General features: G+C 42.6%; 3 protein-coding genes across 7 annotated transcripts; 1 reads left to right on the top strand and 2 right to left on the bottom strand.

Moving 5' to 3' along the window:
• Positions 1 to 1064: 1064 nt before the first annotated feature.
• Positions 1065 to 22109, bottom strand: LOC124046043 (junctophilin-2-like). Of its 5 annotated transcripts, none has more exons than XR_006840941.1 (7): positions 21167 to 22109; positions 16988 to 17822; positions 7879 to 7997; positions 4551 to 5452; positions 3512 to 3608; positions 3393 to 3435; positions 1065 to 3214 (listed from the first exon to the last, which is right to left on the bottom strand). XR_006840941.1 is itself a non-coding variant. In XM_046365991.1 (6 exons), exons 1-5 carry the CDS (start codon positions 21543 to 21545, stop codon positions 3528 to 3530), a joined length of 2316 nt encoding a protein of 771 aa, XP_046221947.1. In that variant the 5' UTR covers positions 21546 to 22109; the 3' UTR covers positions 1065 to 2898; positions 3512 to 3527. The 5 variants fall into 5 exon arrangements, 3 of the variants coding, with proteins under 3 accessions (XP_046221947.1, XP_046221948.1, XP_046221946.1); XR_006840940.1 differs by having other exon boundaries at positions 3393 to 3432; XM_046365991.1 differs by lacking the exon at positions 3393 to 3435 and having other exon boundaries at positions 1065 to 2898.
• Positions 22110 to 23221: 1112 nt separating this feature from the next.
• Positions 23222 to 43099, top strand: LOC124046041 (ganglioside-induced differentiation-associated protein 1-like 1). The gene is made up of 6 exons (XM_046365987.1): positions 23222 to 23536; positions 28801 to 28993; positions 33032 to 33205; positions 36754 to 36848; positions 38029 to 38143; positions 39516 to 43099. Exons 1-6 carry the CDS (start codon positions 23354 to 23356, stop codon positions 39857 to 39859), a joined length of 1104 nt encoding a protein of 367 aa, XP_046221943.1. The 5' UTR covers positions 23222 to 23353; the 3' UTR covers positions 39860 to 43099.
• On the bottom strand, positions 43071 to 45628 carry LOC124046042 (acyl-coenzyme A diphosphatase FITM2-like). Its single transcript, XM_046365989.1, has 2 exons — positions 45280 to 45628; positions 43071 to 44703 (listed from the first exon to the last, which is right to left on the bottom strand). The coding sequence occupies exons 1-2, from the start codon at positions 45504 to 45506 to the stop codon at positions 44139 to 44141; spliced, it is 792 nt and encodes a 263-aa protein (XP_046221945.1). The 5' UTR covers positions 45507 to 45628; the 3' UTR covers positions 43071 to 44138.
• Between the last annotated feature and the right edge of the window lie 8853 nt (positions 45629 to 54481).

The following is a 54481-nucleotide window of genomic DNA, read 5'->3' as shown; positions in this document are numbered from 1 at the left end:
CAATGTATGTGTTACTACGCTTATTACATATTTATACTAACCTGTAAACAAATAATTACGTTTTAAAACGACTTACTTAAACTACTCGAAGTTTAAATAATTGAAATATATGAGAGCTTTTCTTTGAAAGTGCAGCTATGGTGCTCGTGTGTGTTGGTTTTCAAGACTGTAAGTAGGATGAACCTCTGCTCTGATACCTACAAAAATTATTGTCTAGAGGGCAGTGTTGTGCAATAAATACTTGTCCTTGTCCTGCCGTGAACATGAACATGCAGAAACTACCAATAGACGCTTACTGTAGTTGGCCGGTCAAGTTCAATACTGAACACTACACTACAGCTCAAAGGTAATATTAAATCAACACATTTAGAAAAGTCCCTTCAAAAATGTATCTGAAAAAAAATCACAGCCATAAGTGCATACAGGGTAGAGCTAGACCAAATACACTTCATTTGTTCACCCTCAGAATGAAAACAAATAATACATGCTACAATACTACATTCATTGTGAATTGGAAAAGTGAAATGTACTCCAATTTACAAATGTGAAAGTCAACTAGGCCTAAGAAGAACCCAGTCCTAGTTCACAGCCCTGATCTAAAATAGGTCCTGGAATTCATATCCTGCCCAGTCAGGATAGGGGGGGGGTCTGTCAAGCTGGCAGAGAGGACAGCTGGGGTTTAAAAATACTGTCTTTGTTCCCACTGCGTGTAGACTCAAAACATGATATAGGCTCCTTTACAATTATCCAGCTCATTAAATGTATGGATTAGACATGGTTGTAATGGTATGACAAAAATATAAGCAACCATGTGCTGTATCTATGGAAAATTGATATACGAGCAAGGGGTTTGACGTTGGTATGATGCCATGAGATCAGAAAGAATGCAAAAACAACAGTATATAGAATATTATGAGTCAATGTGCATGCATGGGTCAGGTATTTACATGTGCCCAAAAAGCCTGGTCTTCTCATTTACAAGGCCTTTGTACTCCTTGCAGCCTGGTTTGCATGTGTTTATTGTGCAAGTATCTTCCCCGTGAAGAAAATGACATACGCCACAATATTGGAAGATATCTTTTATTTTCATTTCACAATTTTAGAAGAGGACAAGCAATATTTATGAATACAATGGGATCCATCCAGGATTATGTCTTAAATAATCAGCTCCTGGATTAGCCCAGTCACTTCTGATAGAGGGTCTCGTTCGTGTTCTATTGCAATGAAAGTATGTTACATAAAGTGTCAATGTTTTATGAAACAATGTCGAGAGTAAGGAGACTGTTGAAGAGTCTCATGTCGCTATGAGCATGAGGGAAACAATACAAGTGCATTGTCCATAGGTGGGAGTTGGATTAGTAAGGAAGTAGATCTGAGGCCTCTTTTACGTAATGTACAAGAGTACCTTATCTTGAATATCTTTTCCCACTTACTTATCAATCGTCTTTGAAGGGAAGACAACTGTTCGGGGACATAGGGGAAATAAAGTTATAAATAAGGATTTATACAGTGCAGAATCTCATACTGTAGTGCTCTCCAGTAAAGTAAGACCTGGAGTGTTTCTTTTAAATACACCACATTGGAGATGTGTACTTCAAAAAGGTACAAAAACACACCCACAACAGTGCCCACGTGCATACAAACGTTAGGAGGAAAGTCATCTTGATTGATTATGAAGCGCAAACGGTTTGTTCTGAGTGCAATGCATCTTAAATGGTGTGACTTATTCTGAAGCAGACAGACCAACTGAATTCCCAAAAAACTGCTCACATTTACGTCCTAACAACGCAAGCCCATTTGTTCAAATAAATACCCTCTCGAAATCTACACTTGACAAAATTGACTCCCCACCGCCCACCCAAATGTATCATTATTTTCATGTCATGTTTTTAATAAAATCAAACCATTCAATAGGCTGCTTTACGTTTCTTTTGATCAGACAACCAGAAAACAACATAGATACACATTACTCCAGAAATCCAATACCACATACACTGGTTAAAGACCTAGAATTCCTCCCCGATTCTGTGTCATTTGAAAGCCTCTTACTAAATAATACAGATATTGTTTTATAAGTACCATTCCAGTGTGACTCACTCAAAATTGCCTTGGAGAGAGAATATGTTATGTGCAAAATCAACTGTCCATTACATTGCATTGCTGTGGTGGGTTGCATTGCCATTGCAGACAAGAACATCACGGATTCTCAGGCGTTGCCGAATAAAGAACCAGCATTTCATGTCTTAGAGCCCTGTGACGTCAAAGAGACTGTAACATGTCTTTATTGATGACTACTGAAGAAAGTTGAGAATAGGGCAAAAAAGGAAGAAGGCAGATAAACTAATTGGAGCATAATATAGATTTCTGTCAATAAATAGGAACACTGATATTAGCCCCAAACCACTAATTATAATTGGCAAAAATAGGCAGAAATTAGAGAATATTCAGTTCATTTGAGATTTTCCCAGAGATTACATTCCTATAGACAAGATATCAGCTAAATAAATATCTAATTACAAAGCTAACTAATCCTTTCCTGACACTCTAACCTGTCCACACCACAACCACTCTAATCTGCCGGTGATCTGAGGAGACAGTGTTTTCCAATATGAAGGGTTTAGCCCTTTGTGAAAACATAACACACAGTGCTTTAGTTGACTCAGATACAGTGAAATATCATTTACCAAAGACTTCACCAGTGAATAACATTCAACAACTCTTCTTTACAAACACAGTGTCCATTCAGACCCTCTTCTCTTCCAGACCCTCTTCCTGATGTCCTTCAATCCTGAGCCGTATGGATTCATATGCATTGATGTCCTTCAATCCGGATTCATATGGTCCAAGCAGAGGAGGCTGGCGGGGGGAGTTATAGGAGGAGAGGCTCATTGTAATGGCTTGAATGGAATAAATGGAACAGAATCAAACATGTGGTTTCCATATGGTTGATGTGTTTGACACTGTTCCATTAACTCCATTACAGACACGAATGAGCCCGTCCTCCTATAGCTCCCCCCACCAGCCTCCTCTGATTCCAAGCCTCTGGAAAGCAGATTAGCCTTAAAGAACCTCAACGCAGTCACATCAACAAGAGGCTGTGTGTGGAGGAGCTGTCACATGCTTCCTTCATATAAGGCTTGTGCTTCTTGGCAGTTTTCTTGTTCTGTATGGTCCTTGCTTAAAAATGACCTCAACACCACAGCAAGGTGGTGACCTGTGGGGAAAAAGGTCAAGCACACAAAACAAATATGAAGACAAGTTAATGTCTCATCATCATCATCATAATCGTCACCACCTGGAAGTACCTCCGAGTCAATACATGCAAACGGTAATTGTTGTTGTAATCAAGCAATACTTAGTCACGTGACCAGATCAAACAGACATTTCCTTACAGGTTGCAAGGGTCAGAAGTTCAGTGCCATTGTGTTTTGACTGCTTGAAACAAAAGAAACAGGTTCCTTTCAGTGTATATCTGTAACTGGCAGGACAGTCATAGTGCTGTGTTAGTTACCTGGGTCGACAGTGTTTCATGACAAGATGTGTACGAAGAGAATGGCCAGGCCAATGTTGAGAAGAATCACCATGGTTATCATGATGGTGTTCGGACTCTGGAAGAGAGAGGTACAGTAGATCCATTTCATGTTTTATTTAACCTTTACACAGGTTTGTCATATTGAGATAAAAACGTCTTCCTCAAGACAGACCTGTTTAAGATCTATGAAACAACAGCAATATAAATGGGATGAATGAAAAATGAAATCGCTATTATCCTTTTTACATTTAAGTTGCATCCATTCCTGTGTAGCAATGCTGTAATGACTCTAGTAACAACACTTGTGAAATATGGTGACTGGGAGAGAAGCTGCTGCTGCATGGTAGGCGGTCTGGTAGGTGGTCTGGTAGGTTCCCATATGCTGTGTGCTCCTTTCAACACAGGGGGCCTGGGCCATGGAAAAACCTCCCTAGAGTACATGCCATATAGGGCAGAATGCCGAGGTCTCACGTCCCAGACGAACCACTAGTCTGCACGCCATCTACAGTTTCCATAATCATTCAGAACAAACAACTGTTGCCTCGATAAACACTTATGTAACAAACACCTGAAATGCATCGTTCATTTACATACTTTTATAGATCGGAATGGGTCGTCTGGATTACAAAATTGGACATGTGTAGCTAACGATGGTAGCTGTTGGTAAGCTCCCAACAACAAATGTGAAAATTGCCTTGATTGTGGTTGTCAGAAAGGAAATGTAGTTGAGAATCGGTACAAACATAACTAGAGGGATAATTATTATTACATCAGAGGAAAAGCGGAGGGGAGGTTAATTAGAAATGGGGTCTGATTAGTGTGGTTTAAAGGACCAGCATCAACTTCAGATAACTGTCTCCAGAGTAACATCAGGTTACATATTTGCACTTGAGTCTGCTTTTCGAACCCAGGTCATGGGAGACTGTACTACATAACATGTAAGGACAGTCTTCATTTGACTAAATGTGTTCTCAAAACGTTTCAATACATGAGATATTGAGTGTTTGAATTGCCTTACCTGCTCAAATTCTACTACTTCTGTAACTTCACTTGGGCTCTTCACCATGTTCTTCATCAGCTTGGCCTCTGCTTTGGGTTCAACCTTCGGGGCTGGCTTGACAGCTTTAGGCACTGGTGTAGGTGCAGGTGTGGCAGGTTTTGAAGCTGGACTGGCCTCCTGTTTCGTCAATTGCCTGAGTGATGGCGAAGGCTTGGGTGACACTTTATTGACAGACTGGGCACTGGACTCTGGTTCGCTCTCAGATATGGTGGACACGGGTCGTTCATTGACCGACTCTGTTCTTTGTTTGGGCTCTAACGATTTAGGCTCGGGGGTGACGGCAGCTTTGGAAGACATTTTGGAGGCGGGAGGAAGGGGTGGGGCTTCTTTTTCTTCTTCTGAGTAGGCGACACTGGTACTTATCGAGGGAGCAGCTTCGGACACTTTAGCCTCAGATGCCGTCTTCTCCAGGGGTTTGATCTCCAGGTCCGAGCCCTGCTCTACCTTGTTGCTCAAGCGGCTGGAGGCGCGGCTGCTAGGGATGGGGGCAGTAGCGAGGCGCTCTTCAGGGGGAGCAGCGGCAGGGGCGGGAGTGGTGGGCCGGCTGTTGGTTCTGCTATTGGGACGGCTGCTCCCCCGACTTCCATTGCCTTTGTCCCCGTTCCAGCCAGCGGGGCCGAGGAGATGGGGATCCTCTTTGCTGACGTAGCCCTGCTTGGAGTGCCTGGACGCTGGAGGTGTCACAGCAGGGCTGGGGGAGGGCGTGCGGGCTGGAGAGGAGTCAGGCCTGTCGTGCAGCATTGGGCTTTCAGCGGGTGTCGGTGGCTGCCCTGCTAACAGTGGTTCATGCATTATAGGGCCTGTGTTCTCATTGCCATCTGAGATCTCCTGTAGCGCTCTCTTCTTCATGTACTCTGGGCCTGTGGAACAACATGGAGAAATATATGTTTGATGAGATTCCAATAACAACAAGATTAAGATCAGACTAGATAAAGATCAGACTAATTTATTTATTGATGTTTTATAGTCACGTACACCGGTTAGGTGCGGTGAAATGTGTTGTTTTACATGGTAGCTAATAAAAAATGGTTAGTGCAGGTTATATTGGAGGTTATTAGCTAGGAAGTGCAGACAGTCGTGGATGGATTTGAGGAGTATCACCAAGGTCTAGATTTGTATTTGGAGCCACTCTGTCTTCTTGTAACACAGTCCTGTGACAGTCACAATGGGGTGACTACAGTTGGCCTGAGAAAACGCAGCAACTGCGTTTCCCTTAAAATATCACATAGGGTTGATATTTCATAGGTCTAGAAACACGCTACTTTAGGCTGTAAATATCACAGAGTCGGCCTTTAAACTAATAGCTGAACTGCAATATGCCAAACCAAACAAGTTGAGTCTGTAATATAGGCCTAAAGAAATAAGAACTGCTAGCTGGTTTTTGATGTACAACCTATAAGATCATTTTGCAGGGTAGGAATTGAAATACTGTCCATGTCCGAATACCCATACTAGCGTACTAAATAATATGCAAAAAAGTTTTAGAGTATTTGTAATTGTGAAAATAGTACTCCAAATGCTTCGTCTAATGTGTGATTGCGTTGACTCCAGCCATTCGTTCATTTTGGTACAGCGCGTCAATTTATCTGATTATCAGCTGTTATCAAACACTTCAGTCGGAAAAAAGAGTGACTTCTACAACTAGATTAAGCTTCGAAATGAGTATGCGGTTTAAGTATGTAGTACGCTAGTATGTTAATTCGGACATGACCACTGACTTGACTCAGAGCCTTCTATTAACAGGCTCTGACGTAACCACTTATTTATCTGACATAGAGTACAAGCAAGCACAAACAAAGACAAAAGAGACTAGTAGAGGGAGTGAGACAATCTACTATCAATCACATACTGGTGTTTAGCATTAGCCCTCAATTTTAGCCCCAATTTTTCAATCAAGAAGATCAAGGAAAATACTTAAATGAAGAATTCTGGAAATACTATAGTCTATAGCTGTCACGCCTGCTCCCACTTCCCCTCTCTGGCACATCATTATGCACACCTGTCACCATTGTTACACGCATCAGTGCTTCATGGGACTGACCTGGACTATATAACTTTATTGCCTCCCCTGTATCTGTCACTTCCTCATTTTCTTCCCCGTGTCTGCATTAAGGTCGTTTTGTGCCCACTGTCCAAATGGTGTCTGTGTTTTGTTTCATGTCCGTTATTCATTAAATGTTCACTCCCTGTACTTGCTTCCCGTCTCCCAGCGTCTGTCTTCACAATAGCACTGTTTCTCCCTGTCAGCTTCAGTGTGGTTGAGTGACACTGTGACCTTGCCCCATTTGTACCATTAGACACAGATATTTCATGCAGGCACTTGACAGTCAGTGGCAACTTTCTATCCGTGTCTATTTCTTATGAATTTATTTTTGGTATTTTAAGTTTTCCCCAATTTCAATCTTGTCTCATCGCTGCAACTCCCTAACGGGCTCGGGAGGCGAAGGTTGAGTTATGCGTCCTCCGAAACATGACCCGCCTAACCGCGCTTCTTAACACCCACCTGCTTAACCCGGAAGCCAGCGGCACCAATGTGTCGGAGGAAACAGCGTCCAACTGATGACCGAGGTCAGCCTGCAGGAGCCCGTCCCGCCTCAAGGATTCACTAGCCAAGGAAAGCCCCCCCCGGCCAAACCCTCCCCTAACCCGGACGACACTGGTCCAATTGGGTGCCGCCCTATGGGACTCCCGATCACGACCAGATCGAACCTGGGTCTGTAGTGATGCCTCTAGCACTGTGATGCAGTGCCTTACACCGCTTACACCGCTGCGGGAGGTCCTATCAGTATCTATTTGGATCTGCTAAGCACTCAGTGGGTCCTGGGTGGGTAGTGAGTGACTGAAGGGAGAAAGAAATGCACACTCGACAAGGCTTTGGGGCCTGACTGTTTGGGCCCTGACAGACCTGTAAGGAAACTGATATGATTGCTCTACCCAAGTAAGATGGTCCTTTTTTTAGATAGTCAAAGGTGACTAGCCTTGTGGAGTGCCTGCCCAAGCCAAGCAAAGACTAGCTGCAACAGTAGCAAGACAGATCTATCTATCATTTTAAACAACAACATGCTAGATGCTTTGAACAGAACAGCTATTAAAATCTTGTCATTTCGTTAAATTCACTTTGTAACACTTGCTTTTCAATACTGTTCTTGAAAGTCAATTATTACTATATTTCCAAGTCTCATACAGCACTTGGAACGGATGTAAGAAAGCTTGGAAATCAAGGCTCTTGTATATGTTTTTCTCTTGTCAATATCAATCCCGCAGCTGAGAAGTCCAGTCCACATACCTGGCTGATAGAATGAAGGGGACAGTTCCCTGGCCACCAACCTGGCGAGGCTGGACTCTTGGTTGGAAGCCTGAGAGGCCTGATCGGCAGAATCTGACTTGGCCTTAGCATGGGTCGTCCTGCAGGGAAACAAACAAAGCTTCTTTACTCAACATCAACTCACCCAACCTTACAGTTACTTAATGGATTGACTTATTTTAGCTCATAGTGGAGCAAAGGGCCTCAACTGTTCAACTTTACAAAAGCATGCTAAATCTGTAGCTACTTATGATGTCATCGTGATCAAATATTCAAATGTACAGATCTAAGGCGAAGAGTTGAAACATCGTTAATCCGATTCTGATCTTTGATCATGACAACATTTGCCTGTGAAAATGATTGGGAAATCCTGCTGTACTTTGGCTAGGTTTTAGGGGACTGCGGTTGCCATTGCCATCCCGATCCATTCCCTTCCTCTTTATTTTGGAAAGATACTTTGGCACTCTGTCTGGACTATAAAAAGCAATGAGAACATCCTCAACACTTAAGATTCCCATATCACGCCATATACCCAGTTAGCCCTATAGTCCAAGAGATGAATATTGGTACGAACCAAAAGCACAAAGCAACTAAGGGGTTGTGCTGTAAAAATGAATACTAACTGTACAAATCCAAAACCAGACTGAAATGGACAGAAATACTACAAAATTCTACTTGTTTACAATATTCATTCATTTAAAAAGCTTAAGGGCTGATGTGTGGAGTTGAGTTGGTCATGTGGTTCACTATTATTATTAGCTGGAGAGGGTGTCCTACTCTCTCGTTGGGCTGGAACAGAAATAAATGACTCTTTAAACACCTCGACCCGGACAATGAGTTAGTGCCAGCGTGTTTGCAGGGTGTTACCCTGTACTGTGTATGTTATATTCACAGATTTATTCAGGATTAGTCTGTGTATTTATACATACTGTAGAGAAGGCAAATGTAATACATGCAGATTTAGTATACAGTTACCTTTGATTAAAAAATATACAAAAATGGACCTATTTACTGCGTACTACTTTAATCATCCTTGATCAAATACGTACAGAAGTTTGTGAAACTTTTAGAACATACAGTATATTGTGTCTGCACAACGTGTCTGTTTGACATTAAATAGATTTATTATCAAAAGTTGGAGTTTGACAGCACTTAAAGATGTATACTGTGCCTAAACATACTCTACAGACGCCTCCTATTGCCCAACATTTTCTCTTCTATTTTTCTCTGATTTACCTCCCAGGGTTTATTATAAAACCAAGTAAAAAGTGATGGCATTCAGGATTCAATGATACTGATATCAACCCCAGGCTCAAGCTCAGGTTGGGGCTGAGACTGACTGATTATCATTACTATGTAAATACTTGACATACTGTAATGTTACACTGCTGGGCTCAAAATAGATCCATCCACTTAAAGACTTTGAGGGGTAGGCAGCACTTCCCCAATGGAACAATTAGGCTGAGGTGGCTGGGACTCCCTGTCTTGATATAGTATATCAACACCGGTCTGCTCTTAAGTCAACAATGTTCTTATACAGTAGTCTCAGCCCAATCTCAGACAGGTTGGTTATCTTGATAAAAGAGCAGACATAGGGCTGGAGAGTCTGTGCTATGGAGGGCTGGAGAGTCTGTGCTATGGAGGGCTAGAGAGTATGTGCTATGGAGGGCTAGAGAGTCTGTGCTATTGAGGGCTGGAGAGTCTGTGCTATGGAGGGCTGGAGAGTCTGTGCTATGGAGGGCTGGATAGTCTGTGCTATGGAGGGCTGGAGAGTCTGTGCTATGGAGGGCTGGAGAGTCTGTGCTATGGAGGGCTGGAGAGTCTGTGCTATGGAGGGCTGGGGAGTCTGTGCAATGGAGGGCTGGAGAGTCTGTGCAATGGAGGGCTGGAGAGTCTGTGCTATGGAGGGCTAGAGAGTCTGTGCTATGGAGGGCTAGAGAGTCTGTGCTATTGAGGGCTGGGGAGTCTGTGCTATTGAGGGCTGGGGAGTCTGTGCTATGGAGGGCTGGGGAGTCTGTGCTATGGAGGGCTGGGGAGTCTGTGCTATTAAGGGCTGGAGAGTCTGTGCTATTGAGGGCTGGGGAGTCTGTGCTATTGAGGGCTGGGGAGTCTGTGCTATTGAGGGCTGGGGAGTCTGTGCTATGGAGGGCTGGGGAGTCTGTGCTATGGAGGGCTGGGGAGTCTGTGCTATGGAGGGCTGGAGAGTCTGTGCTATGGAGGGCTGGAGAGTCTGTGCTATGGAGGGCTGGAGAGTCTGTGCTATGGAGGGCTGGAGAGCCTGTGCTATGGAGGGCTGGAGAGTCTGTGCTATGGAGGGCTGGAGAGTCTGTGCTATGGAGGGCTGGATAGTCTGTGCTATGGAGGGCTGGAGAGTCTGTGCTATGGAGGGCTGGAGAGTCTGTGCTATGGAGGGCTGGAGAGTCTGTGCTATGGAGGGCTGGAGAGTCTGTGCTATTGAGGGCTGTAGAGTCTGTGCTATTGAGGGCTGGAGAGTCTGTGCTATGGAGGGCTGGATAGTCTGTGCTATGGAGGGCTGGGGAGTCTGTGCTATTGAGGGCTGTAGAGTCTGTGCTATTTAGGGCTGGAGAGTCTGTGCTATGGAGGGCTGGATAGTCTGTGCTATTGAGGGCTGTAGAGTCTGTGCTATTGAGGGCTGGAGAGTCTGTGCTATGGAGGGCTGGATAGTCTGTGCTATGGAGGGCTGGGGAGTATGTGCTATGGAGGGCTAGAGAGTCTGTGCTATTGAGGGCTAGAGAGTCTGTGCTATGGAGGGCTGGAGAGTCTGTGCCATGGAGGGCTGTAGAGTCTGTGCTATTGAGGGCTGGAGAGTCTGTGCTATTTGAGGGCTGGAGAGTCTGTTCTATGGAGGGCTGGAGTCTGTACCATTGAGGGCTGTAGAGTCTGTGCTATTGAACAGCTGACAAGCCCATCTGCCATTTACAAGCCTATGAACTTCTAACTTGGGTAAGAAGTTGTATAAAACATACTTTCAAAACTGCACAATATACTACGAGACATTCTGATGAAAATGTGGTCTAGGCTGAGGCTCAAGGTTTGGTCTAGACTGATGAGAAAGATCAATTTCACATTGTGCAAGTAAGTAGTGAGACAAACATACTGTACATCCTAAAATGTTAACATTTCACAGATATGACAGGCTACTTGTAACACATAACAACATGATCTTGTGTGTAGTGTTCAGAGGTTCCTAAAATGGTAGTGCCGTTCTGTTGGGTTGCCAGGCAGTGCCATTCCGTGGGAGGAGTGTCACAACAGATGGTGCTTTCTGACTACCTGCAGTACTCCTCACATTCCTCAGAGTCCTCTCAGATGGCGCGCTAAGTAAACCATTAGTGTAGACTGGTCTCAGATCTGTTTGTGCTGTATTACCAGATGGTGAAACTGATTGTTGCCTGGTCCTAGATCTGTTTGTGCTGTATTGCCAACTCCTATGCCAACTCCTGTGGTCAATATTGTGCCATAGGAGTTGGCTATACAACACAAACAGATCTAGGACCAGGCAACAATCAGTTTTACCATCAGGTAATATGGCACAAACAGATCTGAGACCAGCACAAAGAGATCTATGGCCAGACTAATATCAATGCTCAGTACTCCAGAACCAAGGCAGTTTTACTACAATTTAGTTGGTGGCCCTCTACTGATAGGTTTCAAGTTTCAAGTTTTAATGTCACATGCACATGTGCAGTGAAATGCCTTTCTTGCAATGCGACGCAGTAATCAATAGCAATCACTTCAAACAGACTTGTTCAACAAAGTCTGATATGAAGCTGCGGCCTAAATACCATATGTGCGTTTAGACTCCCCCAATAGACACCCCCATATTCTAAGGGCATGAAGCCAGCGAATGCAAGACACTCAGTCAGTCGTCACAAACTTGCCTTCGACCCCAACCGACATTGAAAGGTGAACATAAAGCCAGCTTGACACTCACTTGAAAAAGAATGGCTAACGTCATTTTCTGCTTTAAAAAACCCCACTTCATTATCCTTCACTGTTGCCAGAAATGATATTGAGGTCAGTCTACTTTTCTTCATGCTTCACACGACAGTCACAGGAGACCCGGTGTCATCGTGGCCTGTCACTGGTGCTCTGCAGATGAGTGGGGTCCTGAACTTATAGCAGGGAGAGGGTTTCATAGTACCAGCAGTATAAATGTGCTACTTGACAGAGCAGTCAGGACATACATGATTTGCTTGTTCTTCTGGGTGATAGGACACCGACAACGACATTAAACTTCCATTTGACCTCTTCTGATTTGAAACAATGTGAATGGGAAGATTGACAAAATCCGTACGCGCGTAGTCAGGTACAAGTGTGTCTCACCACATTTATCTTCGTCATATTGTCATCCTTTCTAACTACACACGGGCAATAAATAGGTCTTGCAAGAGTACATACAGTACAAAGCTAAGAATAGACGGTGTTATCCGCAACACTCATATTTACAAATCATATGATTGGCTGCATTGAAACAAAATGTACATATCAGCACTACAGTATGTAAGTCTAGACACCCGGCTAATGCAAGGTGCGGTACATGTATACGCCAATCTCTTATCCCCACTTAGTTATGAGCTCGGTCATATTTATATCCATGAAACCATTTGACACCCCTGCTGACGCAAGGAAGGCTGACTGACTGCTGTGGTGTCAATTATGTGTTGCTTGCAGACCTAGGTTGAAACACTATTTGAAGTCGTTTTACATTAACTGTTTGCTTTAGCCTTCCTGGAATGCAAGATAGGCGAGTTTTTTTTGTAGTTTTGTGACTATTCTATTATTTCCGTTGCGCCAGGCAAGATCAATCAAGCCCAGCTACAGTATTTGCAATTATTTCAAATACTATTTGAACCCAGGTCTGGTTCCTTGTCCGCTAGCTACCAGCGAGAAAGTGCTAAAACCTGTTTCAGAGCTTTGTCACTGCATGGGGATTAGCTAACAAACGGTTCCAACAGACACACAAAGTTGTCTTCAGGCTTAGTTGAGGACACTAACACCAGAAACATATTCCATTTTTGGATCTTAGAAAACAAGCCTGCAATCAGTCAAGTAAGCAAGCCTTGGTTGTTTTCCTTCCATCACGCTTCATTGATTAGTTGTTTTACAGCAAGTGCTACTTCCAGTGTATACTGTGATGTGATGTTACTGGTCTGCCTTCTCAGGCAGAGTGTAGACTATTTAGACTGGGCAGGAAAGTTGCTGGAAGACGGTATAGCAACAGCAATCAACTGTTGCCTGCATTCCCCTGTGATTGTGATTCAGCAACAGTGTGTGCCTGCCCTTATTTAGTCACCCAGTCAGTCTAGGCCTCCATTTCTTACTGACTACTGATACTAGGCCTCTCTCTCTCTCTCGCTCTCTCTGTGCACCATTTACACCCAGACAGTCCCAGACTGCCGTGGTCTCTGCTGCCTTCATATACTCTGAAGAGACTCAGCCTCACATCAGACCAAAAACACACCCACCTCAAAATACTGACTGAATGTCAGGGCAGGGAGGGAGAGGGAGCATTAGCTAACCTAACCTAAGGGCGGCTGGGTGTCTCAATGGACAGGTTGTATTTATAAACCACTGACTTAATCACAATGGCTGCTTGTTGGCCCCGGCACCATGGCTGATGGCTGGGCAGCGCGCAGAGAGTCACTGCTGCCAGAGACATGGTCCACGTCTGGCTAAGGGATACCATCCTGGCTAGATCCCCTGCCCTGTCCTTCACCCCTCCACAACAACAGAACAGAGGGCTTCAATGTGTACTCCTCTGTGTAGTATGTATGAATGATTAGTTAGTTCCCGTTCGTTTCCATTTCTTGAGTCCAAGTGACAAGCTCAGACACTTTTTAATTTTTATTTTATTTTACCCCCTTTTCTCCCCAATTTCATGGTATCCAATTGTTTAGTAGTTAATATATTGTCTCATCGCTACAACTCCCGTACGGGCTCGGGAGAGACGAAGGTCGAAAGCCATGCATCCTCCGAAACACAACCCAACCAAGCCGCACTGCTTCTTAACACAGCGTGCTTCCAACCCGGAAGCCAGCCGCACCAATGTGTCGGAGGAAACACCGTGCACCTGGCGACCTGGTTAGCGTGCACAGGAGCATCGCCACAGGAGTCGCTAGTGCACGATGAGACAAGGATATCCCTACCGGCCACACCCTCCCTAACCCGGACGACGCTAGGCCAATTGTGCGTCGTCCCATGGACCTCCCGGTCGCGGCCGGCTGCGACAAAGCCTGGGCTCGAACCCAGAGTCTCTGGTGGTACAGCGAGCACAGCGATTCAGTGCCCTAGACCACTGCACCACCCGGGAGGCCCACTTTACTATTTTCAATGTAGGAATAATAGTGAAATAGTAGGAACTAGAACAATGATTTTGTATCAGTTTTGCTTTACTGGAGGTCACCGGTTAGAGGTACCGGGGTATGGGACAATGTGCAGAATGTATGGTGCAAATCAGGTTTGGCCTCTTTCATTGATGAAAACCTCCAGGGACCAGGCAGGTTAAGACCACCGTGGTGTCCTTCATCCACTAACCGTCTGTTTCCACAGTGAGTCCTCAAAAGGCTGCTTGCTGTTTCACATGTCTATGTATGGAGTCTTCATGGCTAGGCCTGTCTGAAGAAGAGGATCCAGCAAAACTGGAAAACAATACAACAAATGTTTGGCCCATAACTCTTGCAATGCCGCTGGTATCAGTGGTGGAATATTTAGATCTCCATCTGCCTAGGAGCCAGGACAAGATCTGTAATTCATCAGCCAGAGCCTCGGGATGCGTTCCAAATGGCACCCTATTCCCTATATTGTGCACTACCCAATGGGCCCTGCACTATAAAGGCTATAGGGTGCCATTTGGGGCGCAGCCTTACTGTTGTAAACACTGGGCTTATTTCAGGTGCTGTTGTGGCTTCCAGTAGACATAAACACTGCTGCCTTCTATGGTGAGGCACGGAGGAAACCTGTGTCATCTTGACCGTCAGTGACTGTTTCTCTGTGTCGGTAGCCTGAGCTTGTGAGTAAGAGTGCAAATAAGGTCTAGGCCTACAGTACACAAAGAACAAAATCTAATTATGATATGCTCTGTCAGATATCAAAGCTGATGCCTCAGGGGTTTCCCTCGCTATCAGCAGTCTCAACCAACACCCTCTCTCAAAAGTGTACCAATCTAAACTGAAGTGCCCTGTAGCTAGGTTCCCTTACGGTCAAGTATGCTAGTTCCTCTCAGATGTATTAGTGGTGGCTCATAGTGGAAGGCGATAGAATTCAGCAATTAAGGCACGAGGGGGTGTGGTATATGGCCAATATACCATGTTTCAGCACTGTTCTTATGCACAACCATTAGCCCTGGTATATTGGCCATTCTCTCACCCCCCTCTCTCCTTCCCCTCATTAACACCATCCTCTCTCCTTCTCTCACCCCCCTCATTAACACCCTCCTCTCTCCTTCTCTCACCCCCTCTCTCCTTCCCCTCATTAACACCATCCTCTCTCCTTCTCTCACCCCCCATTAACACCCTCCTCTCTCCTTCCCCTCATTAACACCCTCCTCTCTCCTTCTCTCACCCCCTCATTAACAGCCTCCTCTCTTCTTCCCCTCATTAACACCCTCCTCTCTCCTTCCCCTCATTAACACCCTCCTTTCTCCTCCTCTTCTCCTCCCCTCTCCTTCTATCCTCCCTAGTCTCTCCTCCCCTCTCATCCGTTCCTCCTCCCCTCTCCTCCCTACTTTTACTGTCCATTTTACAACTTGAATTGAATAATTTGCTGACACAATACCCAGTCACACACATGACGCAAACAGCAAAGGTAAGAGGGTTGTCAGGGAATCCAACAGACAACCTTTTAGAGAAAGGCCCATGTCACCATTACACCAAGGGGCTGCACAGTAAACTGAAACCATGGCATTGCCTCTTCCCCTTTTGAACTTGACAGTAATTTCTGATTGACATAGCTGACTTTGCTCTTCACCTGGATCCCCATACACTGCAGGAGGAGAATGGCTTTCATTTTCATTGTTTGAGGCACCATGATGCCTACGAACAGTGGCGTCAATAAACATCCTTCTTCTACTGTACCAGGATTGTCCTCGAAGCACATGAGAGTAGCAAGGGAAAATGGATGCAAGAATTAAAGCATGATCTCCAATCTAAGGCTAATTAAAACATGGCAGAGGCAGAATGACACTGCATGGCAGCTACCAACTGTCTATGAAGCCTGGTAACTCCACACAGAGAAGTATTGTTTTCCCCTGTGTCCTCTATGGTTCCTATTGTGACCACAGCCAGATAAGGCATGAGGGCAACACCTGCAACTGCTGACTGATCTGGCCCAATTTTTCAGTTTTTGATTTGTTAAAAAAGTTTGAAATATCCAATTAATGTCGTTCCACTTCATGATTGTGTCCCACTTGTTGTTGATTCTTCACAAAAAATACAGTTTCATATCTTTATGTTTGAAGCCTGAAATGTGGCAAAAGGTCGCAAAGTTCAAGGGGGCCGAATACTTTCGCAAGGCACTGTATGTACTTTTTTATGGCATACTCAAATATAAAACACATTTGCCTGTTTGTTGGCCACATACTGTATATTGGTGCTGAGAGGACAGAGGAACCAGGGTATCCTAACATAGAATGATGTTTCTATATGTCATATTGATGCTAAATGTCGATCCTGCATTCACTATATGTGCATTTGGGAAAATCAAAATAATGATGTCTCTATATTCAAAATGCATAATATACACTGAAATGCCTTTGAATGGAGTACGGTAGTAGGTGACAGGTTCACCGGTTTGTGTCAAAGAACTGCAACGCTGCTGGGTTTTTCACACGTGCATCCCATGTAGCTCAGTTGGTAGAGCATGGCGCTTGCAACGCAGGGTTGTGGGTTTGATTCCCACAGGGGACAAATATGAAAAAAGTATGAAAATATATGCAATCACTACTGTAACTTGCTCTGGATAAGATTCCCCAATGAACTGAGGCTGTTCTGAAGGCCTAAGGGGGTGCAACTCAATATTAGGAAGGTCTTCCTAATGTTTAGTACACTCAGAGTATGTTTATTGTCTATACCTGGAAGCAGCAATCTCCGCTTTCTGTCTGGCGATGGCAGAGGCACGCTGAGCTCCCTCCACACCACGCTCCACCTTCTGCCTGATCTTGGTGCCCTTCAGTTGGATCACCCTCTTCTTCATGGCCTTCACCAGCATATTGTTCATATACTTTCCCTCCTCCTTGCCCCCTTCCGCAAAGGTAGTGCATCCATAGCCGTGTCGCTGGTTGTCCAACCACTCACCCTCATACTTCAGACCACTGGACCGTTCGCTTATTCCATAGCCCGAGCGCTTGTCGTTCTTCCACTCCCCCATGTAGACCTCTGTGGTAGTGGCATCGATGTCGGCCTCCACGGGGGGGAAATCATCCGGCCCGGCCAGGCTCTCGTCTCCCAGACTGATGGTGGAGTTGGCATCGCTGGCCACATCGCTGGCAGCAGAACTTAACGCAGATTCGCTCCTCGATCCCAGGAAGCTTAACTTGCTCCTCACGCTGGATAAGGACGTACGGGAGTCTGACTTCTTCAGTTTCCCCAGGAGAGACCCCCTTCGGAACAGGCCCTTCTTCTTGGGTTTAACGGCATCCGGGTCCACCTGGAGGGTCAGGGCGAAGCCACCCCGGGATGGCCCCAGCTTGGTGGGCGTGGTGACCCGGGTCTCCTGGCCGGCGACGTTGGTGGTGGTGATGGCGGGGACATCCTGCTGGAGCAAGGTGCCGTTGCTGTGCTCGCTGCGGAGGGAGGTGAGGGAGGTGCGGAGAGGGGAGCGGACCACCGCCGCCATGCCGTAGGGCACGCTCTGACGGACTCCGTACCCGTGTCGCATACCGCCAGTAAACTGGCCCTGAAATGTGCCTGAAAAGACACAGAGGGCATTAATAGATATGTTAACATCTACAGAAATAGACAAGATATAGACTAAACCGTCTTCACTAGCCTCACACGTCACACACAATTTCATTGAAGATGTGTGGGTTGGCTATTTATCATTATCATCACCCTTATGCCACTGCAAGGTAAATCAACAGTGTGAGATGAATGGTTTTGTTTGGAAAGTAGAATAAATTGCATCATTGCAATGTTGAGGTAACTTAGACTATGTGGAATCAATGCAGGTCAGGAACCATAACATGACAGAGAACACTGACACATTTCTTTCTACTTTGTCCTACACTATGAACTACATCAACACAGTAACATATGATTTGATAGGTGGGCATATAGTTTGCGTGAAAGACTACAGTGCAAGTTATATATGTTACCCAAACTAATCATGGGTCTAGTCTGTCATGCAAAATCTGTCTGGATGCCATTGGCTGTAGCTATAGTTGGACCGTGAGGCCAAGAGGACACAGCAGCCTGCTGGACTATTATTACTTCCTGACACATGGTGTCAGAATCTCCCAATCAACCAATCAAATGGGCCCAAGTCTGATGAGTCAGCTACTGAAGGGACCAGGGGCTTTAAACAGACAGCACCGCCACCAATATTATTGGTGTGCTCTCTCAGCAGGTTCAAGTGTACAGTTACAGTATGAGACGACATAGCCCAGTCCTAGATCTCTACTCCATGTGCTTTTGCCAACTCCTCTGCCTAAGCTACGGTTCATTCAGTCAACATTGTAGAGGAATCAGTGATGTTTCTCCTGTTAATGTTGCATCTCAGAGTAGGAGTGCTGATCGAGGATCCGATTTATCAAGATTATATGGACAGCACCCATGACTTCTTGTGTGTGTGACAACAATGCAACTAAAACAGCTAAGATAGCTTAGTTTAGCATGCCACATCACAGGACACACTTTGTATTGACACACACCACTAATGTGCCTCCCACTGCCACTATACTTTGGCAAGAGGTCCTTAGCAATGGGCAAGATCCCAATGGACCATCTGCAGCAACACTTGGGTTCCTCTCCTTGGTCCACTGGCGCAAGCTTTAGTCGCTCATTCTCTCATAAAACACTGAAACGGGACATTAGGATTGTGCTGGAAAGCCTACTGTACTGTAGATAATCACTCATATCCCTGATGCTACATCTTCAGCTGCACCACAGAGAATAAATACCAATCCTGTGCAACTGCCTCTACCTGTCTTCACATGTTAAATGTCAAGTAAGATAAATGTCAAGTGAGGCAAATGGATGTGCAGCAATGGTACAATATTATTAGGGGAGGAGATACTGACAATCTATTATTGAGAAGATAATTGTATTGGATTCACTGATTGCGTACCATGTCTCCTAGAGGTCTGAATCAAAGGTTTGATATCAGACCATTTCTTGAATATGTTACTTTACTTTGATTTGTCTTGCCGTCCAGGTTACCCACTTGGTCATTTTGTAAACATATGTTATGTTCTGGAACCATGACATGCACTCATCTCATTGTTATTTCATTATTAGAGATATACAAATGTGTTTTGCACCCACCATGCGTCATGTCCGCAATGGTCATGTGAGGTGAAATGTGTATATTTTGGGGATGTGAACACTCAGTGTGTTTGACCTGACGAAGATCTGTTTTGGATGGAAACGTTGTCAATGAAGCAGTGAATTGGGAGCTTTAACAGTGTGCGGGCGTTCTTGTTCTATTCAATATTTTTACACATTACTGTATTGCTATTACATATGATCAATTCCAGATTCCCTTACATACACTACCGGTTTTAGAACACCTACTCATTCAAGGGTCTTTCTTAATTTTGACTGTTTTCTACATTGTAGAATGAGAGTGAAGACATCAACACTTTGAAATAAAACATATGGAATCACATAGTAAACTATTTAAAAATAAAAATAAATGTTCTTCAAATAGCCACCCTTTGCCTTGATAACAGCCTTGGCATTCTCTCAACCAGCTTCACCTGGAATGCTTTTCCAACAGTCTAGAAGGAATTCCCACATATGCTGAACACTTCTTGGCTGCATTTGCTTCACTCTGCGGTCCGGCTCATCCCAAACCATCTCAATTTGGTTGAGGTCAGTGGATTGTAGAGGCCAAGACATCTGATGCACCACTCCATCACTCTAATTATTGGTAAAATAGCCCTTACACCACCTGGAGGCGTGTTGGGTCTTTGTCCTGTTGAAAAACAAATGATAGTCCCACTAAGCCCAAACCAGATGGGATGGCGTATCGCTGCAGAATGCTGTGGCAGCCATGCTGGTTAAGTGTGCCTGGAATTCTAAACAAATCATAGACAGTGTCACCAGCAAAGCACTCCCACACCATAACACCTCCTCCTCCATGCTTCACGATGGGAAATAAACATGCGGAGATCATCTGTTCACAAAGACACAACGGTTGGAACTAAACAGCTCAAATTTGGACTCCAGAACAAAGGACAAATTTCCACTGGTCTAATGTCCATTGCTCGTGTTTCTTGGCCCACACAGTCTCCTCGGAACAGTTGATGTTGCAATGTGTCTGTTACTTGAACTCTTTGAAGAATTGATTTTTGCTGCAATTTCTAAGGCTGGTAACTATAATGAACTTATCCTCTGCAGCAGAGGTGACTCTGGATCTTCCATTCCTAAGGCGGTCCTCATGAGAGCCAGTTTCATCATAGCGCTTGATGGTTTTTGCGACTGCACAGTTCTTGAAATGTTCCGTATTGACTGACCTTCATGTCTTAAAGTCTCAATGGACTGTCCATTCTCCTTGTTTATTTGAGCTGTTCTTGCCTTTTGCTCTTTTACCAAATAGGGCTATCTTCTGTATACTCCCCCTACCTTGTCACGACACAACTGATTGGCTCAAACACATTAAGAAGGAAAGAAATTCCACAAATGAACTTTTAAGAAGGCACACCTGTTAATTGAAATGCATTCCAGGTGACTACCTCATGAGGCTGGTTGAGAGAATACCAAGAGTGTGCAAAGCGGTCATCAAGGCAAAGGGTGGCTATTTGAAGAATCTGAAATATAAAATATATTTTGATTTGTTGAACACTTTTTTTGCTACTACATGATTCCATGTGTTTATTTCATAGTTTTTTTATGTCTTCACTATTATTCTACAATGTAGAAAATAGTAGAAATAAAGAAAAACCCTGGAATGAGTAGGTGTTCTAAAACGTTTCACCGGTAGTGTATACTTGATTTAATTAAATGCCATGATATGGCTGGTAAATGATTAAGTGTCAAGCCCACCTCCAGGCACTGGACAAGATAATACAACAACAAAAACAATCACATACCTCCATCAGCATATGTCTCTGTGCCATATCCATCTTGTAATCCGTTATTCCATGTTCCTTCATATTTTGCTCCACTACCCACACTCAGACGCAAGCCATATCTCCCCTTGAAGCCATGAGTCCATTCTCCCTTGTAAACCCACGGTCCTTTAGTCTCAACTCCTAGACCGTGGCGCTTCCCTTGCGACCAGAAGCCTTCATAGGTATTTCCGCTTGGCCAGGTGTACACTCCAACTACTTCAAACCCGTAATTCCAGGAACCGGAGAACTCGCCCTGTCCTTTAGGTCCGGTGCAGAGCCCATGCCCATGGGCTTTGCCACCTTCCCAACCACCACAATAAGCTCCGCCATCATCAAATTCAAAACGACCTCCACTCATACCTTCCCTTCTGTGACTCTATACAAAAATGTGATTCAAAGGTAAAGTCAAATCAATGACAACAAATCAATCTTGGTCAAGATAAAAATCTCTTCCTTCAGACTGCATCCACCTTCTCCTGTCATTAAAAACAACTTAGGATATCCTTGGTACTGTGCTTAGAATTTATTTGTACTTTTCGGTATTTTTCACGTTGCCTTCGCACTAGACCCTAAAATTTTGATTTAGGCGCGCATTTTCTTATTCCCTCACGGATGACTTCTGTTGATCCCCGGTCGATTTTTAGAGTCATGAACTTAATGCAGCCTCTGTGCTGACTGAGTAAGATTTGTTACGGTTGTTTCCCCCTGAGAGACAAAACTTATATGCCCTTATTTAGTTGAACTGTCTTTTGATGTATTATCTTGCTGGTTGAGCCAGGGATCTTGCATGGCTTTCCAAGGTGGCCATAGAAAAGCCCCTTTTCCCCTATCCCTGCTTCCCCTCACTCTGCCGCTGCTATCTCAACACACTTGGTGCGGTTGTAAAATGTTTAAGCAGACCTAACAAGGCGAGCAGATCCACACACACTGTTCCAAAAATACAACCCAATCCTTACCCTGCTGCAAGGAGTCATCCCAGATCACTCGCCACTTCAGAGTTGGGCATGCGTAGGGTATATCCACAGTCACACACTGAAGACAGGGCGTTTAAACAGACCTTGTCTGTTTTAATAAGGTAGCGATCAGCTATGCACCATCAACAACATGTGGTTAAAACAAACATTTCAAAGCCAAATAAAAGGACGGCTTGAAATCTTAGTCATGGAAAAATAGTACCACTGCTTGAATACTGTCAGTATTTCCTTCATGGGATCCAATAGGCTATGGATGCGAAAGTAAACTATCATATATGCCTATATAGTCTTAATACACTAAATTGACTCTAAACTCATATTGCTTCAATTCATATGATGCAACTCAAAACTTGAACTGCTGCCATTTACAGCCGCCGAATTTATCTTAGAACATTTCATATTCAGTACGACCCCTCATCTTTATTTGTGCACTTAGCTGAACGCCACCTTGAGGCTTGCTTGGGATGCCTAGATTCCCGATTGCTCAGCCCTAGCATGTAAAATTCGCACCATCTACTGGCACAGATGAATCATTGCAATATTTATGGATAAAAAACCCGCAACAAAAACACCTAAATTGCTCTATAAACGTGGAGTAATTGAGTTTATTATGAGTAAAATGAGAAGGGTTAATGCAATTGATTCAATGCAGCTAAATTGCACAATCATTAGTTGGATTGGGGACCCTATACTGTAACCTGTTAAGACCTAAACATACAATAAAATGCTTTTAATGCTTTTTAATCCAACTACCAATATTGGCCACCGTCCTTTTAAAAACAAAGACCTATCAATAACGGCTATCCTACACTCCTTTCTCATAGAGAGTGCTTTGACCTCGTAAAATGCACCCTCTCGTCACTGGCGCATGTTTGTGCACTTGTGAAGTAATAGTTTACACAATAATATAATTGTAAACGTATTCCCATGCTCGAGTAAATGGTTAACGTTGTGTGGATTACGCTATACCATTTTCTGCCAACGCAAGCGTTAAAGAAAGATATCTAGAATTCAGTACTGGGCGCTGTCCAAAATTGATGCTGCCGCGTCGCGTCGAATCTATGATGCTCTGTTCGTGGTGCTGAAATCCTTTGCGCTCTTGTTCTCTCTCCTTTTCTTTCTGTCCCTCCCTCCTTCCATCTCTCCTCTCTCCCTCCCTTGGTCCTCTCTCACATTCACAAAACCCTCTGTCATGGCGTCTTCCAACAATGTTACCCCCACCAACTGTAGCTGGTGGCCAATCTCAGCCATGGATGAAGACGGTGAAATAACAGATATGGAGAAAAGCGAAGAGCCAGCTATAGAGTCGAAACCTAGTTTCTCTAAAGACAAGCTTGTTTTGTATCACTGGACGCAGTCTTTCACCTCTCAAAAGGTAACACACCGACAGCATGAAAATGAAATGGTGTTCCCGGCTCTGTCTCTTACATATCATATCTGCTTTAGCTATATATTTTTTAATTCGATATATTAGATGTTTTATATATATAATGTTGTAGGCCTACACGTTTGTGTTATTATTTTAATTTTACATTTTGGCAATATTTCTCATACGAGACGTTATGAAACCTCTGCATCATCAGGTGTGGACATTTTCCTCGACATTGAATTATACGAGATGGATAGTCTATAACTGTATTGGTGATCAATATCTGTTATATTCCAATGGATTCAGTGATTAGAAGACGGTGTCTAATTCTAACAAGGCATATGCTATGTTTGGACAATTTTCTCCTCATTCATGAGAAATCAGGCTACACCTCCTGTGGTCCAAAATATGACAATGTAAATAATTGATTGAAAGTGAGGTATCTCTGTGAAAAACAAACAAAATGGAACATTTCAACCTTCCCTGTGCCTTTCTCTCAATGTAGTGCATATGTTGTTCAAAAATCTATTCATAGACTTGGCCATTTTTATTCCAATAGTATATAGGGCCCATCGTGAGCCTTTTTGATACAGATACCTTTCTCTAATGAGTGGTATACTACAGGATCAAGAGTTAGCCAGCTAACTAGACTAAATATTATTGATATAACTTTTTACATACACAGAGTGTACAGTAGGAACACTTCATTTATCTGGCATGGACTCTACAAGGTGTGGAAAGCGTTCCACAGGGATGCTGGCCCATGTTGACTCCAATGCTTCCCACAGTTGTGTCAAGTTAGCTGGATGTCTTTTGGGTGGTGGACCATTCTTGATACACACAGGAAACTGTTGAGCGTGAAAAACCCAGCAGCGTTGCAGTTCTTGACACACTCAAACCAGTGCACCTGGCAACTACTACCATACCGCGTTCAAAGGCACTTAAATCTTTTGTCTTGCCCATTCACCCTCTGAATGGCACACACACACACACAATCCATGTCTCAATTGTCTCAAGTGGACCAGGATTCACCTGGTCTGTCTATGTCATGGAAAGAGTCCTTAGTGTTTTACAAACTCAGTGTATATTACGCATTTTGAATATAGAGACATAATTGTTTCGTTTTTTTCCCCAAATGCACATATAGTGAACGCAGGATCAACATTTAGCATCAATATGACATATAGAAACATCATGCAATGAAGACAACATGTGGGCCAGTGTTGCTAGGTACCTGGTTAGACATCCGCTCTACACATCTGTTTGTATTGTGCTCAGCTAGCTTTGCTCCACTCCAAACCATTAGGCTATTGGCTCCAAACCACTCTGGGAGCTACTGCTGATCTGGTCCTGTTGTCACTCAACAGTAACAGTAAACATAATTCAAACGTCATTGTCGAGGGTTCCACATAGAGAGGTTGCATTCCTTAACGTTTCGACAGTCCTACATCTTAATAGAGTAGCCTAAAACTGTCATTCGGCAAAGTGTACTATGTACAACTTGAGGTTGCTGTTAATGATGGTTTAGGCGGCATTGGATTTGAGATAATGAACAGGGAATGTTAGGATACCCTGGTTCCTCTGTCCTCTCAGCACCAATATACAGTATGTGGCCAACAAACAGGCAAATATGTTTTATATTTGAGTATGCCATAAAAAGTACATTAATTTATGTCCTTACACAATTCACATGATCCATATAGGGATTTTGGTCAAACCAAGGAGGACTAAGACAGATGTCCAAGACACTGCAAATATAGCTGAGACAGGCCCAAAAAATTGCTCTGTTATTGCATTAACCTGTACAAACCTGTTTTTCTTGATATCTTTAGAAAATCATCAATGTATGTAAACTATATCTCAATCTCTCATAATGTAGTTCATTTTAATCATTGATCCACCTGACATACAGTAAATGATTGATTGTGCACAAGAGGAATGATATAGCATGAGTTTGATACCTTAAGGTTACGGCATCATCTGAAGCAATTGAAGAGAAATACTTCACTGTCTGTCATTCTTAACTGCTGCAGAAGGTTGGAGATTTACACCTTTGTCACTACAGTACACCCCAGAGCCTGTAAGTCTCTACTGCTAGATCTTATACAGTAGTCCACACTCAGATGTCAGTGGATCCCTGGGTCAGATATAGAGATCTCTATCGCTATCTATGGTTCTGGTGTTCCAACTCAGATGTCAGTGGTTATCAGTGACAGGGCCGATTACATAGCATATGAACACATCAGTTGAGGGCCTCTTGGAGGTCGGGGCACCGACAGATAGCATATTATGAGCACGTTGGTTGGGGACCCCCTGCATATGACGCTGCTGATTATTATCTATCCTATTGCCCTAACTACAGTGCATTTGGAAAGTATTCAGACCCCATGACTCTGCAGCACTCCACCATTCAGGCCTTTATGGTAGAGTGGCTAGACAGAAGCCACTCCTCAGTAAAAGGAACATGACAGCCTGCTTGGAGTTTTCCAAAAGGCACCCAAAAGGACTCTCAGATCACGAGAAACAAGATTATGTAGTCATATGAAACCAATATTGAACTCTTTGGCCTGAATGCCAAGCGTCACGTCTGGAGGAAACCTGGCACCATCCCTAAGGTGGTGGCAGGGAATGGGAGACTAGTGGGAGACTATATAGATAGAGATGAATGAATAGTAAAGTATGATGATGAAAACCGTCTCTAGAGCGCTCAGGACCTCAGATTGAGGTGAAGGTTCACCTTCCAACAGGACAATGACCCTAAGCACACAGCCAAGACAGTGCAGAAGTGGATTTGGAACAATTCTCTGAATGTCCTTGAGCCAGAGCCCGGAATTAAACCTGATCGAACATCTCTCGAGAGACACAAGCTGAAAATAGCTGTGCAGTGACTCTCCCCATCCAACCTGACAGAGCTTAAGAGGATCTGCAGAGAAGAATGGGAGAAACTCCCCAAATACAGGTGTGCCAAGCTTTTAGCGTCATACCCAACTGACTCAAGGCTGTAATCACTGCCAAAGGTGCTTCAACAGAGTGTTTATTTTATTTAACTAGGCAAGTCAGGCAAGAACAGTTAAGAACAATTCTTATTTTCAATGACAGCCTTGTTCAGGGGCTGAACGACAGCTCGGGATTCGACAAGTCCAACGCTCTAACCACTAGGCTACCTCAGAGTACTGAGTAAAGGGTCTGAATACTTACTGTATGTAAATGTGATATTGAAGTTTTTTATTTTCAATACATTTGCAAAAATGTTAAAAAAAACTGTTTTTGCTTGGTCATGATGGGGTATTGTGTGTAGATTTTAAAAAATCAATTTTAGAATGAGGCTGTAACGTAACCAACCAAATGTGGAAAAAGTCAAAGGGTCTGAATACTTTCCGATGCACTGTATATATACATACAGTGCCTTGCGAAAGTATTCGGCCCCCTTGAACTTTGCGACCTTTTGCCATATTTCAGGCTTCAAACATAAAGATATAAAACTGTATTTGTTTTGTGAAGAATCAACAACAAGTGGGACACAATCATGAAGTGGAACGACATTTATTGGATATTTCAAACTTTTTTAACAAATCAAAAACGGAAAAATTGGGCGTGCAAAATTATTCAGCCCCCTTGAGTTAATACTTTGTAGCGCCACCTTTTGCTGCGATTACAGCTGAATTTTTTTCTCATTCCTCCTTGCAAAACAGCTCGAGCTCATTGAGGTTGGATGGAGAGCATTTGTGAACAGCAGTTTTCAGTTCTTATGTTTGAAGCCTGAAATGTGGCAAAAGGTGGCAAAGTTCAAGGGGGCCGAATACTTTCGCAAGGCACTGTATCTACCACAATTACCTCACACCCCTGCACACCAACTCCGTACTGGTAACCTGTGTATATAGCCAAGTTATTGTTAGTTTTACTTACATTGTGTATTTATTCATTGTGTTATTATTTTTCTATGATGTCAATGTTTTCTCTCTCTGCATTGCTGGCAAGGGCCCGGAAGTAAGCGTTTCACTGTTTGTTTACACCTGTTGATTACGAAGCATGTGACAAATAAAATGTGATTTGAACACATCAGTTGAGGGGCCCTCTGGAGGTTGGGGAATTTAGGAATTTAGCTTTAAAATTGCAATAAAAAACTGTGCGAGTATGGCCCTGTTCAGTGAGTTTATGATGAGGAGTTAATGTTAAGGTGCAATTAATAGTCTGGTTAGAAGAGATAGATTGGTACATTTGCTGCAACCATATGATTGAGGAATATTTGTAATCTTTGAATCGTTGTTCTGGTTGAGTATATACCCTAATAATTCTCTACAGTCATCTACTTCAGCTACTGTTTAAGTTTCATGCTGCTACATAGGTAATCAGTGATGGGACTTTTTGCAGTAAGTTGAGCAAGCTACAAGGTCTTCCTGTTCTGTCTCACGCACCAGTCTTCCTCCCTCTGTGCACAATAGCGTGGGGACAAGGTTACCCTGTACTAGACAGGGGTTGTAATAATTCCTAGGCTTGAACTTTTTAATAATTTGATGCACTCACACTCACACTTTGCGATGTTTTGTTATAATTTGTCTGGCCATGTACAACAAACCCATGGCCCCCTCAACCTCCACAGTGTAATTCATATTCTTTCTGCAATAGCCGTCTACGGAGCTTGGCATGGCTTTTAATAAGACACTGTAAATGGATACTGTCTGCCTCACAGAAGCCCTTTTAGTTCGTATTGAGCACAACGACACATCATTATTTTGCTTGGGATTATGAACACAAAAGATAAAGGGGCCTACATCTGGCGGTGATGCATGAACGGTACTTTTTCCTAAGGACTTTTAACATCCTGTTTCATGCCTGTCTGTACTTGTGTAGAGCAGGCTTCTCTGCTCTAGGGCGTGCAGTTGGTTAGAAAGTAACAGAATTTTTTCCTTTTAAAATTGTTCTCCAACAAAACATTGTACAAGTAGCAACAATAAGCTAAATTGCAAATGCAACTTAAAATTTGATTTCTTATGTTAACCCTTGTAGACCTGAAGGGATTTCCCTCTTAGATTCACTTCACTAGCACATATTTGTAATAAGATTGTAATATCAAGGACCATCAAGAGTACTGATTGCGCAAAGCCACAAAAAAAGCTAAGAGATGAAGGTGTAACTTGTGTTTCTGAAGATGAAATGTAGATGTAACTTGTGCCTTTTGCTATGAGACAAACTTGTGTCTCTGAAGATGAAATGTAGATTTTGCTATGAGACGAAGATGTAACTCGAGTGTTTCTCTGTGTTTCGTCCAGGTGCGTCTGGTGATCAATGAGAAGGGTCTGCTGTGTGAAGAGAGAGACGTAAGTCTCCCTATAGCCGAGCACAAGGAGCCCTGGTTCATGAGGCTCAACCTGGGGGAGGAGGTGGCCGTCTTCATCCACGGAGACACCATCGTCTCAGACTACAACCAGATTATAGAGTACCTAGAGGCTCATTTTGGGGGAGGTATTGCCTTTCAGAGTACTTGATCTTTTTCCTTTAAGGTTACTTTAGGGTCTCTTTTCATCCATGATGTTACAGTAGTGACTGCATAGCAGTCATAGCGATGGCCTACCTAGAGACTAACTTGGGGATGTACTGCTTTTCCGGGCTACGTCTTTATTAGTAACCATAAACAGTATTCACCAGGTTATTGAATACTTACAGATGGAATTGTTAACAGTTGTGAACAGAGATACATCTAATTGGCCAATCTTGTGGTTCACTGCAGCTCAAGGATCAATGATCGTCCATGACATTAAGTCAGTGACTGGCTGGCGGCTGCATAGTAAATAGTAGAGCCGTTTTGAGGTTTCTATTAAGGCATTAAGGTTGCTATTTTAATGTTCATAAACCGTGTTAAGCTATTTTTCATCAGGGAAGTGTAAATCAACCCAGATACTAACTGTATTCTGTGCGCCATGTTTTTCTCAGTATATCACGTGTCCTATCAAGGTCCTTCGGGTCATTTGCGGTGGTGGTTGTGGGTCGTTATGTAATGTTCCGAGAGAATGGCTCCAGTAAGGCCTGCAGGGATACAGTATTTACCATGGCCAATGGATGAAGGACTTCCTCTTACTTCAGATCGAGACACTTCACACTCACCCATCCATGACAGAGAGGCTTGATGCTATAGAAGGGCGACTATACTGATTTCAGATTTCAGTTGCAACAGATGTGCTCCAATGATTTCTCTCATGTCATTAATGTCCATTTGTAACTTTCAAGCTCTTATTTTATTTTAAACAGATGTAGCTATTTTTCTTTAATGACAATTGGATTATTTTCAGTTTATATTAATGTTCAATATGGCTGTTGAGTAGCAGATTTGTGTTCAGCAGGGACCAGTGTAGCAAAGCATTTAGCATAGTATATGTCAGAGTAGTTTATCTCCCTGTTTCACTTTGTTGAAAAACTTTTTAGCCCTACTGAACATGACCCAGACCTCATGCTCAATTTAAAGAGGATGTGTCATCCAGCTGCTTGATTTACAGATATTGTCTCCAATTCTGTGTACTTTCTAATGCACCCTGCCAAAGGGGACTGGAGTTGGCCTAGGAAGTGTAGATGAAGCAGCAGAGACAATCCTGTCATAGTAAAGGACAGGAAATCTAGTGCCAAGTCAATTCAAGTTAGCCTATTGTTGAAATCCTACCTCTAGCAAGGTGAAATCCACTGCCATATCACTTACTATTTTATGGTAGCTAAGCACTAGCCTGACGCCTCACACTAAGTTCTTACGCTGTTCTGTCATTCGCTACAGACTTTAGTGTGAATCTGCCATCATTGAATGTTGTTTGAGTGACATCGTTTATGGTGGAAACAAAGTCATCAGCAATTGGATCGCCTCTAACCAATCACAGTATTAAAGCCAATTATGTACTTCGAAAACACAGCTTCAACCACGTGTTCTGGCTCTGGCCCAACCCATTTGTTTTCTGGGACCAATCAGACGCCATAAATGTGTTCGCATTCGGTGAAGGGTTGGGGAGAAATAACGTGTTCAAAACAACTGAGAACTCTCCAACTTCAAACTTCACTGCATTCAAGACAACTGCTAATTCTGAAAAAAAACTAGCTCAGACTGGGATTGTTTTTAAAAAACGGTCATCCAACTCAGAATTCCAAGTCGGAAACTCTGGCATCTTTCTATAGTTCTGACTTTCCGACTTGAACATCACTGACGTCATGATCTGACCTCGTTTTTTTTCCAGAGTTCCCAATTGTCTTGAAAGCACCATATGGTCATATCCAGACTCCTTGAGGAGAAAAAAAAGTTTGTGGGCGTGGCGTAGCATTTTAGCAGAGCAAGGAGTCTGGATAGCAAGGAGTCTGGGTAGCCAGGCAAGCTGAACCTTAATCTCTCTTTATGCACTCCTTATGCTTTCTCAGGGAGAATCTTGTTTTGGTATTTTGTCAACAGTGTCCCATTTGCTTGCCATGTATCAGAGTGAGATGTGACTGGGCAGTAAAACATAGTGAGTTCAGTGGGTTCTCTCCAGTGCGACATTTTATTGTGCACCATCATCATGTTGGCACGAGGTGCAGCAGTGCTGTGGCTGTGTCCAAGCCAAGGCCATGCCCCTGTTTGTGTTCTGTCTGAGGATGGGTGCTTAGCGCTGCAACAGAGCGCACCAGCAGCAGACCTCCAGAGCCAAGCCACGTACGGCCACAGCAATGGCCAAGTCGACCTGTTGGACCTGGACTGATTAGTCAGCAGTCTGCCGGGTGCAGCTCCAGGCCTCCAGCTCCACCTTAAAGACACACAACCAGATTAACAGCACAGACTGGAATATCTCCGAAATATGCGTCCCCACTCCCCGTCATCAGTCACAGCTTTCTGGCCAGCCCTCAGCAGCTCATAGCCTACCTAAACTAGCTCGTATTTTAATCGAAAGTAAAAACACATAGCTATTTGTCGACCTTGCGGAATGTTTGCTTCTGGTTCTGCATATTGGCCTTTGTATCCCATTGTCAGAAACAGGGTTGTAATTGAGCTTACTCCATTCACAGTAAAGTCCCCCTTACACACCATTGTTAGGCTTTGCAAGTGGACTGTTGCACATAAAGTAAAGGCTGAAGTTGGTATACAGTGTTGTCTATTTATGTTACAGGCCTATATGTTAGAATGCTATATGATCCTATGTGTTACAATGCATTCGGAGAGTATTCAGACCCCTTTACTTTTCCCACATTTTGTTACGTTACAGCCTTATTCTAATATAGAGTCTCCTTGGGTATAATGCTACAAGCTTGGCACACCTGTATTTGGGGAGTTTCTCCCATTCTTCTCCTCAGCTCTTCTCAAGCTCTATCACGTTGGCTGGGGAGCGTCGATGCACAGCTATTTTCAGGTCTCTCCAGAGATGATCGATATGGTTCGGGCCCTGGCTGGGCCACTCAAGGACATTCAGACTTGTCCCGAAAGCCACACCTGCATTGTCTTGGCTGTGAGCTCAGAGTCGTTGTCCTGTTGGAAGGTGAACCTTCACACCAGTCTGAGGTCCTGAGCGCTCTGGAGCAGGTTTTCATCAAGGATCTCTCTGTACTTTGCTCCGTTCATCTTTCCCTCGATCCTGACTAGTCTCTCGGTCCCTGCCACTGAAAAACATCCGAAACACCATAATGCTGCAACCACCATGCTTTACCGTAGGGATGGTGCCAGGTTTCCTCCATCTTGGTTTCATCAGACCAGAGAATCTTGTTTTTCATGGTCTGAGACTCCAAGCGGGCTGTCATGTGCCTTTTACTGAGGAGTGGCTTCCGTCTGGCAACTCTACCATAAAGGCCTGATTGGTGGAGTACTGCAGAGATGGTTGTCCTTCTGGAAGATTCTCCCATCTCCACAGAGGAACTCTGGAGCTCTGTCAGAGTGAGCATCGGGTTCATGGTCACCTCTCTGACCAAGAACCTTCTCCCCTGATTGCTCAGTTTCGCCGGGTGGCCAGCTCTAAGAAGAGTCTTGGTGGTTCCAAACTTCTTAATTTATGAATGATGGAGGCCACTGTGTTCTTGGGGACCTTTAATGCTGCAGAAATGTTTTGGTACCCTTCCCTAGATCTGTGCATTGACACAATCCTGTCTCAGAGCTCTATGGACAATTTCTTTGACCTCATGGCTTGGTTTTTGTTGCTCTGACATGCACTGTCAACTGTGGGACCCTATATAGACATGTGTGTGCCTTTCCAAATCATGTACAATCAATTGAATTTACCACAGGTGGACTCCAATCAAGTTGAAGGATGATCAATGGAAACAGGATGCACTTGAGCTCAATTTCAAGTCTCATAGCAAAGGGTCTGAATACTTGTGTAAAAAAAAGTTTGCAAAAATGTCATTATGGGGTATTGTGTGTAAATTAATGAGGGGAAAATATATTTTAATCAATTTTAGAATAAGGTTGTAATGTAACAAAATGTGGAAAAAGTGGTCTCAATACTTTCCGAATGCATTGTATGTTTGGCTGTAAATACCTCTGTCTGTGTGTACCTGGTTTCTTTTTAGAAACAGTGGCCCAGCTAATTCCCGATGCTGACTCTCCACTCCACGAGCGTGTGCAGCAGTACCGTGAGCTGCTGGACGGCCTGCCCATGGATGCTTACACACACGGCTGTATCCTGCACCCAGAGCTCACCACCGACTCCATGATCCCAAAGTATGCCACCGCTGAAATACGTAGTAAGTCAAGTCAAGTTCAGTGTAACCATTTACAATTAATTGTAAAATATTCACATACAGTTGAAGTCGGAAGTTTACATACACCCTAGCCAAATACATTTGAACTCTGTTTTTCATAAATCCTGACATTTAATCAAAGGAAAAATCCCTGTATTAGGTCAGTTAGAATCACCACTTTATTTTCAGAATGTGAAATTTCAGAATAATAATAGAGAGAATTATTTATTTGAGCTTTTATTTCTTTCATCACATTCCCAGTGGGTCAGAAGTTTACATAGCATTGCCTTTAAATAGTTCAACTTGGGTCAAACGTTTCAGGTAGCCTTCCCCGAGCTTCCAAGTTGGGTAAATTTTGGCCCATTCCTCCTGACAGGGCTGTTGTAACTGAGTCAGTTTTGGCAAATTTATCCCAGGCCTCCTTGCTGGCACACGCTTTTTCAGTTCTGCCCACAAATTTTCTATAGGATTGAGGTCAGGGCTTTGTGATGGCCACTCCAATACCTTGACTTTGTTGTCCTTAAGCCATTTTACCACAACTTTGGAAGTATGCTTGGGGTCATTGTCCATTTGGAAGACCCATTTCCGATCAAGCTTTAACTTCCTGACTGATGTCTTGAGATGTTGCTTCAATATATTCACATAATTTTCCTACCTCATGATGCCATCTATTTTGTGAAGTGCACCAGTCCCTCCTGCAGCAAAGCACCCCTACAACATGATGCTGCCACCCTCGTGCTTCAAGATTGGGATGGTGTTCTTCGGCTTGCAAGCCTCCCCCTTTTTCCTCCAAACATAACAATGGCCAAACAGCTCTATTTTTGTTTCATCAGGCCAGAGGACATTTCTCCAAAAAGTAGGATCTTTGTCCCCATGTGCAGTTGCAAACCGTAGCCTGGATTTTTTTAATGGCGGTTTTGGAGCAGTGGCTTCTTCCTTGCTGAGCGGCTTATAAGGTTATGTCGATATAGGACTTGTTTCACTGTGGAATTTGATACTTTTGTACGTGTTTCCTCCAGCATCTTCACGAGGTCCTTTACTGTTGTTCTGGGATTGATTTGCACTTTTCGCACCGAAGTATGTTCATCTCTAGGAGACAGAACGCGTCTCCTTCCTGAGTGGTATGACGGGTGCGTGGTCCCATGGTGTTTATACTTGCATACTATTGTTTGTATAGATGAGTGTGGTACCTTCAGGCATTTGGAAATTGCTCCCAAGGATGAACCAGACTTGTAGAGGTCTACAATTATTATTTTTTCAGAGATCCTGGCTGATTTCTTTTGATTTTCCGATGATGTCAAGCAAAGGGGCACTGAGTTTGAAGGTAGGCCTTGAAATGCATCCACAGGTACACCTCCAATTGACTCAAATTATGTCAATTAGCCTATCAGAAACTTCTAAAGCCATGACATAATTTTCTGGAATTTTCCAAGCTGTTTAAAGGCACAGTCATCTTCGTGTATGTAAACTTCTGACCCACTGGAGTTGTGATACAGATAAGTGAAATAATCTGTCTGTTAATTAACAATTGTTGGAAAAATTACTTGTGTCATGCACAAAGTAGATGTCCTAACTGACTTGCCAAACTATAGTTTGTTAAAACTTCTTAGGGCTGCAATCCTGTTAACGGGATGATATGACAACAGCCAGTGAAAGTGCAGGGCGCCAAATTCAAAACAACAGAAATCTCATAATTAAAATTCCTCAAACATACATGTATCTTATACCATTTTAAAGGTAATATTGTTGTTAATCCCACCACAGTGTCCGATGTCAAATAGGCTTTACAAACACCACAAACGATTATGTTAGGTCACCACCAAGCCAAAGAAAAACTCAGCCATTTTTCCAGCCAAAGAGAGGAGTCACAAAAAGCACAAATAGAGATAAAATTAATCACTAACCTTTGATGATCTTCATCAGAATGCACTCCCAGGAATCCTAGTTCCACAATAAATGCTTGATTTGTTCGATAATGCCCATTATTCATGTCCAAGTAGCTACTTTTGTTAGCGCGTTAGGTACACATATCCAAACGCTCGTGCAGGTCCCGCATAACTTTGGACAAAAACTTCAAAAAGTTATATTACAAGCTGAAGAAACATTTCAAACTAAGTATAGAATAAATCTTTAGGGTGTTGTTATCATAAATCTTCAATAAAGTTCCAACCGGAGAATTCCTTTGTGTCTAGAGAAGCAATGGAACGCAGATCGATATCATGTGGAATGCGCATGACCAGGAAATGGCTCTCTGCCAGTAACCTGACTCATCCAGCTCTTATTCAGGCCCACAACACAGTAGAAGCCTCATTCAAGTTTCTAAAGATGGTTGGAAGCCCTAGGAAGTACAACTTCATCCATATCCCACTGTGAATTCAATAGGGCCTGGGTTGAAAATCGACCAACCTCAGATTTCTCACTTCCTGTTTGGATTTCTTCTAAGGTTTTTGCCTGCAATATGAGTTCTGTTATACTCACAGACAACATTCAAACCGTTTTAGAAACGTCAGAGTGTTTTCTATCCAATACTAATAATACTATGCATATATTAGCAACTGAGACTGAGGAGCAGGCCGTTTACTCTGGGTACCTCTGGGCACCTTTCATTCAAGCTACTCAATACTGCCCCTTCAGCCTTAAGAAGTTTCACAAGAAATTCGTGGAGTGGTTGAAAAACGAATTTTAATGACTCCAACCTAAGTGTATGTAAACTTCCGACTTCAACTGTAGTATGAACTCAATTATTTTGAGATGTTTATCAGTAGACCACAAAAATGCATACATGCAAGGCCCGTGCACATTGTAATAATATCATATTAAATATAAACAGAGTTCATGATCCGCAATATCCCAAAACAAAATGAAAACTGATATAATTATCCATTACCATTCAACGTTCTCACAACATTTTCATGTTAACAAGTTGTCATAAACCAAATTACGCTGTCCAATTTCACCTTGTTTATCATTCAAATCCATCAAATTGAATTGAAGCAATGTCACTCATTCTCTGTATGCGATATTAGGTCATTGAGTCCGCACTCAGTACATGAATCCTTACTTCATGGACGTGTTGTGTGAATCAAGGTTAGTCCAGCCAAAAGACTGCAGTGGAATATATTAACCAGGAAACCCCATGCCCTGTGTTGATGTCTCTTAAATAAACTTGCTTTATTTGTTGTTTGAGGCGGCACACCAATGTTTATATTTAATCCGAGTCATTCATGGGTTTTATGAACAACATGCTATCGACTTATATCTCACACTTTATAACTGAAATGGGTTGTCCTTGGGAAATGCAGATTTAATGGGATCTCTATTTGTAAATTGTGTATTTCTAATGAATTATACTCTTGTCAACTAGGAACATATACACTTGATCATTTGCTATTATTGAACATCAACTCTCTGCCTTTGGTACTGTTTTAGACCGACAGTTGTGGTGACAGAAGGGTTTATCCGAGGTATTTACTCCAGTAGTCACTGACTATTGTCTCTTATCTCACTATTTCATCCAGGAGTCACTGATGTCTCTGTCTCTCTGTCCTCAGGACACTTGACCAACGCTGCGTCTGAGCTGATGAAGCTGGACCATGAGGAGCCCACTCTGACAGAGCCATACCTCTCCAAGCAGAAAAAACTCATGGTAAGACTGGCAGCATGGCACCACCAGACCGACCACAGGAGAAGCCTTAAAAGAGAGAAACATTACAGATGATTGTCACAATACAAACAATTGACCTTTCCATTCACTCTAAATACCATGTGTGTGTGTGTGTGTGTGTGTGTGTGTGTGTGTGTGTATTTTAAAGGCATATAACAATTTCTTTAAATGAGCATGGCCTTACAAGATTGTTAAGATGAGGTGATACTGTTCTTACTTAAATGAACTGGTCACATTGACAACTGTAAGCAATATGAGCTGTAGTGTACATTTCTATTACACAGAGCATCTCCAAAATGGTTGTTTTTGACAATGTTTCAGTGTGATGTAGGATAGATATTGCGCAATTACCCCAAGTGATTGTGTCAGGTTCTATGTTAGTTATTTGTTGACCCATAATATATCAACATGAATAGCTGCCACTGCCAGGGCCAACCTGCTGGCTAAAACAAATGGTTTCCCTTTAATGGCTTGGCTCTTCCAATCTTTAGTCAGTACTTATATAAAAATATGTTTATTTACCACTGTTGTTACCACTGTTACGAATAGGTTTATTTTCCTCTGTAATTGTATTCCAAGGGGACACAGACATGATTAGTTACTTGCTTGTGCCAGACGATGACATAGCACATGATAACTGGTAGGTCTTCTGTTGAGACCAGTGTCTCGGCAGATGTTGTCCATGTATGTTTCATGTGATCTTCCAAGAGGTATTGGCCCGTGAGAGGCTATCCATGGTGTGAGACTGAATATAGGCATAGAGATGGAGATGGGTTTCACATACACTATATATACAAAAGTATGTGGACACCCTTTCAAATGACAGGATTTGGCTATTTCTGCCACACCCGTTGCTGACAGGTGTATAAAATTGAGCATAAACCATGTATTCTCCATAGACAGACATTGACAATAGAATGGCCTTACTGAAGAGCTCAGTGACTTTTAACGTGGCTCCGTCATAGGATGCCATCTTTCCAACAAGTCAGTTTGTCAAATTTCTGCCCTGCTCGAACTGCCCCGGTCAACGGTAAGTGCTGTTATTGTGAAGTGGAAACATCTAGGAGCAAAGTGGTAGGCCACACAAGCTCACAGAATGGAACCGCAGAGAGCTGAAGCGCGTGTACTGTATTGTGATATAGGATTACTCTTGTGATCACAGGCAAAAATATTGGACCATGACAATGTCAGCTACCTGAAGAAGATCCTTGGCGAGTTGGCGATGGTACTAGATCAGGTGGAGGCCGAGCTAGAAAAGAGGAAAATCGAGTACAAAGGTAAGGGGAGATTATTGTCCCCCTCGATGAAATCAGGGAGGGGACTGTGGACCTGCCTCTGTCCATATGATTGTCAGACGCAATATCTCAGACAGTGCTGGCCTGATTTTGACGAAACTTGGGTGAATGATGTGTCTTGCCATGGTGATCCGGTATTTACAGAATTACACTAATTGGCCCAAGGCGGAAGATATAGTAATTAACTGAAATTTGTTAGTTACACGGGGTGGGGCCCATTTGTGGGGGACGACATGTTTACCGTTGCCATGTTATTTATGTTTATGTCCTTCAGTTCAGACCTTACCAAACATATTGTTTTATTTTCCTAGCCTGGTTCCAGATCTCTTCTATCTTGCCAACTACAAATACAGTGGCAAGAAAAAGCATGTGAACCCTTTGAAAATACCTGGATTTCTGCATAAATTGGTCATACAATTTGATCTGATCTTCATCTAGGTCACAACAATAGACAAACACAGTCTGCTTAAACTAATAACACACAAACAATTATACATTTATACAATTCACAGTGCATGGTGGAAAAAGTATGTGAACCCTTGGATTTAATAACTGGTTGACCCTCCTTTGGCAGCAATAACCTCAACCAAATGTTTTCTGTAGTTGCAGATCAGACCTGCACAACGGTCAGGAGGAATTTTGGACCATTCCTCTTTATAAAACTATTTCATTTCACCAATATTCTTGGAATGTCTGGTGTGAACTGCTCTCTTGAGGTCATGCCACAGCATCTTAATCAGGTTGAGGTCAGGACTCTGACTGGGCCACTCCAGAAGGTGTATTTTCTTCTGTTGAAGCCAGTCTGTTGTTGGGTCATTGTCCTGTTGCATCACCCAACTTCTGTTGAGCTTCAATGTTGGTGTGCTATGCCTTTTTTTCTCCACACAGTGTTGTGTGTTCCTTCTAAACAACCCAACTTTAGTTTCAACTGTCCACAGAATATTTTGTCAGTAGTGCTTTGGAACATCCAGGTGGACCGTGGCAAACTTCAGACTTGAGCAATGCTTTTTTTTGGACAGCAGTGGCTTCTTCCGTGTCCTCCCATGAACACAATTCTTGTTCAGTGTTTTACGTATCTTAGTCTCGTCAACAGAGATGTTAGCATGTTCCAGAGATTTCATAGGTCTGTAGCTGACACAACCTGAAACTATGTTTGTCTATTGTTGTGATAAAGATCGGATCAAATTTGAAGACCAATAAATGCAGAAATCCAGGTAATTACAAAGGGTTCACATACTTTTTCTTTCCACTGTACTATGGTCATATAAGAGTTGACAAGACAGCACACATATCTGGGACAAGGCTACTTCATACCACTCTGCTACAGTATGATGTTTTCTTTTCCCCTTGGCAGGTCAAAAGTGTGAGTTGTGGCTATGTGGACCGGAATTTACACTAGCTGATGTCTGCCTGGGAGCCTTGTTGCACAGGCTTAAGTTCTTGGGACTCTCAAAGAAATACTGGGAGGACGGCAGCCGACCCAACCTCCAGTCCTTTTTCGAGCGGGTGCAAAAACGCTACGCTTTCCGCAAGGTTTTGGGCGACATCCACACAACCCTCCTGTCAGCAGTTCTACCTAACGCATTCCGAATGGTAAAAAAGAAGCCGCCATCTTTTTTCGGGGCCTCTTTCCTCATGGGCTCTCTGGGAGGGATGGGATACTTTGCCTATTGGTTTTTAAAAAAGAAATATGTTTAGTGAACGCCCCCACCTCCTTGTGTTAAATGTCTGTGTATTTGTGTGATGTTTCAACTTTTCTGTAATGTTTTACGACAGCAGGAAAATATGAATCTATATAGAGAACACTATTACTTACCTGGGTGAACAAAGAATATACAAACATTCCATACACAAAGGAATTCTTAACAGCAATTTTTTCTGGTATTCAATGCCTTCATCTATTTAATTTCTGGTCTATCGATCAACATGTTACTTTCTCATTAGCTCATTTTGGAGACATACTTTATGTTCAGTTATATTGAATTATGGTCATATTCCCAACATATGAGAGAGCCAGACATAATGTTTTGACATTGCATCATCATACCCAAAGTGGGGCTCATCCACAATCTGCGTGTACTAAAGATTTATTAAAGGGATATTTCTGGATTTTGACAATGAGGTCCTTTATCTACTTCCCAAGAGTCAGATGAACTTGTGGATAACATTTTTATGTCAACGTATTCAGTATAAAGGAAGCTTGAGGTAGTTTTGCAAGCCAATGCTAACTAGCGTTAGCACAATGACTGGAAGCTAACAGATACAATTAGACTTCCAGTCATTGCGCTAACGCTAGCAAGCAATTGCACTCAATCGCTAGCAAGCAATTGCACTCAGTTAGCAACTTCATTCAAACTGCACGCAGCGACATAAAAATGGTATCCACGAGTTCATCTGACTCTGGGGAAGATGATAAAGGGCCTAATTGGTAACATCCAGAAATATCCCCTTTAATACAATTTTCCATCATTGTTTTGGCATTCACCTATTGCCCTTCACTCCTCTGTTGGCCTGGAGTTTCCGTTATTAAAACCCAGTCAATTGACATGATGAACACTGATACTGAACTTCGGATACTTCCTGTGCTGCCAAAAACTGCCAGATGAGACGTTAGGATAGCAAGACATTCAGTCAGTCCCAATTAGCTCCATATCCCTTGGCCATAACTGTTGTTTGCAGATCTGTAAGCTCCACGACGACACTGCTTATACCTACCCAGACCCTTCAGATATGCAAACATTGGGCCAGAGGGAATGGTTCGGGAATGATTTGGGATCGGCTGAACCAACCAAATACAGACACTACCTTTAGAGCACCACGAAAACATATGCGCTCCAGCCATTCATTCATTAATAAAAGGTGATTCTCATTTCTCACACCACAGCTTTGAACTGATCATAAACTGATCCTTGAAAGTCAGAGGTATGATGGAGAAATACTAAAAGGGTAAATTGAGCCCTCTGCAATATTGAGCGGGGAATCAGCCTTTAACTGGGCCCCTATAGAGTGCTTATGAAATTCTACATTGTTCAGTTAAATACTCACATGGATAGCTGACATTTTTTTGATTCCAGTTCAGCTAACTAACCTTTTTGTTTATTTTGTTATATGACTGGTATAACTAGGCATTTAACTTAAACTTCTAAAACCTAAACCTCTTATAAAACCCCCCTCTGGAGTCTGACTGAACTATACAATGTTCCCCTCTATTCAGGAGTGCTAGCATGCACAAAGACGAATGTGGAACGTTAGCAGGGTTTGCATTGTATGATTACAAGGATTTATTTATATTTAAATGAGGTCGGGGTAAAAAAGAAACACAGGACAAGATGCAACACAGGAAGCTCCAGTTGTTTTTCAACAGAACCAGAATCTCTTTCTCAAAAGTCTTTCCTCACGTCCTCTCTCTCCCTCCTTTTCAAAATATCAGAGGGAATCGAGGAGACAGGAGAGCATTGAACGAGAAGAGCTGAGGAATCTTGGATCTTCAGCTCTATTTCAATTGCTTAAACATCCGTCCACTCCTTGTCAAGGCATGGGAAACAACTGAGAAATATACTTTTTCTTTTCAAGGTGTTTTGAGGAAGAGAAAATACTTGAGATTGAGTAACTGTGCAGATGGTTGTTAACAGACTGCATGGCTGATTACTACTGAGATGGGGCCTGGAAGAGGATTCTGAACCAAAGACAATGACCAATGTTTCATTAGCAATGTGTCAGCTGTGTGGGATATCTATGTCCTAAATTGCACCCTGTTCGCTATGTAGTGCACTCATGTTGACAAGGGCCCATATGGCTCTGGTCAAAACTAGTGCACTAGGTAAGGAATAGGGTGCAATTTTTGGATTTGGCCCTACCTAATGGTTTCACCTTTATTACTTCTCCTGTCAAGACACACTTGGGGCCGGTTTCCTCGACACAGATAAAACCTAGTCCCGTACGAAATAGCATACTCAATGGAGAATCTTCATTGAAATAACTGTTTAGTTTAGGACAAGGTTTAGGTTTATTCTTTGTCTGGGAAACCAGACCTACAAGTTTGTCTGAAAACTGGAAGTTGAGAAGTTACAGTTCATTATCACGTTTGTGTTTGTTGGTGACAAAAAAAAAATATGTGCAGAAGAACTGTAAAAACAAAATGAGTCACAATATGTTGAGCTTTGGAGATCTATATAATGGAAAGAACACGACTCCAGCAGTCACTTGTATAAGAACAATAACATAAAATGGCACAGGTCTGAATATTTTAAGTTGAAGCTGTTTTTAAAGTTGGAAGCAAGGTAACACATTTGACAGTTTGCCTAGTACTCAACTTATATACATTGTCTTTCATTATTAGCCATACAGTAGTTTAACACAAGTGTCTACAATCCACTTCATTTTGTTGTTTCTTCTTGCACTATTGTGGCTTCTCCTGGGACTTTCACTGACACATAAACTGTAACACTGTCTGGGTGAAATGTCAGAGACCAATTGAGAAATCACTTTTCCATAACCAGCCTATCATTGTCAAGGCTTGTATATGTTTCATTAGAACAAGCAGCATTGTCACTGATAATGATCTACTTCTTACAACTGAAAAATGAATCCCTGCAAATAAGGTCTGTAATTCATATGGCTCACAGAACTCTCGAGACAATGAATTCATCAAGTTGAGTACTCTTAGTCATTATTTGTGGGCATTTACACAATAGTATTTCTTATTTTTATAAACATGCATTTATTTAGAGTGCACTGTGTTTGTTCATAAGCCTTAATATCTTCAGTTGCCATCAACAAAAAAAATGTATTATGAAATTTAAAAATAGAAATTGGAGAATATAAACTTATTTCAACACTTAAATTGAATGTAATGTATTTTCTCTTATTTTATAACCTTTTTTTCTCACAAACAAATCAGACAATATCCTAATTTTTAAGAAGTTTATTTGAGTGCACAGTCATAAAAGCAAATGGCATATATTATATTATTATTAAGTTTGAGTGCACAGTCATGCAATCTACTTAAAATACAATTACATTTGCAATCAATGTACTTGTACATCATACTCAATATTCCATGTCCCTAGGTAGTGCTGAGAATAAACAAATGCACCTATAGCTAGTAGTAGCATTGATATGATTAGAATCCTTTGGTTCTGGAAAGAATTGTGTGTTGTCCTTAATGATTTGTATAACAAAATGAAATAGCTAGGCTACAATTTTGGCTGACTGTATTTCGGCCTTATGAATAAAGCAATGCTGATTAAGAGCTGCTGGACATTTGAGACATCTGAAAATCTGTACAACTAGCTCCAGAACTGATCTCATTTTATTTGGAGGGTTGTGTGTTACAATAATTTTGTAGGCAAACCACAATACCTTACCTTCCATATACCTTACAGATCAACCTTACAGATCAGCCTTATAGTATCTCGTTGTAAATGTAGTGTTCACTACATTTGCCATTGATAAACAAATTAAGCTACTTTATACATTTCTCTACAATAAATATTTCCACACAAATAAAACATTTGAAGCAAAAAACATAAAACAAAAAATTACACCTTGACCACCAGAGTGGGGTGAATTATTATTATTTTCTTCAGGTTTGGGTGAATTCCTTTTTCAATTCAGTAAGTAATGGTATGGACCCCAACTCTGGAGAAGACTAGCTAGCTGATAGGCCTGGACCGAGACGTCAACGCCATGCACTGCAATGATCTCAGATTACTTCAGAGTCATTTTAAGAACACCAGCTGCCTACGGCCACATAGGGAGTAGGGACTGCATGCAAACCAACCCCGGACCCCTGTCCAAAATTACCCTTCTGAAGGAAAGACAACTTTAAATAGCAACAACGGTCAACACTGACCCTCAGAAGAATGTCAATGTTTTTAAATGTAATGTTTTGAAGGTGCCAAATGTTGCAGAGCCACACAGGAGTGTGAGAGTAGGATGTTTAGCCTAGTACTAAGTAGTGCTGATTTTAAGTGAGTCAACTCTGCTTTGTGGGCTTAAGTGGAAGACCAGGCGATAAGGGCTTTGGATACCATACCCGATACGTGACAAACCATGCCAGAATTCCAAAAACAGTCCCGAGACCATTCTGCCAGAAATTATGAAAATACACAGAGGTACACATAAACATCCATATCCAGATGAATACTATTCCATTAAGGGACACGTATAACAGATCAAGAACAATGTTCCGATTCCTCCCCATGGTAGCCATAGGTGCCATTTCTTCAGCAATGATAAGTGCAGAGTACGAGAGAATGAACGAGTGTCCTGAGATGTCATAGCCGTCCCATTGACCCCCAGCATTCCTGCATCTCCACTTTGTCGTGAATTCTTTATGAGGGACTTGATCCCTGTGGCATGTACCTGTGGCATCTTCAATGTAGAAGAAGGTCTCGGTGAAGGTGTACCAAATGGCTGTGGCCACCACCAATGAGCTAATTCGCCGGAGGGCAAAGGTCAAGCTGTCTTTGTAGTATATGAGGAAGATGAATGGGGTCAACAGCAATAAAGTCCAGCCCCAGGACACTTTGACAAAATACCTGAAAGAGATATAGGAAGTGGTCATGTAAGAAGTAGCACAGACCGTTGATAATCAGACTACACAGGCAAACTTGCTGGCTGACAAGTGTCTAGCCGTATGTAGGGTTTTCACCCATTACATTCGCCCACATTTGGCTCCGTGTAAACTCCAATAATCATTGCTTTCTAAACCTGTGTTGATATGCCCCTTCAAATAAAAAAGCCAGTTACTGTTAATGTTAAGTGTAGGCATCGGGACTATTAACAAAATTCCCCATGTCAGTAGATACTATACTATAGCTATCGCTAAAAGTATTTAACGTTAGTGTTTATGAATGGGGTAAGAGGAATTTGGTAAGTGGTTGTAGTTAGCTAACCTCTATGTTGCTCCTCCTTGTATTGTAACATTAAATAAATACGAAAAGACGAACTGGGGATATAGTTAGCTAACTCGCCTGTTTAACTGAATAACACTGGCGTTTGGCCCTAGTCGTAGCTGTGCTCGCAAGCAAGGGTTTGACACTTCGCAAGCTAACGTTACCTAGCTAGCGAGCTTTCTAGTTTGCTAACCGGTAGCGTTAGCTGACTCTACTTACATATTGAGAACATTTCTGCTGTTGCTAAAATATGTCTCCGGGACGAGCTGTGTCGATTTGACAAGGGATCCCACCATGGAAAGAACCAAGAAAGTCCACGGCAATTTAAGACGGACAAACGGTATCCTCCAAAGTGCCACAAACTTGTTGACGATGATATCCACGTCTGCCATGTTGCCACTTGGAACGAGAATGGCTGAGGGGATTGGTATGGTACACCTTGACATCAGCCCTCTGTAGACAATGAACTCTATGAGCGTTGCGTTTCAGCATTTCTTTCTCCAAAAGTATACATTGATTTGAATGAGTAGATCATTTGATTAATATATTGGCAATTGGCAAGCAACGACATTAATTACGTTTAATTGTTTTCATTGTGGCACATGTGACGTTTAATGACTAATGTAGAATGGTGGGAGGGGGAACAAGTTACTTTTTTTGTAATTTTTCATACATCGCATGTTCAGAGTACGGTTTCAAAGTTACGAAGACAAGGGCAAAAGCTTCTTCTTCTTCGAGGTTCAACGGCAGTTGGCATCCAATTTGTTGCATTACCGCCACCTACTGCACTGCAGTACAACTCCTTTATACTTTGCTTGAAAAATAAAAATGTACTAAATAAATACCCTTCTAACACTACACTCACTAATCTCAAAATGATATAAAATACAAATAACACCACCCTCAAATCAAATTTTATTGGTTACATGCACATGGTTAGCAGATGTTCATGGAGGGTAGAAAAATGCTTGTGCTTCTAGTTCCGACAATGCAGTAATATCTAACAAGTAATGTAACAAATTCACAACATCTACCTTATACACACAAATGTAAGGGATGAATAAGAATATGTACATATAAATATATGGATGAGCGATGGCTGTGCAGCATAGGCAAGATGTTGTAGATGGTATAGCACAGTATATACAGTGGGGCAAAAAGGTATTTAGTCAGCCACCAATTGTGCATGTTCTCCCACTTAAAAAGATGAGAGTCCTGTAATCTTCATCATAGGTACACTTCAACTATGACAGACAAAATGAGAAAAAAAATCCAGAAAATCACATTGTAGGATTTTTAATGAATATATTTGCAAATTATGGTGAAAAATAAGTATTTGGACACCTACAAACAAACAAGCAAGATTTCTGGCTTTCACAGAGCTGTAACTTCTTCTTTAAGAGGTTCCTCTGTCCTCCACTTGTTACCTGTATTAATGGCACCTGTTTGAACTTGTTATCAGTATAAAAAGACACCTGTCCACAACCTCAAACAGTCACACTCTAAAGACCAAAGAGCTGTCAAAGGACACCAGAAACAAAATTGTAGACCTGCACCAGGCCAGGCTGGGAAGACTGAATCTGCAATAGGTAAGCAGCTTGGTTTGAAGAAATCAACTGTGGGAGCAATTATTAGGAAATGGAAGACATACAAGACCACTAATAATCTCCCTCGATTTGGGGCTCCACGCAAGATCTCAGAACCACACGGGGGGACCTAGTGAATGACCTACAGAGAGCTGGGACCAAAGTAACAAAGCCTACCATCAGCAAGGGCATTGAAGATGAAACGTGGCTGGGTCTTTCAGCATGACAATGATCCCAAACACACCGCCCGGGCAACGACGGAGTGGCTTCGTAAGAAGCATTTCAAGGTCCTGGAGTGGCCTAGCCAGTCTCCAGATCTCAACCCCATAGAAAATCTTTGGAGGGAGTTGAAAGTCTGTGTTGCCCAGCAACAGCCCCAAAACATCACTGCTCTTGAGGAGATCTGCATGGAGGAATGGGCCAAAATACCAGCAACAGTGTGTGAAAACCTTTTGAAGACTTACAGAAAACGTTTGACCTCTGTCATTGCCAACAAAGGGTATATAACAAAGTATTGAGATAAACTTCTGTTATTGACCAAATACTTATTTTCCACCATAATTTGGAAATAAATTCATTACAAATCCTACAATGTGATTTTCTGGATTTGTTCCCCTCATTTTGTCTGTCATAGTTGTATGCACACATGACTGTAAGTCGCTTTGGATAAAAGCGTCTGCTAAATGGCATATTATTTATTATTATTATAGTTGAAGTGTACCTATGATGAAAATTACAGGCCCCTCATCTTTTTAAGTGGGAGAACTTGCACAATTGGTGGCTGACTAAATACTTTTTTGCCCCACTGTACATATTAGATGAGTAATGTAGGATATGTAAACATTATTAAAGTGGCGTTATTTAAAGTGACTAATGATAGGTTTAGGTAAGATGCAGTAGATGGTATAGAACAGTATATACATATGAGAAGAGTAATGTAGGATATGTAAATATTTTTAAAGTGGCGTTATTTAAGGTGACTAGTGATACCTTTTAAGTCCATTTATTATAGTGGCAAGAGATTTGAGTCTGTATGTTGACAGCATCCTCTCTATGTTAGTGATGGCTGTTTAACAGTCTGATTGAAAAATTGCTTCTATCTCAAGGCTGTCTCTTGGTCCCAGCTTATATGCACCTGTACAGACCCCACTTTCTGGATGATAGCGGGGTGAACAGGCAGTGGCTTGGGTGGTTGTTGTCCTTGATGATCTTTTTGGCCTTCCTGTGACATCAGGTAATGTAGGTGTCCTGGAGGGCAGGTAGCTTGCCCTCGGTGATGCGTTCTGCAGACCGCACTACCCTCTGGAGAGCCTTGCGGTTGTGGGCGGAACAGTTGCTGTACCAGGCGGTGATACAGCCTGACAGGATGCTCTCGATTGTGCATCTGTAAAAGTTTGTGAGTGTTTTCGTTGACAAGCCACATTTCTTCAGCCTCCTGAAGTGCCTCCTTCGCCACGCTGTCTGTGGGGGTGGACCATTTCAGTTTGTCCGTGATGTGTACGCCGAGGAACTTAACTTTTCACCTTCTCCACTACTGTTCCGTCGATGTGGATGGGAGGGTGCTCCCTCTGCTGTTTCCTGAAGTCCACGATCATCTCCTTTGTTTTGTTGACGTTGAGCGAGACACCACACTCCAAGGGCCGTCTCGTTGTTGTTGGTAATCAAGCCTACCATTGTAGTGTCGTCTGCAAACTTGATGATTGAGTTGGAAGCGTGCATGGCCACGCAGTCATGGGTGAACAGGGAGAAGGAGAACAGGGAGCCCCAGTGTTGAGGATCAGCGAGGTGGAGATGTTGTTTCCTACCTTCACTACCTGGGGGCGGCTCATCAGAAAGTCCAGGACCCAGTTCCACAGGGTGGGGTCTCGAGCTTAATGACGAGTTTGGAGGGTACTATGGTATTAAGTGCAGAGCTGTAGTCAATGCACAGCATTCTTACATAGGTATTCCTCTTGTCCAGATGGGATAGGGCAGTGTGCAGGCGATTGCATCGTCAGTGGACCTATTGGGGCGGTAAGCAAATTGGAGTGGGTCTAGTGTGTCAGGTAGGGTGGAGGTGATATGCTCCTTGACTAGTCTCTCAAGGCATTCAGCACATAATCCCGTACAGGATAATTTATATATCCTAACTTCACTTCAAAACTCTATATCCCCTTCTGATGACCAGGTGGCGAATCGCATCTCTGCATGTCTGGCAGACATATCAGTGTGGATGACGGATCACCACCTCAAGCTGAACCTCGGCAAGACGGAGCTGCTCTTCCTCCCGGGGAAGGACTGCCCGTTCCATGATCTCGCCATCACGGTTGACAACTCCATTCTGTCCTCCTCCCAGAGCGCTAAGAACCTTGGCGTGATCCTGGACAACACCTTGTCGTTCTCAACCAACATCAAGGCGGTGGCCCGTTCCTGTAGGTTCATGCTCTACAACATCCGCAGAGTACGACCCTGCCTCACACAGGAAGCGGCGCAGGTCCTAATCCAGGCACTTGTCATCTCCCGTCTGGATTACTGCAACTCGCTGTTGGCTGGGCTCCCTGCCTGTGCCATTAAACCCCTTCAACTCATCCAGAACGCCGCAGCCCGTCTGGTGTTCAACCTTCCCAAGTTCTCTCACGTCACCCCGCTCCTCCGTTCTCTCCACTGGCTTCCAGTTGAAGCTCGCATCCGCTACAAGACCATGGTGCTTGCCTACGGAGCTGTGAGGGGAACGGCACCTCAGTACCTCCAGGCTCTGATCAGGCCCTACACCCAAACAAGGGCACTGCGTTCATCCACCTCTGGCCTGCTCGCCTCCCTACCACTGAGGAAGTACAGCTCCCGCTCAGCCCAGTCAAAACTGTTCGCTGCTCTGGCCCCCCAATGGTGGAACAAACTCCCTCACGACGCCAGGACAGCGGAGTCAATCACCACCTTCCGGAGACACCTGAAACCCCACCTCTTTAAGGAATACCTAGGATAGGATAAGTAATCCCTCTCACCCCCCCCTTTAAGATTTAGATGCACTATTGTAAAGTGACTGTTCCACTGGATGTCTTAAGGTGAATGCACCAATTTGTAAGTCGCTCTGGATAAGAGCGTCTGCTAAATGACTTAAATGTAAATGTCTATAGAACAGACAATAATTATTTCCCCACTCTCGCCACCCGGTCTGCGTCGCATCGAACGACGAACATCAAATACACCTGGATCTTTCCCCTTAGCTGGTCAACTTTTATATTTTGTTAAACTTTTATATTTACTGCTACCCCAGTTATGACTTTTTTCATTGGTGCCCTTTTCTTGGGAGCGAAACAATTAACTTTTCTTGCTCTCATTTGTTTTATTCCGAGTGCATTATCCCTCTGACCAACAGAAACACAAACAATTATCAATAGACCACTTCTGGTTACCCTCACCAATTCCACATTACCCAACTCTTTTTTCACCCACCGTGAAACCACAAATGGATCAGCCAAAGGACAAGAGTCCACTTTTTCCATAAACTTCACTCCTACTGTCAGACTCCGATAACTTCACCACACCTACCACCTCTGATACTTCACCCTCATTCACTTCCATTTCTCCTCCTGTCTTCAGCTCCCTCTGCTTACACTTTCTACCATTCGTCTTTAACAAACCATCTCCCTTTTCCACACCATTTCTATCCGACTCAAACTCACTCTCTTTCTCGTAGACCTCCTCTCCCTCCATTCCTCCTGTTTTCCAAGTATACGTCTACTTATGATAATACTGCACTACTCCTGAACCTTGTTCTTGCTTTCTCTAGGGACTGCATTTCCACCGATGCGTCCACCCTATCAAATCTATCAGGGCAAAAGCTAATCACCCCTGAGCTCATTATGGCTTATGTGGTTTTATCGACCATCATTTACAGAGCATCCCATGGCCTCTAGGTGTCAGTCTAAGCATGAGGGATATTCAGTTTGGAACAGTTAGAAATAATATCAATGTATTTCTCTGAGTGGTCACCATTTCCAATTCATTGATATTGGTTTAACAATAGGAGCATTTCACACACCCATATGATGGAACAATCAATGCTGTACATCTTTCATTTAATGAATCTGCTGATATCAATCAAATATATTTATCAATCAATCAAATGTATTTATAAAGCCCTTGTTACATCAGTCAATGTCACAAAGTGCTGTACAGAAACCCAGCCTAAAACCCCAAACAGCAAGCAATGCTGAAGTAGAAACAGTTATGGAAGTAGCAGCAAGTTTATTAATGAATCAAAACAGTGACATGTCAAAAATATATACAGATAAAAATAGCATGCAGGTAAAAGACAATTGGATTGTATAGGCTAGAGCACAAACCTTACACTTTCATGTGTTATTTATACAAATAACACATTCAAGTGTAACAGAACAAGAGGTCTGGGAGCAAGTCAAGTAGTGCAAGGTTCAAATGATTGCAATTTCCCGATATATTGCATCAAACCTTGAGGCGAGCAAATTAAACATTTTTTTTTACACCAATTTAACATACGTCCTTGTGTATCTGTAAAATTGTCAACGTTTTTCCCGCGCTACAGATGGCTATATCGGTCAGCTAATACCGGACTAATAAAGGCCCAGTGCACTATTTTTGTGAGATTTATTTTCTTCAAAAATGTACCAGTCAAAAGTTTGGACACACCTACTCAGTCAAGGGTTTTTCTTAATTTTTTACTATTTTCTACATTGTAGAATAATAATGAAGACATCAAAACTATGAAATAACACATATGGAATCATGTAGTAACCAAAAGTGTTAAGCAAACCAAAATATATTTTATATTTGAGATTCTTCAAAGTAGCCACCCTTTGGTGTGAATACAGCTTTGCACACTCTTGGCATTCTCTTGGTACCCAACACATATTCTGTAAGGTCCTTCAGTCGAGCAGTGAATTTTAAACACAGATTCAACCACAAAGACAAGAGGTTTTCCAATGCATCGCAAATGGCACCTACAGTGCCTTCAGAAAGTATTCACACCTCTTTACTTTTCCCCCATTTTGTTGTTACAAAGTGGGATTAAAATGGATTTAATTGTAATTTTTATGTCAATGATCTACTCAAAATACTCTTTAATGTCAAAGTGGAAGAATATTAACATTTGTAAAATATATATATATATATATATAAAAAAAAATGTATAACCCCCTGAGTCAATACAGAATCACTTTTGACAGTGATTACAGCTAGAGCTTTGCACACCTGGATTGTAAAATGTTTAAATTTCAAGTTCTTTCAAGTTGGTTGTTGATCATTGCTAAACAGCCATTTTCAAGTCTTGCCCCATATTTTTGAGCCCCTTTAAATCAAAACTGTAACTAATTCACTCAGGAACATTCAATGTCACCTTGGCATGCAATTCCAGGGTATATATGGCCATGTGTTTTAGGTTATTGTCCCGCTGAAAGGTGCATTTGTCTCCCAGTGTCTGTTGGAAAGCAGACAGCCAGATTTTTCTCTAGGATTTTGTCAGTGCTTAACTCTATTCTGTTTTATTTATCATAAAAAAACTCCCTAGTCCTTGCTGATGGCAAGCACACCTATAACATGATGCAGCTACCACCATACTATAAAAATGTATTCAGGACATAAAGTATATTTCTTTGCCACTATTTTTGCAGTTTTACTTTAGTGCCTTATTACAAATAGGATGCATGTTTTGGAATATTTTTATTATGTACAGGATTCCTTTTTTTCACAAATTTTGGGTTGTATTGTGGAGTAACTACAATGTTGTTTATCCATCCTTAGTTTTCTCCTATCACAGCCATTCAACTCTAACTGTTTTAAAGTTATCATAGGTCTCAATAGTGAAATCCTTGAGCCATTTCCTTCCTCTCCGGAAAACTGAGTTTGGAAGAACACTTGTATCTTAGTAGTGACTGGGTGTATTGATGCACCATCCAAAAGTGTAATTAATAACTTCACCATGCTCAAAGGGATATTAAATATCTGCTTTTTATTTTTACCCATCTAAATCAATTTAATCAATTTGAAATTCAGGCTGTAACAGCAAAATGTGGAATGAGTCGAGGTTTATGAATAGCCTACTTTCTGATGGCACAGTATATAATGAATATGGGTATTTGAACTATACATTTTGATCTGTCAAAAATTTGAGGTAAGCAACTAGAATGTTACTAGGGCATCGTTAAGACTTTCATCTTTGATGGTAGTTACTGGAAGTTTAGTGTACCACTTCTCAAAACAGTTCCTGTCAGGAATAACGCACAGTGTGACCTCACACATCTTGCACTTCCATGGAGTTTTTTCTGGGCAATATTTACAACTTCTGCATTCTAGACTAGCCCTCTTGCTTTTGCATACTGGCGGTTTGCAAGGCACAGGAATGTGGTCTGTTTGCCTCTCAACGGGTGGACCATGCAAGTTCACCTCACAAAGTGAGGCTTGCGAGCTCTTCCATGTACCGTTGCTGGCCCATTCGCATCTCAATCTTATTTTTGCATAGATCCTTGTGTAGGATGTAGCTGTTCATAGCTACATCCTAGCTGTTCATAGCAGCGATGTTAAGGAAGTTGCTGCCTAATGAGTAGTGATGGAGCTGCATGTCGGACAGGTCCACACCTACGTTCTTAGTGTAGTCCACAAAGGGCTCTGGGATAGGCACAAGCACAGTGGTCCAGCTGCAGTCCTTCAACTTCTTCTTCCTTTTCAGAGTTGTGTCCTTCTCATATGCTTTGTGTATTATGGAACAGATCGACACCATGCTTCCGTCATTCCACTTCACATACAGCAGGTTGCCCTCCTTCCTCCACCTTATGGATCCACTCGGGGATTTCATTAGAGGGATGTTTGTCTTGACGCAAGCAATGTCTTCTCATGCAGGGTTCCACACGCACCAATTTTCCGGGAAAATAAATCCCAGAACAGTTTCGGACTCGTGTAGAAATTGTCACAGTAGAGATGGTAACCAGTGCCCAAGTTGAATGGCTGAATGAGACGCATGACAGCATCGTAGGCATTGTCCGTTGCCTGAGGAAAAGTTGGACTTTCCAGTGTACACACTGAAGGCAATGGTGTAGCCATTGCTGGAGTCAGCCAATTGACCGGCTTAGCCTTTATGCCCTGAGGCTTTTGAGATATAGCCTTAGATGCCACCATTCTCTCCTCGACAGACAGATTTCTGCGAGGATGGTAAAGATGGCTCGACTTGCAATCCGCATGGCATCCATCAATGGCTTAATATGGCAACGGCTGTCGTACTCAGGCGTCCTCCTTTTTGTATCGTTGACGCAGTCTTTCTTAGGGTCACTCGTGAATGTTCACTAGCAACATTTGGAATCTATTCCTGGACATGACTGTCCCTGGAAAGGACAGGGAGAAAATGCTGTTCACTTTCCAGTAGTCTCTCACCCGTTTCACCTTGACCATGGACATGTAGAACAGAAGCCCTATGAGTTTATACATCTCTGGAAAAGTAATGTCCGTGTAACGAGAGTAGTCTTCCTCTGACGAGGAGTATGAAGGATCGTACCAATATGCAGCGTAGTACGTATCCATGTTGATGTTTATTAACACTGAACACAAAAAAAACTAACTAACAAGGAGAACAAACTAAAACGAAACAGTTCTGTCTGGCGAAGACACAGAGACAGAAAACAATCACCCACAACTAAAATGGGGAAAAACAATCACCCACAAATAAAATGGGGAAAACAGGCTACCTAAGTATGATTCTCAATCAGAGACAACGAACAACACCTGCCTCTGAGAACCATACCAGGCCAAACACATAAATACTACATAGAGAAAGAACATAGACTACCCACCCCAACTCACACCCTGACCAAACTAACACAATGACATAA

The sequence above is a fragment of the Oncorhynchus gorbuscha genome, linkage group LG10 (genome assembly GCF_021184085.1).
Source record: "Oncorhynchus gorbuscha isolate QuinsamMale2020 ecotype Even-year linkage group LG10, OgorEven_v1.0, whole genome shotgun sequence".
In the NCBI taxonomy this organism is placed as follows: domain Eukaryota; kingdom Metazoa; phylum Chordata; class Actinopteri; order Salmoniformes; family Salmonidae; genus Oncorhynchus; species Oncorhynchus gorbuscha.
This window is presented reverse-complemented; position numbering and strand designations above follow the sequence as displayed.

Bases quoted from the DNA above. Each gene is read 5' to 3' on its own strand.
- LOC124046041 (XM_046365987.1), top strand. From the start codon at position 23,354: ATGGCGTCTTCCAACAATGTTACCCCCACCAACTGTAGCTGGTGGCCA. The intron at 23,537-28,800 runs GTAACACACCGA...TGTTTCGTCCAG, and splicing joins AGTCTTTCACCTCTCAAAAG to GTGCGTCTGGTGATCAATGA. The intron at 36,849-38,028 runs GTAAGACTGGCA...TTGTGATCACAG, and splicing joins CCAAGCAGAAAAAACTCATG to GCAAAAATATTGGACCATGA.
- LOC124046043 (XM_046365991.1), bottom strand. From the start codon at position 21,545: ATGAGTGGAGGTCGTTTTGAATTTGATGATGGCGGAGCTTATTGTGGT. The intron at 5,453-7,878 runs GTATGTGGACTG...GTTGTTCCACAG, and splicing joins CCCTTCATTCTATCAGCCAG to GCCCAGAGTACATGAAGAAG. The intron at 3,609-4,550 runs GTAAGGCAATTC...TCTCTCTTCCAG, and splicing joins AAGTAGTAGAATTTGAGCAG to AGTCCGAACACCATCATGAT.
- LOC124046042 (XM_046365989.1), bottom strand. From the start codon at position 45,506: ATGTCAAGGTGTACCATACCAATCCCCTCAGCCATTCTCGTTCCAAGT. The intron at 44,704-45,279 runs GTAAGTAGAGTC...TATCTCTTTCAG, and splicing joins AGCAGAAATGTTCTCAATAT to GTATTTTGTCAAAGTGTCCT.